General features: G+C 46.2%; 1 long non-coding RNA gene across 1 annotated transcript; it reads left to right on the forward strand.

Annotated features, from left to right (window-relative positions):
• The first annotated feature begins 13,801 nt into the window (after positions 1 to 13,801).
• LOC141074861 (uncharacterized) lies at positions 13,802 to 28,658 on the forward strand. The gene is made up of 4 exons (XR_012227227.1): positions 13,802 to 14,050; positions 23,838 to 24,017; positions 25,287 to 25,431; positions 27,095 to 28,658. It is a non-coding gene; the product is annotated as an uncharacterized lncRNA (long non-coding RNA).
• The last annotated feature ends 43,431 nt before the right edge of the window (positions 28,659 to 72,089 follow it).

A 72,089-nucleotide genomic window follows, 5' to 3' on the forward strand; every position in this document is an offset into this window, starting at 1 on the left:
GAGGCGATCCTGACGTCCTCCCGCCCGCGTCCACGCGTCGCTCGTCTCCACAGCAGGAAGCGGACGACGAGAAACGGCCCAGGACGTTCTCACGCGATCAGCGATAACCAGCGGGGGAGCGGTCGGAGGTAATTATCAGACACAGCGATATCACTAGCAATATCACTGCTGCGTCACAAAAACCAGTGATGCTATAGCGATATCGCTATGTGTAACGGGCCCTTTAGAGTCTCCCGGCTATAGCGGTCAGTTCAGAAGTTAGTGACATTTAGGTGGTAAACAAACACTTTTTTATTCCTGCTATACCACTTTGCATTCATTCCTGAAAATCACCTCAAGGGTTAATAAACTACCTGACAGCAGTTTTCAATGTGTCAGGGGGTGCCTTTTTTAAAATGGTATTATGTTTGGGGTTTCCCAATATATAGCACCTCCCAAAAGTCACTTCAAACTTTGATAGGTTCCTCAAAAAAATACATTTTGTAAATTTCATTGAAAAAATGAAAAATTACTGCTACATTTTTAAACCTCCTAAAAGCCTAACAAAATAAATTAGCGTTTTAAAAATGGTGCTGATGTAAAGCAGACATGTGGGAAATGTTATTTATTAATGTTTTTGTGTGGAATGACTATCTGGATTAAAGGGATAATCATTCAAAGTTTGAAAATTGCAATTTTTTTACGTTTTTGTCAAATTTCTGATTTTTTTTATAAATAAACACAAAACATATCAACCTAAATTTACTATTATCATAAATTATAATGTGCCACAAAAAAACAGTCTCAAAATCAATGGGATTTGTTGAAGCATTCCAGAGTTATCACCATATAAACTGACAATGGTCAGAATTTAAAAAAAATTGGCCCCGTCATTAAGGGGTTAATATTTGGTCCAGAAACCTTTGATTGCAGTTACAGAGGACAGACAATTCCTGTGGTTCTTGACCAGGTTTGCTCACTCTGCAGCAGGGATTTTGGCCCCCTCCTCCATACAGATTGCTAGGCCTAACAGCTCATGTGGATTTATGGACCCACTGTGCCACAGGACCCTGCCCAGGAAGGGGCGTAGCTAAGCGTTCACTAGAGCTCCTCATGGTAGAGACAGACTGGGCTGCAGGTAGAAGCCAAGTACCACTCCTGGGCAAAGCCTGGTACTGCAGCTGCAGACCTCAGGGGCCAGGTACGCTGACACTGATTTAGGGCTTAGTTCAGACACATCAGTCTAAGGTACTGGAACAGGAGCTGGCCACACACCGACCAAGGAATAATCTTCAGGCACTGGCAGCTTAAGGACCAGGGGACTAATAATACAGGACTGGCCAAACCGGGACCAGTGAACTAAGTGAACTACAGATACAGGACTGGTTACGCCAGGATCAGGGGATGACATTCAGGGCCCTTGCGGCTCAGGGACTAGGGGACCTCACAACTCACTAGTAGTCACTAGTAGTACACCTTACTCATTATTGACTGTACACATTGCTTGGCGACTCTCTAGGGGAGAGGGAGTCTTTTATACACGATGACTCCCAGCAATTGGCTGGGAGCCATCTTGAAGGTGTACTGAGTATAGTAAATGCCTCTCAACTACAAGCTGAGAGCATTTAGTATATGCGCGTGTAATAACGTGCAGGAGAGGCAGACCAACAGTAAAAGGGGAGGTTTATTTACAGGGAATTATACTGGTAAAACAGACAGTATAGAAGTGAATATGATGGGAACAGGTTATATCAACCACAGAGAGGCATATACGGTGTACAAACAGTATAAAAGTTATTTTCCTATAAGACAAACTTATCAGTCCTCGGGGGTCTTGCTTGCAGGGATTACTCTTGTCCAACGGTGGCACCGAGGCACCAGCAGTGCTTGCAGTCCTCTGTCTCCAGGGCCCTTAATGTAGTCCAGCTGGGGTATGAGGGGTTAACGCAGGAGCCAAAGGGGCTTTGGCAGCGGTGTTCTCCCATCGAGGTTAGGGGCTCTGCCTTAACACACCAGTCACCGCAACCCTGTACATAACACAGTCTCTCTGTACAGGTCACTGTCCCATTACTGAATTCCCCTGGGCCACATGGGAGCGTCTTAGCACATAACCCAGTCTCTCTGCGGGGAAGCGTCTGGTCGTGGTACACAGTCTCTCTGTGGAGCGACATCTTATCAAGGAGGGGAGTCAGCAACCTTCCTGACAGTGCAGTACCGGGCTTCATGTTCTCACTGACCACCGCCTGTGCCCTCGGTTTCTCTGACTCCAGCGGCTGTACCTGTGTACTCTCCCCTCCTGCATCAGCGTCCTCTCCTCTCAGGTCTCTGCGCTGCTCTGAGGAAAGCACATGCAGTTTTCCCATTCTCAGTCCTCCCCTCTTCCTGTTCCTGGCTTCAGTGCAGTCTCCTAAAGTGCCCCCGGGGAACCTAACGCCCTGCTCAATGGTTCCGGGCACGGAGCTGGGAAGGCAACTCCTCCTCGGCTCCTTCGGTGCTTCACCCCCTTACATTCCCAATCTCTGTGAGCTCGCCATTCCACAGGCGAGAGTTTCTGGAGTTCCTGCTGACAATCGTCCATACCTCAAACAATTTGCTGCCAGATGAATTCGTCCTGGTTGTAGCGTCTGGGGGGCACACCTGCCGTTGATCTTCAGAATATCTCAGATCAGTGGAGATTGTGGAATCAGCCACCGGAAAAGTGGAAGTTGGCGTTTCCTTGGTTACTCCCGTAGCTTCAGGCACCAGCCCTGTTTCCGGGTTTCCCTGAAGGGATAGAGAGTCTTCCTCTTCTTCGTCTTCAGCAACAATCACTGGTTCAGCCACCGGGGGCACCGGGGCAGATGGCACCACTGCAGGGTCTCGAGACAAACAGGGACGCAGCATATTCCGATGTAGTGTACAAGTGGGGAGTTCTTCACCTGTTTCAGGTTGAACTTCATAGACGGGTCCCCCGTCCACTGATCCGTCGCTTCACCCTATACGGATTCTTCTCCCACCGACACTCCAATTTGTTGCTAGGGCGCTTTTCCCTTACTAAGACTCGATCCCCTGGTCGTAGGGCTGTTCCTTTCTGGGGAGTGACCTGAGAGTGTTCCAATCCACGGAGTCGCATCTGCACCAGCTGTTGAATGGTCCGTAGCCGGCGACGATGTTCTCGAACCCAGGAGTACACCCCTGTCCGTGGGTAGTCCTCCTCAGGCTCTAGCGCCAATTCAGTCAGTCCCTTCCTGGGTCGACCGAAGAACAGTGAATAGGGCGTGAATCCTGTGGTACTGTGTTTACGGTTATTGTACACCCACACTAATTCGGAGACATACTCAGTCCAGCGCACTTTCTGATCTTCTGGATCAGGGTGCGGTTGAATCTCTCACAAGCTCCGTTCCCCTGTGGATGGTAAGGGGTGGTTCGAGACTTATCGATTTTGTACAACTGATGTAACTCTTCCATCACCTTCCCTAGGAAGTAGGCTCCTTGGTTAGAATAGATTCACTTGGGACACCTGTACTCTTGAATGAAATGTTTACAGATAGCTTAGGCCGCAGACTCGGCAGTCTGGTCCTGAGTGGGCGTGACCACAGCAAATTTGGAATAGTGATCGATCATCACAAGGCAAAGCTCATAGCCCTGATGTGCTGGGCCAATCGTCAAGTAGTCTATGGCCAGTAGCTCCATGGGGCCCAAGGACCTCACTATTTCTGTGGGAGCTGCCTGTTCCAGCGGCTTGACTAGTTTACAATTCCGGCACTGCTGACATACTCTCTCCACTATGGTTCTCTTGTGGGGATAATAGAACAACCGTTGAAGCCATTGGAATGTTTTTTCCTTCCCGAAGTGTGCCCCCTTCTCATGCGCTTCCTTAGCCACCTTTTCTACCAGGGACGAGGGGATGATCGTTTGCCAAACGAAACTCAGTTCAGATTGTGGCACTTCTGGGATTTCACCTTCAACCCGTATTTTTGTACCCGAATCATAACTTGCTCCAGTCTCCGGAGATGTTCTTCAACGGTGGGAGCAAAGTGATATTGTCTAGGTAAATCAGGGTGGCTTCGAAGTACAAGTCTCCCAGACAACATTCCATGAGATGCTGAAATGTTCCCGGGGCGTTAGCTAGCCAGAAGGGCTTGCGATCGAACTCAAATAGTCCCATCGGAAGAATGAAGGCTGTCTTATCTCGGTCTTGTTCAGACATGGGTACTTGCCAGTACCCGCTGGCCAGGTCCAGTGTAGAAAATAATGGGCATTTCCCAATTCTGACAGGGCCTCCTCTATCCGTACTAGTGGATATGAATCTCGCACCGTGCAAGCGTTGAGCTGGTGGTAGTCCACACAGAAGCTTAAAGTTCCATCCTTTTTCCGCACCAAGACGATGGGGGCAGCCCACAGGCTCTGGCTCTCACGGATCACTCCCTTCTTCAGCATCTGTGACAGCATTCCCTTTCCCTCCTGATACATTTGAAGGGGTATCTGGCGATATCGCTCACGTATCGGTGCCGCGTCCCCAGTGGGATGGCCGTCGTGCGCCCAAAATCATCTTCATCCTTTGCGAACACCTCCTGGTACTTCCCAAGCAAGGCCTCCACCTGAGGGACCTGATGAGAGGGCAGTTCTGAGAGTTCCGCATGCATTTGCTCTAGAATCCATCGGCTTTCTTGTAGCACCCTGGGATCTGGGGTGACCTCTGCCTTTACAGTCACCAACCATGGGTCTTCTGGCCATGAGTCTTCTGGCTTTGCAGTCAGTTGTACTGCTTCGGAGGGCACCAGTTCGTCTGGTACACCTAGGATATGGGCCAGTTCTGCTCTGGGAGCCAGGGTCACGTCAGTCTCTCCCAGGTTCACACAGCACATGAGTACGGTGCCATTCTGCACAGTGGCCAAGGTCCGTGCAACTAGTATCCATGACAGCAATTGATCAGCTGGGCTAGGCTCCACCTGTACCTTCGCTCCTTCTATTGGGACTCTTGCTCGTACAGGTAGGGGAAGCACGGTCTGTCCAGGGGGTAACACTCGATTCAAAGAAGCAGGGATGATGATTTTGCCTAATTCTTTTTCGCTGCTGCATATTTCCCGGACCCATGCTGCCCGAATCAGTTGTTGAAAAACTCTCTTCTGTGGGGTCTGGTCACTCCACTGTCGTAGGAATTGGTCTGGGGTCTCGTTGAGAAGTATACTTCTGAGGTCTTTATACTTCTGAGGTCTTTAAGCATGTTCATGCCCAGAGTTACGGTATGATCCCTAGCGGCTTCTCCATCAGTATAAACTTATTACCCTCACCCACAAAGCCCTCCATGGCTCAGCACCACCCTACATCTCCTCCCTTGTTTCAGTATACCACCCTACCCGCGCCCTCCGTTCTGCTGATGACCTGAGGTTAGTATCCTCAATAGTCAGAACCTCCCACTCCCGTCTCCAAGACTTTACACGTGCCGCGCCAATTCTTTGGAATGCACTTCCCAGGTCAATACGATTAGTCCCCAATCCCCACAATTTTAAGCGTGTCCTGAAAACGCATTTATTCAGACTGGCCTATTGCCTCAACACATTAACCTAACCTATCCCTGTGTGGCAGAGCCAAAAGTTTTACCATAACCAGGTTCCCAGCATCATGTTCCCACATGCTTTATGCATCCATTAGCCCTCTGTGTCTGTACTGTTACACACTTAACATTATGGCTGGTCCATACAATCAGGGCAACTGTTACCACCCACCTTTCGTGTCTACCTCTTTCCTCATAGACTGTAAGCTTGCGAGCAGGGCCCTCACTCCTCTTGGTATTTGTTATAATCTACTGTATGTGATTATTGTTATGCTGTAATGTCTATTGTCTGTACAAATCCCCTCTGAAATGTAAAGTGCTGCGGAATATGTCGGCACTATAAAAATAAAATTTATTATTATTATTATTATTATCTATCAACACTACTCCTTTTCTCCCCACATCTTTTCCACAGACTTCTATGTTCAGCCACACCACCCCTGCGACCGGGATGGGTAGGTGACTGGCCGCCGTAAGTCTAATGACTGGGCCCCATTCAGGCTGCAGCGCCTCTGTGAAGTGTGTACAAAAAAAATTTTCGGGCATGGTGGTCACTTGCGAACCGTTGTCTACCAGGCATCGCACAGCTCTCCTGTTGATTTCAGCCCAGACCAGGGGGCACATGGAAACAAGGCTGGTGGGACTATTTTCACTTCTCCTCTGCTCTTCACGCTGCGGGTGGTGTCCCTCGTGCTCGGAGCCACCTAGTTTAATGGGAGGCTCGGGGATGGTCGGCTCCGCTGGGGACACCACCGGGTGATATGACTGGGCTCTCCACAAGTATAGCATGTGAGGAGGCGTCTTCTCGGGGTAGCTGCAGCTTCTCTTAGTGGAACGGCTCCTCTTCCTCGCACCAGTGGACCGGGCCTCTCTGCCTGGGTCCTTCTGGAAGTTGCCATTTCTTCACGGAACTGACTTATCTCCATTCTCCGGTTTTCCACCCTTCCACCCATTGGGGGACTTTGTCTTCAGTGGTGATTGCCTCCCCGCTCCGCACCTTTCCCACTGAACCTGTCACATCCTGTTCTTGCCCACGCGTGCGCGCCTCATTACCTACTTCAGAGAAGGTCATGTCTGGCTTCACCCGCAGGCGCTCTCGCATAGCCTGCTTCATCACTCCGTCACGTGATCCTGTCACCATCTGATCCCAGAGTACCACATCTACTGTCCCTACACCTACCCCATCTTCCCAGCTCCTTTTGGAAGGCACAAAGCTGGGAAGGCAACTCCCCCTCGGTTTCTTCAGTGATTCTGGGTCGCCCTCCCAGGGCTGTGGGGTACTCGGTACCAGGCCGGTGTCAGGGGAATGTGTCACAGCAGCGGTGACCCGCTCCGTGGCCCTGGGCGCCCAAGTAATGGGGGAATGTAGTTAATGGAATGGAATAGTTTGTGACGCCACCTGTGGTGTTCGGCAAGGGAGGTGTTAAGCCGACGCTGCATGCAGATCCGCTGGGACTGATGGTAGGGTGCAGCAAGGATGTAAAAGCTCCCCACAGGTGAAGCTATAGTACCAGGGCAGTGTAGAGGTGGTTGGCACGGGGATGTAGCAGTGCTGTAAGGGTTGGAAGCAGACAAGACACAGCGGGGTGCAATTTCTGTACCTTTACTTGATAACTGCAGTCCAGGGTCCTGATTACAGATGATAACGGAGCAGGCTAGCCTGGAAGCAACGCAGGGATTCTCTCTCAGCAGACGGGCTGTGCAGTCTCCTTCCTAGCGCTTGTTTGAATGAAGTACTCCTAGTACCGAGTTACACTGAAGTTCCTCCTGTCAGATGTTCTCAAGAACCTTACTTGCACGGCAGACAGCTGTAGCCTATCTCGAGGGCTCCTTTCTCCTGAGTCCCAGCTCTCTATCCAAGCTGCTGTTGTGCCCTCAAGTCTTAGATGGGAGTAGGGCATTTACAGCCTCCTACTCCTCTGGTATCTGTTGTAGGACCGTTCGTATCTGTACAACCATGGAGACCAGGCTTCAGTTCATGCGCTCACTGTGAGGGAGCTCTCCTTTCCCAGCTCAACCTCCAGCCTCTCTCTACTCGTCTGCACACTTCACCCTCCACAGACTAACTGACCACTCCTTCCTCCTGGCCCTCAGAGAGCACTCTTCCCCTTAATCCCGGTTCAGAGTTCCCCCTGCTGGCCTGGAGTGGAACTGTGTTGCATGCTTAGATTGACTGCGAGAGAGACCCATCATTGCCTCCAAGCCTGGCATTACCCTCTCCTGGAGGAAGGCAAAGCCACTGTGGCGACCATACTCCTGGGGGCACCACACTTCACCCCCTTACATGCGCACAACCCCTTTAATAACAGGGGAGAGCATGCACTAGGTGCGTTGCCGGGACTGGGGCACGCACTCATGAATCAGGAAGCGGGAGCACGCCGGGGACCACGTCAAGGGCTGAGGCGGTGAGTAAACCTGCATCCCTGCATGGAGGGAGAAGGGGATACCAGGCAGGGGCGCTAGCAGCAGTGGTACACAGATCTATTTCAAACTTTTTCAGGTTCTGGAGCTGTCTCTGGGCAACACTGAGTTTCTGCTCCTCCAAAGATTTTATATTGTGTACAGGTTTGCAGACTTGCTAGGCCACTCCAGGACCTGGAAATGCTTCTTACGGAGTCACTCCTTAGTTTTCCTGGCTGTGAAGGTCATTGTCATTCTGGAAGATCCAGCCACAATCCATCTTCAATGCTCTTACAGAGGGAAGGAGGTTGTTGGCAAAAATCTTGAGATAAAGGTTCCTATCCATCCACCCATCCATACGGTGCAGTAGTCCTGTCCCCTTTTGCAGAAAAGCACCCCAAAGCATGATGTTTTCCCCACCATGCATCACAGTTAGGATGGTGTTCTTTGGGTTGTAGTCATCCTTGATCTTCCTCCAAACACGGCGAGTGGAATTGATACCACAAAGTTCTATTTTGGTCTCATCTGACCACATGACCTTCTCCCATGCCTCCTCTGGATCATCTACTGTAGATGGTCATTGGTGAACTTCAAACGGGCCTGGACATGTGCTGGCGCGAACAGGGGGACCTTGTGTAATGTAAAATATCTCTAAGATCTGTATGTTAAAGTAAAGTATGATGTTTCTAGAACCTTCTAGAAATCTCCCATTACTACACACTGAGGAGACGTGCCTGTCATGTAGCTGCAACCCCCCCTCCTTATCAGCTCTGTGCTTGCTGGTAACATGAAACTGTCCATTTCCTCTCACAGCCTCCCCCCTGCAAGGGAAAGCATTGCTTTGTTCTGAAACCATGAAGCTTGAATACAGGTATAGGAAATATTAAAAGAAGCCTAGCACGCACTTTGCTTGTGACAGAGATATGAAACTCACTTTTCTGCAAAGGGCACGAAGCCAGCTTTCTAAACCCCTAAGTTTCACGATTCTCAGACTTCCAGAAAGTGAGATATGGATTGCTCCCAAATGGAGTGTCCTATCTAGTGCATTCTTGATGTTTTCTTGTTGGGTTCATTACACTGGGAAACATGATACCCTTGGTGAGTTCATACGAGCTCCCCCCATTAAGATATGGTAATCATAACTTTTTTAGTTAAGTTATAACTGAGAGAGAAGGGGGGTTGGACCTCACCAGACTGCCCATTTCGTGAGGTCACAGACCCTAGGCTATAGGTATTCCCTGCCAAATTCCAGTCAGTTCAGCTGGAGTCCTCCTGCCAGAGAGACGTGCCGATGAGTGGGGACGCTTAGTTAAGCTCCCCTCCCCCAGCCACATGGTCTACCTAATACCAACTACGCACATGTGAGTGTTACATTCTGTTCTTTCATCCACTTTGTTTTATATTTGTATTTGTACATATGAGATGTCACAACTTTATAGCAACTTTTATCTATGTAATCACTGCCCGCATTCTTTTGGGAATAAATGATAAAATCTATTAGCTCTGTCTCCATGCTCTAAGAAATGAACTATGCGCCTTTTTTAGATAATCGCTACTAATTTGGGGTTTGTCATGGACCCTCTTAATTAACACTTTGATTAAGTAAAATGTGGCTGGTGGCAGTGTGGTGTGCGCGGCTGGCTAGGCTAGCTGGCAGTACAAATGGGTCTTACATGGTGAATGAGGAGCTGTGGCCAAAGCATTGATAATTCCCTTACTGCAGTAGTCTAGTTGCCCGTGCACAACAAGCAGCCCGTCCGGCGACTAATTATCCTAGGTGCAGTTCCCTGACTGACCTGAGGGTAAGGGGGGCGCCGGAGAGCTGCGAGTTCCAAAGTGGAACTGAAAAAGTGGGATATACATAAATCCCCGTAGTTCTTGGAAGGTTGTTAGCAGTGGTGGGGCATCCAAAATACCCCCTGCGGTAAATTGTTAGAGCGAGATTAGCTTGCTGTGTTTTGATCACAAGGTGACAGTGGTGGGATAACTAAGATAAGCCCCCACTGTGCCTGTGATAGCCGTGTGCCGGCAGTGTGTCGCGTCCCTCCGTCCGCTGACATACCCGTGTCAGTGGTGGGATCGTGACGTATTGGTGGCACAGGGTCCACTGTCCGTCACAATTTGGTGGCAGCGGTCTACCGTTCACACCTTGCATGACCTGCAGGGTTTTACTCCATGACGGCGTATCGTGTTATTAATGGTAATGGTGAGACTATGATCTCAACTCCCTTCAGGTCATTGACAAAGTCCTCCTGTGTAGTTCTGTGCTGATTCCTGACCTTTCTCATTATCATCCTTACCCCACGAGACAAGAGCTTGCATAGATCCCAGACCGAGGAAGATTGACAGTCATCTTGTGTTTCTTCCATTTTCTAATAATTGTGCCAACAGTTGTTGACTTCTCACCAAGCTGCTGCCTATTGTCCTGTAGCCCATCCCAGCCATGTGCAGGTCTTCAATTTTGTCTCTGGGGGCCTTAGACAGCGCTTTGGTCTTGGCCATGTTGGAGAAGTTGGAGTTTGAGTGAGTGTGTTGACAGGTGTCTTTTATACAGGTAACGAGGTCAAACAGGAGCAATTAATACAGAAATGAGTGCAGTAAGTAGGAGGCTTCTTACAGAAAAACTAACAGATCTGTGAGAGAGAGAATTCTTGCTGGTTGGTCGGTGATCAAATACTTATTACTTGCAATAAAAATGCAAATTAATTATGTAACAATCATACAATGTGATTTTCTGGATTTTATTTTTAGATTGTGTCTTACAGGTGAAGTGTACCTGTAACAAGGTGGCCCGGGGTGGTAGTCCCAGATGAGTCAACTAAGCCACACAGTGTACACCCCGGCACCTTGTACAGAAATAGGCAGGACAGACACAATCCTAGGCACGACTTGCAATCCAATAGGGAGAACAATTTTAATAACAGAGATGAATAAAGTGCAAACACTGGCTTCCTGCTCTCTCCCTAGCTTCGTCCACGGCAGTACCCACAACAGCCACAGTGGCCGAAAGAGGCAGTAGTCTTTATGCCAGAATCTGGACGCTTGAAGTCCCTTCGGCGGGGCCCTTATGGAGTCCTGGGCCCGTGTTGCTGTCCTTAAGTCCAGGGCAACAGATTCTATCTCCTTCCTGTGGCCTGGCAATGCCTGTGATGCTATCCTTAAGTCCGGGGCAACAGATTCTATCCCACTCCTGGGGTCTTGCAATGCCCGTGTTGTTGTCATTAAGTCCGAGGCAACAGAATCTATCCCCTCCAGGGGTCTGGCAATGCCCCAGCTGTTGCTGCACACCTGCCCAGGGCAAACGTGCCCGGGCTACTGAGCTCCCCACAGGAACTCCTGTCCTCCTCAAACTGTAAGCCCAGCCCACTCTTTAACTCCTTGCTGTCTCTGTCTCTATAATGAACGGGCACAGCATAATGCAATAAGAATATGTAACATATATTACAAGTGTTGTCATACACAGTAAATGCACATGAGACATAGCATAAAAAGGTAGGTCCTGTGTGGGAAGGGGCAAACGAGGGTCTCCACCACCTCCTTACATACCTACAGTACAATAAATTTACAGATCTCTCATATTAGTAGCGTAGCTACTGGGGTGCAGAGGGGCAGAAGAGCCCATCGCCCCAGGCCCCATCACATGAAGGGGCCCACTGAGAGTCACTGCCACTTTTTTGATGAGGCAGAACACAGCACAGAAGGAGAGCAGGAAAATGCCTGCTCCCCGACTTGACGGAGATTCAGCTTGCTGCTAGGACAGTGGCCAGTTGCAGAGTCTCCCTCCTGCAGTGTTTTGTCTGGAATTGGACAAAAAATGCTAGGAAATCATTATGCTAGCAAAGTCAATGAGTATCCGTAAGTGCTGTGGATCAGTATTTTTCCTTTCAGCATTTGCTGTGCATTTAAATCCGCAGGATGTCAATTCTTTGTGCGCTTTTGCCTGCGTCTTTGCCCCATTGAATGTACAGGAAAAAAACGCATGCAAAAACTCAGTGGATTTTTGCTGCCGATAGATGCAGAAACCTTGTAGAAATTTCTGCAAGCAAATACTGAACGTGCGCAGTAGCCTTACTGACCTGAGGAGCTTCTGCCAGGTTGCAGTTTTATGTACACTCGAATTGTCTCAGACACGCTGGGTCCTAGTGCCCACCTTGCATTTCTCTCAGACACTTCCTGGTCCTGCCTCACTGCCTGCAAACTTCATCCGTAAGTGGGGATAGAATTTATTAGATTCATTAATAATGAAGGCATGTCATGGTTACTGGGGGTTAATGTGAGGGGATGGGGATTTTGTAGGGGCTGAAGTGGAGGAGGGGGACAGGACACTGGTGAGTGAATGTGAGAGGATGGGGGTATTGTGGGGGCTAGGGCACTGTGAGGTTAATGTGAGAGGATGGGGGTATTGTGGGGGCTGAAGTGGGATGGGGGGATAAGTAGGGGAAGGGGAACAGAGCACTGGGGGCTGAATATTAGAGGATGGGGGTATTGTGGGGGCTAGGGCACTGGGGAGTTAATGTGAGAGGATGGGGTATTGTGGGGGCTGAAGTGGGGGAGGGACAGGGCACGAGGGGTGAATGTGAGAGGATGGGGTGTAAGGTTGTGAGCAGGAACGCAGGATGCAGTGATGGGACCCAGGCAGAGCAGGGGTTAACAGGTTTATTTACCGGGGAAATTACTCCATGCAGGGAGATAAAAGAAATAAATGGTATTAAAAGAACAGTACAATAATAACGGTACAAATATACGATAATTTGCATAAGCGGTATATTAGGAAGTCCTTACTCTGCAGCTTCTGCTGCGTACTCAATAGCGCCGACTATGGCGGGAACTGTGCCTCCTCCTGGAGGTCGCTGTAGACGTTGGTCCTTCTTCTGGTGACAGTGATCGGTCCCCAGCACCTTCCACTGCCCCTTGTCCACATATTAACGTGACTAATTAAAGGCATGGGCCACAGTCCTGTATGAGCCCAACGTGGCTCCTCAACTATTTCCACTAGTAAAGTACGGTCAAAAATGTCAGGGCAACTATACTGACCCAGTCAGGGCGCAAGTGTCAGTCTGGTGTACGGTCTCTCTTGTGCAGCACGTATGCAGTACCCACGGTCACGTAGGGCACAGAACCCGGTTCTCTGGCAGTCACACACTGTACGTACCGCTCTCATTTGTCCCCACTGATGGCGGCGGGAGACGGTGGCCGCTAGTCCGCGTGGCACTGCTCCGTGTGCATGGCCCTGCATGGCTCCGCACTGTTTGGCTCGGCTTTACATGGCTCTGCAGTCTCTGGCTCAGCTTCACACGGCTCTGCACTCTATGGCTCGGCTTCACACGGCTCTGCACTCTCTGGCTCAGCTTCACATGGCTCTGCACTCTATGGCTCGGCTTCACACGGCTCTGCACTCTCTGGCTCAGCTTCACACGGCTCTGCACTCTCTGGCTCGGCTTCACACGGCTCTGCACTCTATGGCTCGGCTTCACACGGCTCTGCACTCTATGGCTCGGCTTCACATGGCTCTGCACTCTATGGCTCAGCTTCACACGGCTCTGCACTCTATGGCTCGGCTTCACACGGCTCTGCACTCTCTGGCTCAGCTTCACACGGCTCTGCACTCTCTGGCTTGGCTTCACACGGCTCTGCACTCTATGGCTCGGCTTCACACGGCTCTGCACTCTATGGCTCGGCTTCACACGGCTCTGCACTCTATGGCTCGGCTTCACATGGCTCTGCACTCTATGGCTCGGCTTCACACGGCTCTGCACTCTCTGGCTTGGCTTCACATGGCTCTGCACTCTCTGCACAGCGGTCTCTGTCTCTGTCTCTCTCATCGGGTGCAGCACTGCCTGTCACTGCCCCGGAACTCTCTTAGGGGGAAGGCAGGGTGCACCACTCACCGTTCTCCCGGCTGCTCTCAGTGCAGCCCTGTGCACTCCAGTCTGCTGGCACCAGGCTCCGCAGCTTTGCGCACTTTTCCTTCTTATCCTGCCGATGCCGCACGCTCTTTTCAGCTCCCTTCCTGTCACTCCAGGAAGCTCCATTTACCTCAAGCTTCCCCCAGACTGCAGGGGAAGCTCTGCCTCCCTAAGCCTTCCTCCTGGACACAGAGGATGCAGCCCTTCTAGTTCCGGACCCGGCATGCAGGTACCCATGGTCCCGTCTATCTCCTTACAGGGGTATTGTGTGGGCTGATGTGGGGCAGGGCACGGGGGGTGAATGTGAGAGGATGGGGTATTGTGAGGGCTGAGGTAGGTGAGGGGCGACAGGGCACTGGTGGGGATAATTATTATATTGTCTTATTAGGAGATGATATGCACTCTATTACATGTAATAGTTGCTGTCAGGGATGGGGAGGTTGGGGGCTTTTGATACTTACCAGCTGGGTCATTTACGAGTATTAGTATAACAAGCCCCCATATACTAACCAAGAGCTGCATCACATTGAATGGGAATCTGTCATCCTCCAGGACGTGTATGACCTAATCATATGGGCAAACAGGTAATAGAAATGTTACACTCATCCTACCTGTCGGCATCATGTTAACGGTCTTTTTACTGATAAATGTTATATTCTATCTTTAATATATCTACTAGCTGAAGAGCCCGGCGCTGCCCGGGCATAGTAACTAACTACGGTTAGGTAGAACAAATTATAATGATTATATCTATATAAAAAACTGAGTGTAGAGCCCCGCCCACTCTGCATAGCCACAATCACTGTAATATCCCACATCATCCCATCAGCCAGAGCCACCGGACTACTACCCCTAATATCCCACATCATCCCATCAGCCAGAGCCACCGGACTACTACCACTAATATCCCACATCATCCCGTCAGCCAGAGCCACCGGACTACTACCCCTAATATCCCACATCATCCCATCAGCCAGAGCCACCGGACTACTACCCCTAATATCCCACATCATCCCGTCAGCCAGAGCCACCGGACTACTACCCCTAATATCCCACATCATCCCGTCAGCCAGAGCCACCGGACTACTACCCCTAATATCCCACATCATCCCGTCAGCCAGAGCTACCGGACTACTACCCCTAATATCCCACATCATCCCGTCAGCCAGAGCCACCGGACTACTACCACTAATATCCCACATCATCCCGTCAGCCAGAGCCACCGGACTACTACCCCTAATATCCCACATCATCCCGTCAGCCAGAGCCACCGGACTACTACCCCTAATATCCCACATCATCCCGTCAGCCAGAGCTACCGGACTACTACCCCTAATATCCCACATCATCCCGTCACCCAGAGCTACCGGACTACTACCCCTAATATCCCACATCATCCCGTCAGCCAGAGCCACCGGACTTCTACCCCTAATATCCCACATCATCCCGTCAGCCAGAGCCACCGGACTACTACCCCTAATATCCCACATCATCCCGTCAACCAGAGCCACCGAACTACTACCCCTAATATCCCACATCATCCCGTCAGCCAGAGCCACTGGACTACTACCACTAATATCCCACATCATCCCGTCAGCCAGAGCCACCGGACTACTACCCCTAATATCCCACATCATCCCGTCAGCCAGAGTCACCGGACTACTACCACTAATATCCCACATCATCCCGTCAGCCAGAGCCACCGGACTACTACCCCTAATATCCCACATCATCCCGTCAGCCAGAGCCACCGGACTACTACCCCTAATATCCCACATCATCCCGTCAGCCAGAGCCACCGGACTACTACCCCTAATATCCCACATCATCCCGTCAGCCAGAGCCACCGGACTACTACCCCTAATATCCCACATCATCCCGTCAGCCAGAGCTACTGGACTACTACCCCTAATATCCCACATCATCCCGTCACCCAGAGCTACCGGACTACTACCCCTAATATCCCACATCATCCCATCAGCCAGAGCCACCGGACTACTACCCCTAATATCCCACATCATCCCATCAGCCAGAGCCACCGGACTACTACCCCTAATATCCCACATCATCCCGTCAGCCAGAGCCACCGGACTACTACCCCTAATATCCCACATCATCCCGTCAGCCAGAGCTACCGGACTACTACCCCTAATATCCCACATCATCCCATCAGCCAGAGCCACCGGACTACTACCCCTAATATCCCACATCATCCCGTCACCCAGAGCTACCGGACTACTACCCCTAATATCCCACATCATCCCATCAGCCAGAGCCACCGGACTACTACCCCTAATATCCCACATCATCCCATCAGCCAGAGCCACCGGACTACTACCCCTAATATCCCACATCATCCTGTCAGCCAGAGCTCCCGGACTACTACCCCTAATATCCCACATCATCCCGTCACCCAGAGCTACCGGACTACTACCCCTAATATCAGACATCATCCCGTCAGCCAGAGCCACCGGACTACTACCCCTAATATCCCACATCATCCCGTCAGCCAGAGCCACCGGACTACTACCCCTAATATCCCACATCATCCCGTCAGCCAGAGCCACCGGACTACTACCCCTAATATCCCACATCATCCCGTCAGCCAGAGCTACCGGACTACTACCCCTAATATCCCACATCATCCCGTCACCCAGAGCTACCGGACTACTACCCCTAATATCAGACATCATCCCGTCAGCCAGAGCCACCGGACTACTACCCCTAATATCCCACATCATCCCGTCAAAGCCACCGGACTACTACCCCTAATATCCCACATCATCCCGTCACAGCCAGAGCCACCGGACTACTACAACTAATATCCCACATCATCCCGTCAAAGCCACCAGACTACTACCCCTAATATCAGACATCATCCAGTCAGTCAGAGCCACCAGACTACTACCCCTAATATTCCACATCATCCCTTCAGCCAGAGCCACTGGACTACTACCCCTAATATCCCACATCATCCCGTCAGCCAGAGCCACCGGACTACTACCCCTAATATCCCACATCATCCCGTCAGCCAGAGCCACCGGACTACTACCCCTAATATCCCACATCATCCCGTCAGCCAGAGCCACCGGACTACTACCCCTAATATCCCACATCATCCCGTCAGCCAGAGCCACCGGACTACTACCCCTAATATCAGACATCATCCAGTCAGCCAGAGCCACTGGACTACTACCCCTAATATCCCATATCATCCCGTCAGCCAGAGCTACCGGACTACTACCACTAATATCCCACATCATCCCGTCAACCAGAGCCACCGGACTACTACCCCTAATATCCCACATCATCCTGTCAGCCAGAGCCACCGGACTACTCCCCCTAATATCCCACATCATCCCGTCAGCCAGAGCCACCGGACTACTACCACTAATATCCCACATCATCCCATCAGCCAGAGCCACCGGACTACTACCACTAATATCCCACATCATCTCGTCAGCCAGAGCCACCGGACTACTACCCCTAATATCCCACATCATCCCGGCAGCCAGAGCCACCGGACTACTACCCCTAATATCCCACATCATCCCATCAGCCAGAGCCACCGGACTACTACCCCTAATATCCCACATCATCCCGTCAGCCAGAGCCACCAGACTACTACCCCTAATATCCCACATCATCCCGGCAGCCAGAGCCACCGGACTACTACCACTAATATCCCACATCATCCCGGCAGCCAGAGCCACCAGACTACTACCCCTAATATCCCACATCATCCCGGCAGCCAGAGCCACCGGACTACTACCACTAATATCCCACATCATCCCGGCAGCCAGAGCCACCAGACTACTACCCCTAATATCCCACATCATCCCGGCAGCCTGTCGTTAGAACCAGAGCGTTGAGTAGATTTGCCCTGACTTAAATACCAATGATCCCTTTAATAGAAGCCTGGGGTGAGAATCAGAGCTCTGAGGGATTTACCCTAACTTCCATACCAATGATCCCTTTAAGAGGCCCTGGGGTCAGAACAACAGCACTGAGTGGAACAGTCCTAAGTTCCATACCGGGGATCCCTTTAATAGAGGCCTGGGGTCAGTACCAGAGCATTTGAAGGCAATTGCCCTGACTTCCATACCAATGATCCCTTTAAGAGGGAAGATGTGCGCAGATTGTTCGTTCGGCTGGATTGGGTGGCCTGCAGGGGCGTGGCCTAGCACGGTCGGCCGGAGTGGGTGGAGCTAGAGCGGAGCTGCAGCGCGTGTGATTGGGAGGCCTGCGGGGGGCGTGACCTAGCGCTGTAGTTGGCCGCAGTAGAAGCTGGGGACTAAATTTAGGCCGGGAAGCTGCAGGGGATAGGGGGTATAGCGCAGTTGGTGACGGGGAGCACCGACTGAGCCGGGACAGGGCTGGGAGGGTGCCGACACTATTCGGCCCCTTTCCTGAAGACTGTCTTCCTCACAGCCCCGCTCTCCATGCACTGTCCTGTTGTATTCGTCCTCAGCCCCGCTCTCCAACCGCTTCCCACTCTGCTGCTTCGTGATTGGTTGGTGATACACACACACATTCAGATTTATATATAGAGATTTTTTCCAAGATCTGGGGGGTGCGGTGCATGGAAGAAATCCCTGGCTCCTGTCCTCATTGTAATACTACCCCTTCCCATCAGCGTCAGTTCTGGCCCCAGAATCCCGTGCCTTACATTAGCTGTACATCACCATCTATAACTGTACTGTGATCTCTTATATGGTCTGCAGGACTGGTATCTACCACTAAATGGTCTCCATATAGTAATATCAGTGTTCGTTTTTGTATATAGATTTATTTTCAATCACAACGAGGTCATCTGCTGATGTTCTCCTTTACTCACAATTAGGGTTCACCACGTAGCTGTAGCCAGGATTGCCTGGTTAGGGGCCGACTCAGATTTTTCGCCCCCCTCTAAGCTGTAACCCTAGCTATGTGTCTCTGTCTCAATTCTTTGTAGGTGAAAAAACTTGCAAAATTGGCAATGTATCAGATACTTATTATCCTCACTGTATATTGTATTTCCTTCCAGTTTGTAAATTCTGCAGCATATAAACAATGCACGGAGTAAGGCTACTTTCAGATTTGCGTTACCAGGCGCAGCGCTCGGCCGCCGCTAACCTCCGCCCCCGGCCACGCCCCCTTAGATCAGCATGCGATCAGCGTACCCTATATTTAGTGTTGGGAACCCTGGCCATGTGCTGGTATGTTTTTGCCGGCGCATGTGCCCTTTTTGCGCTGCGCCGATGAGCACCAAACACAATTTGTTGCATTTTTGTGCGCTCGGCGCAGCGCAAAAAGGGCGCATGCACTGGCAAAAACATACCAGTGCACGGCCAGCGTACCCAGCGCGAAATATAGGGTACGCTGATCGCATGCAGCATCATGCGACCATAGGAGGAGCTGACCAGAGGGGCGTGGCCTGGGGAAGAGCTTAGCGGCGGCCGAGCGCTGCGCCTGGTAACGCAAATCTGAAAGTATCCTTAAAACGATGTAGCATTGTACTGTATATTGCCTAGCGGCTATTTCCGGGGACTGCACCTTATGTCATATCCAAGTGAAACATGAGGGGCTGAAAACATTATTATTATTTATTTATATAGCACCAATAATTCCATGGGTGCTGTACATGAGAAAGGGGGTTACATACAAAGTTATAGATATCGTTGTCACGGGGTCCTTCTCCAGTATCACACAATCAACAGAGCGAGGGAAGTGTGAACAATCCCAAGACCTTTATTATAGGCAAAATTAGAAGGTCCATAACCAATCCACCACACTAAGATACAATAGTCCAGAACATGGATGCAGTTCAGTAACAGGATAAAATGTCCAGGGAGATGAGAGTCCAAAAATCAAGCAGCCAGAGGATAAAATCCATACGCTTCCCTTTCTCTCTGACGTGCTGGGTTCACACGATGCTCACCACACAGGAACTGACTTCCCCCCTCCTGTCCTTCCCAGCCCCCTCCCTATGTCCAGGAGTAGCCAGACAGGTTGGGGTGGTTTTCAGGCCTCCCAGACCAGACAAGGGTGCCTGAGGGATTAAGACACTACAGGGGGTCATCAAGAGACATAGATACAGTCAGGCTGCAGACAGTAAAGGGCCTGTCACACTAAGCGATATCGCTAGCAATATCGCTATATTGCTATAACGTCACTGGTTTTTGTGACGTAGCAGCGATATTGCTAGCGATATCACTATGTGTGATACTTACCTCCGACCAGCTCCTCCGCTGGTTATCGCTGATCGCGCGAGAACGTCCTGGACCGTTTCTTGTCGTCAGCTTCCTGCTGGGCTTCCTGTAGCACCGTCGAGCGATGCGTGGATGCGGGTGGGAGGACATCAGGATCACCTCGTCTGACAGGTAAGTAGCGACCCCGACCGCTGCTATGTCACTGGTGAGATCTGCCTGTGTGGCAGCTCACTAGCGATCACTTAGCGATGCACCAGCGATCCTGACCGCGTCATATCGCTGGTCGGGATCGCTGTTGCATCGTTAAGTGTGACAGTACCTTAAGTGAGCTAATTCAATTATCAGACTTTTGGAAGGTAATTGAGACTCTAGACAATATGGGGAATACACGGAATGATACAAGGGAACAAGAAAAACACTATGAAAATCAGTGAAATAAAAATATACACAAAATGATATCCACATAGCATATCACACCATCACAACCGTTAACAGTAAGCAAGTTTACAATGACAGACTGGTACAGAGGAGAGAGGACCCTGTCCTTGCGGACTTACATTCTACGGGATAGTGGGGAAGAGACAGAAGGTCGGGGGTGCAGCAGCTCTGGTGGTAGTGAGGTGGTGGTGAGGCGGCAGAATGGTTATTGCAGGCTGTAAGCTTTCCTGAAGAGATGGGTTTTCAGGTTCCATTTGAAGAATCCGAGGGTGGTTGATAACCGGACGTGTTGAGGCATGGAGTTCCAGAGGATGGGGGATATTCGGGAGAAATCTTGGAGGCGGTTGTGTGAGGAACGAATAAGTGTGGAGAGTAGGAAGTCTTGGGAGGATCGAAGATTATGTCAGGGAAGATATTGGGAGATTAGTTTAGAGACATAGGGAGGAGACAGGTTGTGGATGGCATTGTAGGTCAGTGTTAGTAGTTTAAACTGGATTCATTGGGGAATTAGGAGCCAGTGGAGGGATTTTCAGAGGGGAAAGACAGGGGAGTAGCGAGGAGAGAGGTGGATTAGTCGGGCAGCAGAGTTGAGGCCAGACTGGAGTGGTGCAAGAGAGTTAGCAGGGAGGCCACAGAGGAGAGCGTTGCAGTAGTCAAGGTGGGAGATGATGAGGGCATGTACAAGAGTTTTAGTCGATTGAGGGCTGAGGAAGGGACAGATTCTGGAAATATTTTTGTGTTGGAGGCGAAAGGAGGTGGCAAGAGTTTGGACGTGTGGTTTGAAGGACAGGGCAGGGCCGTTTACCATAATAGATAGATCGGGTATATAAGATACGTGAGATGGAGGAAAGATGATGAGTTCAGTTTTGTCTACATTGAGTTTTAGAAAACGAGACGTGAAAAAGGAGGATATGGCTGATAGACATGCTGGGATTCTGGAGAGCAGAGAGGTGACATATGGGCCGAGAGGTAGATCTGAGTGTCGTCCGCATACAGGTGGTACTGGAAGCCATGGGACTTTGTGAGTTGTCCTAGGCCAAGGGTACAGATGAAAAAAGTAGGGGCCCCAGGACAGAGCCTTGGGGGACTAAAACAGAGGGCGGGATGAGGAGGTAGTGTGGGAGTGAGAAACACTAAATGTGCGGTCAGAAAGGTATGAGGCAATCCAGGACAGGGCAAGGTCTTTGATGCCAAGGAAAGAAAGAATCTGTAGCAGTAGGCAGTTGTCGACTGTGTCGAAGGCAGAGGACAGGTCGAGAAGGAGGAGGATGGAGAACTATCTGTTAGTTTTGGCTGTGAGTCATTAGTAATTTTGGTCAAGGCAGTTTCAGTGGAGTGGTGGGGGCGGAAGCCAGATTGGAGGATGTCAAGGAGGGCGTTAGATGAGAGGTGGGAGGAATGTTGAGCATCGACATGCTGTTCAAGGAGTTTGGAAGCATACGGGAGCATCTGGCGAACAGGAAATCTGTTACCATACAGGGTGCCCATGACATGACATCTGCATTTCCCTTCATTTTTCCAGCTCAATGTTCCACCATGAAACTAAAGTTTTGTAAGAACAAAAACCATCTAGTGACCCGAGCATTTCTCATCCAGACCAGGAGTGAATGGTCTGTTACCAGACAAAAATATCACCCCAACAAGTAATATCATAGCCACTCCATTGCCGACATATTGGCCAAGCACTTCTTCTCCACTATGCTATAATTTTTCTCTGCCGGGGTAAATTTCCAACTCAAGTAGGTGACTGGATGTTCTTCTCCATCCTCCTAATTCAGAGGCATATGTTTGCACATTAAAAATGTTCCTAAAATCGGCGCTGGTGACGATCAGCTGTTCACACAACGTCAACTTCATGGACTGGAATCCTTCCTCCGCCTGAGAGTTCCATCAAACTATGATCGATTTTATTCCATTAAAGAAACTGGTCAATGGAGACGATCTTCCGGCAAAATTAAGTATAAATCATCAGTAATACCCAGTAATGCCAAGGAACGCTTGTCACGACTGTTTTCAGGTGTCACCGGGACCAGGGGCTCCTTCCCTGTCCCTAACACTAGGGGCACCCTAGCTCGCCCTGCTCCCTGGGTTGCTTCTGATGGTGCAGATGGCAAGGTATGGGGCCACGTACCTTGCCTTAGCTCCTGAATCCATCCTCAGTCTATACCTTTCTCCAACCCAGGGAAGAAGTGAGTAGTAGTGTACCATAATACACCAACCAGACTAACAAGGTAATGTGAACTGGGACAACGAGAAATACCAAATATACAAATATACTCACACAAACAACAAAGGAATGCACAGGGAAGTGGAGGATGGGATTAAACCAAAGTAAGAGAAGGAAAGGGAATTATCACACTGAAAACCAATCAACAGTCACAGATAAATTCACCAAACGCCTCCTTCAATAATAACCAACAATAACCTGCAGCCATGCAGCATAAGCTGCCTCTGACAATGAGTGCTAGTGAAAGATCCATCCCATTACCTTCCTACAGATCTTTCCAACAATATAAGCCCATATCAGGTTTTCTTAATCTGACTTGGCCAACTAGTTTGACCCGGTCCACATTTACTTTTATTTGCACTGTATTGATAGCCATGGCTGTGATTACAACGCCCTCCAGCAGGTTCAGTATGTCTCCAGGCACATCCTGGGGAACACGTAATGACCCTCGTACATGACTCCCATCACTGCCTCACACTGGGAAGGGGCTAAGGTCATGTTCCCACATAACATTTTTGCTGCAGACCACAGCAGTATTTACCTCTGCAGATATCATCGCAAGGAAGGAGCAGATTCCACCCTCTGAAATCCACTATATTTTTGCTTCATGTGAGCTCAGTGTCGCCCTATGTTTGCGCAACCATATTTTCCTTATGTGTAAAAAACTATTATCACAAGAATGGCACTTGGACCAATATTTAATTAGGCTTTGCAGATAACCATTTTTTTTACATGGTCCAAATATATATATATATATATATATATCGGAAAATGTCGGAGCATATGCATCATTTGTCTGACATCCTATTTTTAAAGATACAATGCAGTTATAGAGAAAAATGACATATATTCATCCCGGGAGCCGGCCGCTTTCAGTCATAGAGATGTGCACGAATCTGCTTCAGTGACCAGTCAATACACAGCGAGGATCGGCTGTGACCACGCCCCTAGAACTTTAATTGACAGCTCACTCTGCAGCACATCTGTACAGAACAAGCTGTCAAAGTGCCAGGTCATGCTTACAGCTGCTCCACCCTTGCTGTGATCTGACCGGTGACCGATGTTGCTTCATGCACACCTCTATGACTGAAAGACGGAGGCTGTCGAGAAGTTCTCTAACAGACTCTCTTTAAAGACAAGTTTTTTGCTTTTTTTTGCAGGATTTGTGAATTTACACAATTGTCCTAATCTACCTCATCTACCGAATCTTTTAATCGTTCAGTCGGCGTGTCTGCTGGTCCAATCCGTGATATTTTACATACACGCGAAAAAGAGCTCAGTTCTGATAAAGTGGTTTGCCCTCTGCTTCTTAGTGAGTTCTACATGTATGGTCATCACAGGTACGTCCTATCCGCTAGTACTGCACTGCAATGTTACTACTCGGGAGCGGGTATATACAGTACCTTATGCAGAGAATGTACACAGGGGCCCGTGGGGAGGACGGGGCACTTCACAATAACATTTACAGAAGGAACAGGCTGTAGATGCTCTTCCCAGCCCAGTCCACTAGGCGGTCTATAGCACTGGGAAGCTTACAGTGCATGGGTGGGGCTCTGCTATAGGGGGTGGAGCCTTAAGTGTCGAATGAATGGATGTGGCTTAACTATATGGGCGGAGCTTTAAATCTTTTCAGATTGAACTTGTAGATCACATCATTGTTACGAATATATACTACCAAGCGCTGATTTAGTTGATAATGTGGTTCATCTAGTGACAGTTGTCCACAGACTGTGGCCCCTTATTCATGATTAGAGGCATTTTCGATGCCATTCTTAATAATCTGCGCACTGGAGCAAGATACGTCAAATTCATTAAGAACCGTGCACTTTCGTCAGCAATGTTATTCCATCCAGGGCCTTTTTTTTGCCACTTTTGTAAAATAAATTATGATGAGTTTGTGTGACAAGCTTCAACTTACCCTTTTTCCTCCAGGGAACTACTGAGTTCTCTAAAGAATAGGTGAGCTGGTCGGGATTGGCAGGAAAATGTCAAATGTTGATACATTTTTCCACAATTTTGAGTTGTGCCAATAAATTCCCACTCTTCAAGGAGCTTTACACTATACCAGGATTTCATCCTCAAACTAATTATCTACACATGCAGATCTTCAAAGATAAGTTCAGCAATAATATGCAATGATATGTAAATGAGACTAAAGGACTATGGTAGATCTGAAGCCTCTGTCACTCCAGCTCTACTCCTCCCTCCAGCGCTGCATCTTCCTACTTGACTGAAGGCTCCTTTGCCTGAAGTCAAACAGCATAGAGGCTGTCAGTCAAGAAGGAGGAGCTGGTGCTGGGCAAAGAATAGACCTGGAGTGACAGAAGCTTCACATTTACCATAGCCCTTCAGTCTCATTTACATATCAATTCAAATGCTTATTTCTCAATGAAAGAGGAAAGGACATGTACAGGTATTTCTGGATTTGTCTTTGAGTGGCATGCACATATCAATAGGTGGGGGATGAAATCCTGCTGACACATTCCCTTTAACTGCAATATTGTTAGGTTCACTTTCTATTCTTGATGTTGTGTTATCAGAATATTTGCTGAGTGCAAAACTGTATTATAGACTCTGACTACATTATAACCTTCAATGTGTTTTTGCAGTTTCTTACTATCTTTCTCGGATAGAAGATCTTTTATCCTGCGACAAAGTGATTTTCTTTTTCTCTTGTGTCGAAACTGGATTGGCTGCTTTGGATAATTTGGGTTTCTTCATTAAATTCTGCTACTTCTGTTATAAGAGTAAGAGGTAAACATTAAAATTCATTATTACAGCTAATTAAATTTGCATTGACCTGAGATTTACAATGAATACAACCCGTTGTCCTAAAAAATATCGCTACATTCATCAATTCATCAACTCATTTCAGAAGAGTCTCGCTCACATGGGAACACGTTCAGCGGTGCATGGGGTAAAGTAGGGCAAACTTGTCCAAAGTTCAATTCTCCAGCCTCCAGGATCATCAAAAAACTAATTTTTTATTTATATGTGGGACAAAAGAGATTTAAGATCCAGTGATTCTCTGGGTTTTAACCAAACATGTGACTTAATCAGGGTATAGTATATGGGACAGTATGCACGTATTGCAGGATGCCCGTTCCGGGCGTGCTGTAGGATGCACGTCCTGTGCCTACTGTACTGTAGGATGCACCTCCCATGGATATTGTAGGATGCACATCCGGTGCTTACTGTAGGATGCACATCTACTCTTCTACATGCACAGGGCAAGAGTGTATTCACCTTCTTATATCCATTGCTTTGACTAGCATTTAACAAGACCCTGAAATATGTCATCCTCGAAGGTATGAGGTGGAGTATGGGGCAACAGATTTCTGACATAAAAGCTTTGGTTTGAGGACCTAGTCTGTTGTTTGTCCTCCTCCCTTCCTCTTTATATCTCTATTTTTTTTCCTACCCCCTTTTTGGGGATTTTGGATAAAGTGTTATACAGTCCCTAAGTAAATAGATCCCACAGCTCCTATATTCTGGCCATATACATTGCTGGTTGATGCTGCACAGCGCCCAGATAATGTCTTACAGCGTGCAGATAACACGTTACACGTAATAGTGTGCCATATAGATCTGTGATAGATCGTTCTCACATAGTACCATACAACAAATATCACATACAATATCATCATACAATATTCACATAGCACTATATGGACCTAGATAAGTATCCCATGCAAATCCAGACAGTGCCATATTCAATATTAAGCCAACAACAACAACCACATTTATGGAATGAAAGTCTTTTGTATGTTCTCCACCTGTTAGAAAAGGAGGAATAACAAGTGACCGGTGACATAAACTGAGGGAAACGAGTCTTGGTAAGAAAGAAGTTGGTGTAACACGGAAATCAACAGACAAGTGTGAGCTATTAGGGAAGGTTCTGAGCTCTGCTACATTACCAACAACGTATCAGTGTGTAAAATTGTGAAGCAACCAAAATGTGTTACTTTTTATAAATATGCAAAGGTCCTCTTCAGAGCAGAAGACGGTAGGAACTCCAGCATCATATGTTGGAAGTTGCAATCCAAAAGAGTCAATACTGACCTGGGAACTGCCACATAACAAGCCAAACCAGATACAGACGCTCCAGTTACATACTTTGGTTTGGCTTCTTATCATAAGTCATGTGGCAGGGCCCTGAAACAGTCAATGATGCCTTTTAGGATTGCTTCCTCCAGTAAGTGGCAAAAAAGCCCTACACTCTAAGGTTGGCGCTAGAGTCTTGTCCTCTTTCCCTCTGAAATGGATACTTGCATGTTAATATTCCCCGAGAAGCACTGCAGGCCAATAAGTCTCCTTACACTGACTTTGAAATGCTACGTTACCCCTTAGTCTTTTTATAAACAAACATGAATGGACTGATTGTGCCTCCTAATTATTTATTTTCTCCTTTTTTTAGGAAATGTAAACAAGCTAATCCAGCAGATGATGCCTAACTTTCCTCATTCTTATTTGCTTGTTGTTTTTGGAAACAGCAAGCTTGTTATTGGATATCCAGTTAATAATTCAGCTCATCTTCTGTAATACAGGATAGACATCTATACATTGATGATGTAAACACAGCAATATATAAAATGCAAATTACAGAACTATCTCTGTGCAAATCCTGAACAAGCAAGGGATGCTGGGAGATTTCTGCTCTGAAGCCTGCATAATTTCAAGGGCAGCTCTGGAGTCTACCGATAACACCTCTCACAGATTTGCACAATTGTATCGTTGCTTTAGCCCCTTAACAACTGCCGATATGCCTTTTAACGGCGGCACTTGCGGCTACTTAAAAAGTGGCACCAAGAAATAAATGTATAGCGCCACCCAGCGTTGGAAAATCTCCGGGATCTCGGCTACGATCCCTGCGGCTGTGCCCCTGAGCCCTTGGCGTCTTCTTCTGGGAAGAAAATGGCGGGTACATGCGCAGTGCGCGCACCGAGATCTGCTGGCCTGCACCCGGCAACAATAGGAGATTTTTCCTATTGGTTAATTTTGATCACTGTTATAGACCCTATCAAAGTGATCAAAATAAAAAAATAGTAAAGCACACCCCCCTTTATCACCCCCTTATTTAGGGAAAAATAATAAAATAAAAAATATATATATTTTTTCCATTAGGGTTATGGTTGGGGTTATAGTTAGGGTTGGGGTTAGAGCTAAGGCTAGGGTTGGGCTAGGGTTAGAATTGGGGCTAGGATTCGGATAGAGTTGGGATTAGGTTTGTGTTGGGGTTAGGGTGGTGTTGTGTTTTGGTTAGGGTTATGGTTAGGGTTGGGATTAGTGTAAGGGGTGTGTTGGGATTAGGGCTGTGTTAGGGTTGGAGTTAGAATTGGGGTTTTTTCACTGTTTAGGTACATCAGGGGGTCTCAAAACGTGACATGGCGCCACCATTGATTCTAACCAATTTTGCATTCAAAAAGTCAAATGGTGCTCCCTCCTTTCTGAGCACTGTCATGCGCCCAAACAGTGGCTTTCCCCCACATACAAGGTATTGGCGCACTCAGGAGAAATTGCAAAACAAATTTTATGGTCCATTTTCTCTTGTTACCCTTGTGAAATTAAAAAAGTTTGGTTACAAAGTAAATTTTTTGTAAAATGTAAAATGTTCATTTTTTCCTTCCACATTGCTTTAGTTCTCGTGAAGCAACTGAAGGGTTAAAGTGTTAATAAACTTCTTGAATGTGGTTTTGCGCACCTTGAGGGGTGCAGTTTTTTAACGGTGTCACTTTTGGGTATTTTCTATTACAGTATATTGACCCCCAAAGTCACTGCAAATGTGATGTGGTCCCTAAAAAAATTGTTTTGTAAATTTTGTTTGAAAAATGAGAAATCACTGGTCAACTTTTAACCATTATAACATCCTAATTTTTTTTTTGTTATGTTTCCAAAATTGTGCTGATGTAAAGTAGACATGTGGGAAATGTTATTTATTAACTATTTTGTGCAATATGTCTCTCTTATTTAAGGGCACAAAAATTAAAAGTTTGAAAATTGGAAAATTTTCAACATTTTTGTCAAAGTTTTATTTTTTTCATAAATAAATGCAAGATATATCAAAGAAATTTTACCACTAACATGAAGTACAATATGTCATGAAAAAACATTCTCAGAATCACCGGGATACATTGAAGCGTTCCAGAACTATAACCTCATAAATTGACAGTGGTCAGAATTGTAAAAATTGGCTTGGTCACGAAGGGGTTAGACGTCGGTGTTTGTGTATAATGAACATTTCTGTTATAATAAACTATTGTAACACCCCTTTATGGCTACCACTGTACCCTGGGTGTTATGGGGGGTCTCACCTCTTCTGTACGCAGTGCCTCCACCCGAATCTTGATTGGAGCTCTGTCTCTGGGCTGCAGAAGCACAGTTATCTTCTGCCAGGGGCTGATTCGGGAAACCCCTGCCACAGCTCGGTACACACTCAGGAAGCAGGAGTAAAACAGTTTAAAAGATTTATTGCTATGAAGCAGAATTAAAATGGATTTACAGGAATAAACATGCAATGCGATTAACTGTGCTCTATAAAAGTCATATACCCATCACAGACTAATTAAACCCCAACCCTGCAAATATAACGTGGCCAATTCCCCCTCTTTTGCATTTACTCAGTCTGACCATTGGGGCCCAGTTGCCGCGGATGTTAGCACGTAAAGGAAGGTTGGCGCGCAAAGTAGAAAACGTAGGTGCACTTAAATGAATGTTGCTGTCAATAGTCTCGGTTGCAGTGTACTCACTGTAAGTCGCGCTGATAGAATCACTAGTCTCAGCAGAACACTCACTGTGTCTCCAACAATCAGAGGATTCTTTAGACTCCAGCTGAGGGCTGCAGGATTTAGACCTTTATCCGATGGGAGTGCCGGCAGAACTCTCTGGATCTTTGCTCTCTCCGGCAACACTGGTATCTCCACGGGGTCCCCCACACTCTGCAACTTAGGGGAATCAAGATCCACACCGCTCTGTTTCTCATAACCAGCAGCAGCAGCCACGTTTTCTCTCCTCTCCCTCTTTTCTTTCACTTTCTCCTCAGCGTCCTCCCCCAAGTCCCCCCTCCTCCCTTCTTCTACCATCTCACTGGAACAAGGATCCCTGGGAATTGTAGTCTTCTGCCACTCAGGAGAAAAACAATTAGTGTCTGTAGGTCCTTGTTTAACAGTCACTGCAAAAGTCTTCTTAGAGTCTGTAAGCTCCAGCATTCCGGTAGATGCTCTGACAGTTCCCTGTGCATGTGTTACACTATAAAAATGTATAACTTTTTATTTTTAAAATTTCACCCAAAAAGAAAAAAAAGTTGCTCAAAGGTCATCATCAAGACAAAGGGGTTCAAAATCTCCCTGGTGGAAGGGACTCAGGAGGTGTTAATGGTGCACAGTTTAGTGGGTGCAAAATACTTGTCTTGCTCTCAGTGCCAGCACTTCTGCACCATTCCACTGTCTGTGGTTTACCCTTTGTCACAGGATGTCTGCTATTTGATATCCTGATCACCTTAAATATTATGTATTGTCAGACCACAAACTTTTAGAGGATGTCCGGTGCAGACAGACAACTAATCTCCACCCAAAATTGGCATAATTGGAAAGTATCAATAGCAGAAAAAGCATCATGAGAGATAAGATCCGGCACAGATTTTCCATAAAGCAAGCATAGTCCATGCGGTTTATTCAACATCATAAACCCACAGCAGCAACAAAACTTCATATAAACAGCAGAGCCTCCATGGCAGAGATTCACTCTGCAAACCCTGTGTTCACACAGGTTGTACAATGTCCAGCATACAGGCTCTCTTAGCCTCACTTATCTCACCCACATCCGGGTTTCCTCATGGCTGCTTCAGCTTACTGCAGATGTTCATTCCCTCCCCTGGGAACTCTCAGACACATGCAGCCATTCACCACAGCCACTTCACAGGCTGTTAGCCAGGAAGCGCCATCTCAGCGGGACCTTACACACTGGACCAATCGGGTCCCAGCATTCACCTCATGTGACCTACCCTGGCCACATTATATGGTCCATAGCCACACCCACCGGGTCACATGACTACGAACTCATCACAGGTCCTTCAACCACTCACACTCTTTACAACAGTGTTCTTTAAACACATCCCCTGGGTGGGTTTGTAGGTAACCAGGCCTGCCCATCTCTCTAGTTACCTGGAGACGTCTCCCTGACACATTGAAGCAACACCTCAGTAATGTCATTGCCGATCCACACCCATACATAAGTCTCCATCTCAAGGCCACCCGCCTTGAGATACATAACGGTCCTTCCATATTCTGCCACTCATCCTCTCTCTTTGGACATCCACACAGTGCCCCCTAGTGGACACAGTGGTCATTACACCACAACACTTATACTCCACGCCTGCCACATCACCCAGAGTATTGGGCAGGTAGAGGCCACAACATACACAGTGTTGTACTTTGGTGGCACGGGCCCGCCAGTAACATTGATTTGAGGGGCCACTGTTCAGCTACATGCAAATCTCAGATTGTCCTCTTTCACATATTTACCCCTGCTTGTTTGTTGAATGAATGATAAGATGCCGCGTTTGTCTGTAAGTAGCGAATTAATCTATTGGCCAACTGCTGCTCATGTTGGGGGTATGTGGCTTACTCTTGCATAGGGGCCGACCAGAGGATTCTCTTGTGGGTCAGTTCTAGCCTGTGATACTTGTATATCACTCGAGTATCACGGTGCTTGGATGTACTCGTTACTCAGCAAGTAATGGGCGGCGCTCTATGTAAAATTTGATTCTCTGCATGCGTTTGGCACTTGTTGCACAGCCAATGAGCATGCAGGCATTGCCTGTGTGTCACTGTAATGCCGTAGCCATCTTGGATATGGCATTACTGTGATTGGATGGCCATGTGACATCATCGCATCATCAGGGGTTATTAAAAAACAGGCATCGCCCGGCTCGGCACACTGACGCGAATGCACAGCTCTGTGACACTTCGTATTGGAGGGAGAGAGCGCTTGTCCAGACCTGTGTGTGCACAGGATAATGAATCAGTCCTGTAGTGTAGAGACTGGTGGTGAAGCTAAGACATCTACTAACAGCCCTACTAAGAGATAATCATTTGTATCACATACAATCTGCATTTATTGTAGGGAGAGAGAGTCATAGGAGCAGGGAGAGTGACAGAATACAATATATAGACAGGGATTAGGGCTGTGCAGTCCATTGGCAAATAGATGCTGCAACTTTTTTGTGGAGGCTGAAAAAATGTAATATATTTTGATCCATCAAGTATTAGTTGCATTGAGGTCCTTTTTTGTGTTACATAACACAACCAAAAAGCGTTGAAACATTTTCCTGAGTTACATTTCTCAGCCGTACACTTTTCCATAGTGTGGAGTACATTTCTGTGATCTCTAAAACTGAACAAAAGCTTTTAAAAATGTTGTAGGTCTCCATTTCTCAGCCGTACAGTGTTTTGTTGTCTGTAAACATTTCTGTGATCTATAAACCTGAAAAAAAACGTTGAAACATTTTTCTGGAGTGAATTTGATTAAGGTTGGAGTAAACCCTCAAAAACCACTTTGATTAATGCAGATGACAAGTTTTTTCTTTTTTTAAAAATAAACTTGGTTTCAAGAGACTTAGCAATTACAAAATGTGCAAAACGTGCTTTAAGAGATAGGTTAATGGAAGTGCTGATGATGGCGAACGCAGATGCCAAAGATGTGGGGCAGGTGTGACTATGCCTGTTGCTGGAACAGAAGAAACACACCCATCCCCTACTGTTAGGGAACGGATCCCGAATGCGGATTTCACCAGGAAGTCTGTGTTACTGTTCGGATTCAGCCTCCTGAACACTGGGTGATTCTCGTGCTGTCATGTGCATGACAGCGTAAGAAACTCTGTCAGCTCTGATTGGTGGTAAGATTGATACCACCATTCAGAGTGCTCTAGCTCCCACGCTGTCAGATGACTAGTAACTGGAGCATGTGTTCCAAGCATGGTACATGTGTGAGCTTGCCAAGCTTTACAGTTGCCAACAGGTTACGCCCATTATCACACATGACCATGCCTGGTTGGTGGTTCAGCAGCAAAAACCACAGATCTGTCTGGTCTGTTGTTGCTTAAAGTAACTCTGTTGTGGCGTGCGGTTTGTCTCCTAGACAAATTAGCTTCAGCAGAGCCTGTTGCCATTTCTCTGAGGCAGTGCTGCAGAGTTTCCAGCTTCTGACTGATGTGGACGATGTGCTCTGAGATAGTACATACATTGGAGATGGAGGATGAGGAGGAGCAGGATCTGCTGTAGGAGGCGGAGGAAACCCTGATAGAAGTAGGGCCAGCAATCCTCAGCGTCGGGAGCACCGTGCCAGAGTGGGACTCGGACAGGAACCTAATGTGATATGTTTCTTGTGCTCCGGCAACAGGCATAGTCGCACTTGACCCATGTCCTTGGCATCTGAGTGCACTATTATCAGCACTTAAACTTCCCCATCCCTCACGGCACGCATTCAGCATTTTGTCATTGCTAGGTGTCTTGTTAAAAAATTGGTCAGTTTACTCCACAGTAATGTAACAGAAAGAGTGGAAAAGTGTATGGATGACACTCAAATTCAATCCAGAAAAATATTTCAATGTTCTTTTTTTTAGTTTTATAGATCATAGAAATGTACCCAGACCATGTAATGCTGTATGACTGAGAAATGGAAACCTACAAAAATTTTAAATGCTTTTTTCAGTTTTAGAGATCACAAAAATGTTCACAGACCAACTAACATTGCATGGCTGAGGAATGCAACCCTGCAAAATTTTTAAAAGCTTTTGCTCAGTTTTAGACACCACAGAAATGTACTCCACACTACGAATAATGTAAGACTGAGAAATGTAACCCAGGAAAATGATTTTTGGGTGTGTTATATAACACAAAGAAAGGGCCTCAAAGCACAGAATACTTGATGGATCAAAATATATTCAATTTTTCCAGCACTTACAAAAGAAAACGGTAGCTATATATTTGCCAATGGACTGCACAGCCATAATCCCTGCCTACTGATTGTATTCAGTCACTCTCCCTGCTCCTGCGACTTTCTCTCCCCACACTAAATGCAGCTAGCATGTGATACTGACGATTATCTCTTAGTAGGGCTGTTAGTAGATGGCTCAGCTTCAGTGGGTCGCCCGCCAGGGCAGTGGGGTACTCGGTACCAGGCCGGTATCTCAGAGGGAAGTGTCATAGTAGCGGTAACCCAGTCCATGGCCCTGGGCGCCCATGTAAAAGGGTAGTGTGGCTGATGATTAAAGTTTATGAGTGGATGATACTTGACGCCACCTGTGGTGCTCGGCAATGAAGATGTTAAGCCGACGCTGCAAACAGATCCTCTGGGACAGATGGAGTGGTGCAGCAATGATGTTGTAGCCCTCCACAGGCAGGGCTGCGGTCCCAGGGCAGAGTAGATGAAGAGGATAGGTGTTGAGGAAGAGGGTGTAGTGTCTGGCACAGAGATGTAGCAGTGCTGGAGAGTTTGCAGGAAGGAGGCAAGGACACAATAGGGTGCAGTTTCTTTTACCTTTACTTTGCTTGGTAAATGCAGTCCAGAATTCCAGATTACAGATGGAACAGAGGCTGGCCGGCCTGGAAGCAACTTAGGAATCTATCAGATGGGTTGTGTAGTCTCCTTTCTAGCGCTTATCTTAGGTACTTGCAGTACTGTGCTACACTGAAGTTCCACTTGCTGGTTCTCATTTAGAACTCCCTTGTATGGCAGACAGCTGTAGCCTTCTTCTTCTGGCTCACCCGTTGCTGTTGTGCCTCCGAGTCTTATATGGGAACAGAGCACTTACAGCTTCCTATTCCTCCGGTGTCTGTCGCAGGACCATTAGTATCCATGCAACCTTGGAGACTGGGCTCCAGATCATGCGCTATAGCTAGAAGTGAGCTCTGAACTCTGCTCAATCTTCCAGCTCTTCTCCTCACGTCCACACATGTTGCCCTCCTCACACGAACTCTCCAAATTTCCCCTTCCTGGTCCCCAGAGAGCAGCTCTTCCCCCAGTTTTTGGGTTCAGATCTCCCTCTGCTGGCCTGGAGTGAGAACTGTGTTGTGTGTTGTGATTAACTGACAGAGAGACCCTTCTTTGCTTCCAAACATGACATCACACTCCCTAGGAGGAAGGTAATGCCACTGTGGCGGCCATACACCTGGGGGCGCCACATTCCCCCTAGTGCAATTCAGTACTCCCGGACTGAAGAAAAACATGCAAACATATTAACAAATTAACAACTGTAACAAGATTTCAAAAAATGAAAAATTACAAAAACCAAAGCCCCAAAATAGTCCTGATGACGATTAGTCCATGCGTCAGTGTCCATGGTCCATTTCCTGAGCAGTTGGTAACTATATACAAGATAGTTTTGACCACATATAGTCCTGTGGCCCAATTGTCCATCAAAAACAAACTGAGATTGTTCAAAATAGTTCTTAAAGAGTCTCTGTAGGCACGTAAGCTTGAAAAGTTGCATATTTACAGTTTACCATTTACATAAACTTATTTATATACAAAACCTTATGGGTGGTATACCTTGGGTACTACGGACAGACCTACGTAGCACTGGTGTTGTTGGGGACCTTACTGGATACCTTGTGTTAACTACTGGTGTAGTGTGAGTTGTACTGGCTACATTACTGTTGGTTCTGCGTACCACAGGAATACTAGATTTCCTAGGACCACTTCTACTCACTGTGGGCATGACAGATTCACCACTGGCAGGGTGAGAATTCTCTTGTTCCACTGCTGGTGTAGCATCCGCTGCTTGTACGTGCTGGTTTTCAGGGTGGTCTGAGTCACTTCTTCTTGCACTACCAGTTGGGGAAAGGTCAAAACTGGCACCACTATGGCTTGATTCGCTCTAGTCCAATTTGCAGGGAATTCTCTGAGTATAGTGCTGACCTTTTCTTCTTCTTCTATGGGCTGAAGGTTGTTTTGCTCTTCCATTCTGTCCTTTAGTTGGACAGGGCACAGTTTCAGATGATCCCTCGATACTGCTGATGAGGTTTCTCCTCCATCCTTACTGATAAGGCACATTTTGGTGTTGTCAAAGTTTGATGGTAGGACAGTGTAGGGTTCAGCTTCCCATTGGTCATCCAATTTATGCATCCTCCTTTTCCTCTTTAGGACTTGTTCTCCTGGTGACAAGGGGACTGCAGGTGCATGTTGATTGTAGTTCTTTTCCTGTTTTTGTCTCGCCTGAGCTAGACTCTCTTCTACACACTCTTGTACTCTTCGATACTGCTGCTGCCTCTCTGTATCCCAGTCAGCATCTGGTGATGTCACTTCAGGTGTCAGGACTCCCATATCCAAATCAATAGGCAGTTTGCCAGGCCTCGCTCTCATTAGGTAGGCTGAAGTGCAGTTGGTGGAATTCACAGAAATGTGATTGTAGAGGTCGACCAGATCTGGCAACTTCTCAGGCCACAGATTCCTCTCTTCCAAAGGCAAGGTTTTCAGTAGATCGATCACCACCTGATTCATCTTTTCACACATGCCATTGGTCTGTGGATGGTACGGTGTTGTCCTGATCTTCTTGCAACCGTACAAATTACAGAATTCCTGGAACACTTCTGCCTCAAAGGCTGGACCTTGATCTGTAAGCACTCGCTCGGGATATCCGTGTGGTCGACAAAAGTGCTGTTGGAATATTCTGGCTGCTGTCCTGGCTGTTTGATCCTTGACAGGCATGACTACCAGGAATCTCGAGTAGTGGTCAACTATGGTAAGAGCATAAACGTAGCCTGAACGGCTTGGGACCAGCTTCACATGGTCCAGGGCGACCAACTCAAGTGGTTGCTTGGTTATTATTGGCTGCAAAGGAGCTCGCTGGCTGTTACGGTCCTTCCTGCGCAGGTTGCATTGTCCACACTCCCGGCACCAATTTTCAATAGCCTTCCTCATACCAGAACAGTAGAATGTCTCCCGGAGCAAGACCTCCAACTTCTTCCATCCGAAGTGTCCAGCTCCATTGTGGTATGCCTCCAAGACCATTGATGCCTCCCTATTTGGGATTACCACTTGCCAGACCAACTCATGAGAGCGGGCATTGATACTCCTCCAACACAGCTTTCCCTCATAGATGAACAGCCTGCCTCTTTCCTTCCACAACTGCTGGGTTTCTTCAGGAGCATCTGGACCTGGATGTGAGTCAGCTTGTGACAGTAGCTCCTTTACCAGGCGGACTGCGGGATCGCTATCCTGCGCTTCTGCCCAGTCATGATGAGGCAATGGATTTAGGGTGGCCTCTTTCACGACAGTCTGTTTCTCACTCCTTGGGCACATTGGGCCGCAATTGGCCGGTGGAAGGCAGATAACTCTATTTCTTCGAGTGCCTCAGGGTCTTCTCCTGCATCTGGCAGATTGGGCATTCTGGACAGCGCATCAGCATTGGCATTCTTGTGCCCCGCTCGGTACTTGATGGTAAATTCATATTTAGACAGCCGGGCCATCCATCGCTCCTCCAGTGCACCTAGTTTTGCAGTTTCCAAGTGAGTCAACGGGTTGTTGTCCATGAAGATGGTAAACTTTGCTGAAGCTAGGTAATGCTTGAATCGTTCAGTCACAGCCCAGACTATAGCGAGGAACTCCAGTTTGAAGGAACTGTAGTTGTCAGGATTCCTTTCAGTGGGACGAAGCTTCCTGCTGGCGTAGGAAATCACGCTTTCTTTGCCATTCTGTACCTGTGTCAGTACTGCTCCCAGTCCCACGTTGCTGGCATCAGTATACAGAACAAATGGTTGGTCATAATCCAGATAGGCCAGAACTTCATCTCCTGTGAGAGCCTATTTCGGTTGAGTGAAGGACCTCTCCAGTTCCTCATTCCATTCAAATGTAGGACTCTCCATCCTGGCTTTCTTGGGCTGGCCCACCAGAAGATTTTGCATAGGCATGGCTATCTCAGTGAAGCCTTTGATGAACCTTCGGTAGTAGCCTACCAACCCGAGGAATTGACGTACTTCATGGAGGTTGCTGGGCTTCTGCCAGTCTCGGATGACAGTGACTTTGTCAGGATCCGGAGCCACACCTTCTGCACTCACTACTTGACCGAGGTACTGTACCTTGGGCTTCAGGAGGTGGCATTTGGAAGGCTTCACTTTCAGGCCAAAGTTGGACAAGGGCTTCAAACACCTCAGCCAAGTGCTTCAGATGGTCTTCATAAGTCTTGGAGAAAACAATGACATCATCAACGTATAACAGGACTGTCTCGAAGTTCTTGTGTCCAAGACAGCACTCCATTAGCAGCTGAAATGTCCCTGGAGCGGTGCAGAGCCCGAACGGCATGTAGTTGAACTCACAGAGACCCATTGGTGTGGTAAACGCTGTTTTCTCCTTGTCTGCCTCTGCCACGGGAACCTGCCAATACCCACTAGTGAGATCTCAGGTGGAAAAATAGTTAGCAGTTTTAAGTGCAGCTAATGACTCTTCAATTCTGGGTAATGAGTAGGCATCCTTATGTGTAATGCTGTTAATTTTTCTGTAATCAACACACATTCTCATGGTGCCATCTTTCTTTTTCACAAAGACTATTGGAGCTGCCCAGGGGCTAAAACTGTCTCTGATCACCCCAGGCTCCTTCATTTCCCGCAACATACTTTTGGCACATTGATATTGTGTTGGGGGTATAGGCCGGTACTTTTCTTTAATGGGTGGATGATCTCCAATGGGGATATGGTGTTGAACCCCTTTTGCCTTCCCAAAGTCTAGAGGGTGTTTACTGAATACCCGCTCATACTCCTGAGTCACTCGGTAAACCCCACTCTTTTGGTATGAAGGGGTGGAGTCAGTCCCCACCTGCAGTTGCTGGCACCATTCCTCCAGCTGCTTTACAGAGCCATTGTCCTCCACCTGGTTGGATGAGACCAAGGGCTCTGCTGCCCGTATTGCATTGTTACTGACAGTAAGCAGCTTAGCAACTGTGGCATACCGAGGTATTGTGGTCTCCTCCTCCCCACAATTCAAGAGGCGTACAGGTACTCTCCCTTTGCGAACATCAACTACCCCTCTGGCTGTCAGGACAGTGGGCCGGCTATCAGAGTACACTGGCTCTACCAATGCTTGGTAATCTTTTCCTCTGAGGCCTATGACTGCCCAACACCAAATCAACATTTCAGATCTGGGGGGTATTGCAATGGGAAAAGCATCACTCACTCTGACGCTGCCAATTTCTCCGCCAGAGAGTTCTACCTGCTGTCTTTGCATCAGGGCCTTGATCTCCTTCTGCAGGACTCGTTCACTGGAACCAGCAGTCTCGGCTAACTGTTGCAACAAAACAATAACCTCTGCAAGACAATTTTCAATCACATTAGTACCTAAGGTCATCATTGGGTTACATTCTCGTCGATCAATGTCTACAACTATCAGACCTTGAGATTTTAGCTCTACTCGCCCCACTTTAATGGTAATCTCTTTACATCCTACTTGCGGCAAAGACTGACCATTGCTGGCAACTACTGTGAGTTCATCACTTGGGCCGCGAGTAAGTTCAGAGTCAGCCCTATACCGCTTGTAAAGGATATATGGCATAGTTCATAGAATCATAGAATCATAGAATCGTAGAGTTGGAAGGGACCTCCTGGGCCATCTGGTCCAACCCTCTGCTCAAAGTAGGATTCGCTAAATCATCCCAGTCAGATGTCTGTCCAGGCTATGCTTGAAGACTTCCATTGAAGGAGAACTCACCACTTCTCGTGGTAGCCTGTTCCACTCATTGATCACTCTAACTGTCAAAAAGTTTTTTCTAATATCTAATCTGTGTCTCCTCCCATTCAGTTTCATCCCATTGCTTCTAGTCTTTCCTTGTGCAAATGAGAATAAAGTTGATCCTTCTACAATGTGACAGCCCTTTATATATTTGTAGACAGCTATTAAGTCTCCTCTCAGTCTTCTCTTTTGCAAACTAAACATTCCCAAATCCTGCAACCTTTCCTCATAAGACAGGGTTTGCAGACCGGTCACCATTCTGATCGCTCTTTTCTGAACTTGCTCCAGTTTGTTGATGTCTTTTTTAAAATGTGGTGCCCAAAACTGGACACAATATTCCAGATGAGGTCTGACCAAAGAGGAGTAGAGGGAAATAATGACGTCACGTGATCTAGACTGTATGCTTCTGTTAATACATCCTAGAATTGCATTTGCCTTTTTTGCTGCTGCATCACACTGTTGACTCATATTCAGTCTGTGATCTATTAGTATACCCAAGTCTTTTTCACATGTGCTGTCACTTAGCCCTATTCCTCCCATTCTGTATATGTTTTTTTCATTTTTATTGCCCAGATGTAGTACTTTGCATTTCTCCCTGTTAAAAACCATTCTGTTAGTTGCTGCCCACTTCTCCAGTTTATTTATATCTTTTAGTTGTCACCTGAGAGCCAGTGTCCAGCAAAGCGTTCATGGGGATGCCGTCAATCACCACTTGGAGGACCGGTCGCCCTCCAACATACTTGGCGCGCCTGTTCTTTGGGCCTTGTGGTCCTACTCTTGGGGGTTGGCCCTCTGCCTCAGGGTGGCAGAATCTTGCGATGTGGCCTGCCTTGCAGCAGCAACGACAGACGGGACATCCGTTCTGGTCATAGCGATCGTTGTCTCTCCCTCGGCTTGGCGGGATCCTCTTCTTCCGTAGCCTCGGGACATCCTCTGGACTGGAGGCCAGCTGGATCTTCTCCTTTGAGGAAACCTGCATGAACTGCACAGTTTTAGCAAGTGCAGCCATACTTTTGGCCAGCTCTTAGACCTGAAGGCGCAGTTCTGTAGATGGATCATTATCCAGAGTCTGTGCATCAGCCCCCACAGGGCTGGGAGGGAAAGATGCTGCTTCTTGGTGGTAAGTGATCGCTGGGCGCCTAGGGGGCGCTGGACGGCTGACATTTGGTTCAAGCAGCACCCAGATAGCCCTGTCCTTGAAGTCTGCAAAGTCTAGGTGAGGGTTTTATAGGGCTATGATTCGCAGCTGTGCTCTGTGGGTACTGGATAGGAGGCCTTCAATAAATTGCTCCTTTAACAGTCTGTCTCCATCTTTCACACTGTCTGGATCAATCTGCTTGATGGCTCGCAACGCCTCCTGCCGGTTAAGAGCATAGTCCTGTATACTGTCCTGCACTCTTTGTTTACACCCAAAGAATCTCATCTTTATTTCAGCTGCAGTATGGGTGTCAAAGGTGCTTCTTAGCTTAGCCAGAATCTTTTTAACAGTCTCTTTATCAGTGTCATGCCAGGCTTTTACTTCCCTCTGTGCTGCACCAGTCAGCTGCCCAATAAGGATGTTCACTTTTTGGTTTTCAGAGGATACACCTCAAACAAACTGCACAGTCTCTCTTTAAATTCACTCAGGGTATGTGAATCCCCTGAATACTGCGGTAGCCAGGCTGCTCCCGGTATATAGGGCATAGACAGCGGAATTATGGGGACTGCTGCGGTGGGCGCTGATTCTTGCGGTGCTCTGGATGTAGTGGGTCACCCCCCCAGGGCCGTGGGGTACTCGGTACCGGGCCGGTATCAGTGGGATGTGTCACAGCAGCAGTGACCCAGACCGTGGCCCTGGGCGCCCAAGTAATGGGGAAATTGTGAATGGTGGAATGTAGTTTGTGACGCCACCTGTGGTGTTCGGCAAGTGAGGTGTTAGGCCGACGCTGCTTGCAGATCCTCTGGGGCTGGTGACGGGTTGCAGCAAAGATGGTGAAGCACCCCACAGGTGGAGCTGTAGCCCCAGGGGAGGTGTAGGATGTAGCGGAAGAGGAGAGGCGCAGGCGGTGCAGAAGCCGGCACCCAGATGCAGCGGTGCTGGGTGTTCTGGCGCAAGAATCAATGGAGGACACCAGGGCTTGTAGTTCCAAAGCTTTACTCACAGTCTGTAGTACACACAGGTGCCTGCCTCCGCATCGTGTCCTCCGGGTCAGGGACTCAGCCAACCTCCAGGCAAGATGGAATGCTCCCTTCCCACGCTCCAACATGTGACGTTCTGAACGTCTCCTCTTATAGCGCCTTTAGTGTGAAGATCTCCTAGTACAGAGCTACACTGGAGTTCCTCCTATCAGATGTTCCCAAGAACTCTACTTGTACGGCAGACAGCTGTAGCCTGCTTCGGAGACTCCATACTCCTGAGTCCCGGCTCTCTATCCGTGTTGCTGTTGTGCCCCCATGTGTTAGTTGGGAGTAGTGCTTTTACAGCCCACTACTCCACCGGTGTCTGCTGCAGAACCATTAGTGTCCATACAACCTCGGGGACCGGGCCCCGGCCTTGCGCTCAGAACTTCTAGGCAGGATTCTTCCTCTAACCCACGTCCTCTGTGTTCCCTTATTCTCCTACGTTCCGTTCTTGTCTTTCTTTCTTATGGAAGCTCAGGCTTTAGATCAATGTTTTTATCCTTCTTTCCTTTCCCGTACCAGCAGACCTGGGTCACTCAGGTCTGCTGCAGCACTCCTTCCTCCATCCCTCTCTCAGGGATCTTCTTTCCTCACTCCACTCTGAGTGACTCTCTCTGACTGCCTGACCTAAAATCCTAAACCTTCCCACTCTTTTATGTATTCTCAACTCCACCCACCTCCCAGCATGTTTCGTGTCCCAAGCAGGGAGCCACCAAAGGTGCTCTGCTACACTCTAAGCAAAGAGCCGCAATGTGGCTTTGCTGAACTGCCCTGTTGTGTGGTGTTATGAACGGTTCACCAAGGAGGAAAAAAAAAGCAACAAGCTAAGTCTCAGAAAACCAGAGAAGTTGGTAACTATGCAGATTGCAGATGCCTGATCTTAACCACACAACTACCAGCAGTCGTGGAGCGTTCCTACGATGGTCCTAGACGCCTCATCACAACCGGAGAGCTACATAAGCCTAAAGCAGGAAAAGAGGAAAACTAACTGCCCCAGAGCAGACTCCAAAGGAAAGACAGCCCCCCACATGTATTGATGGTGAAGCAAGATGAAAACACTAACAAAGGCAGGAAAATAGGCTGAGCAAACGATGGGGCCCGACTAACTAGAAAGGACAGGAAAGGAAAGCCACTGTCTGTAATCTGCCAAAAAACCCTACCAAAATAATGTCCAACACATCTGATAGCAATAATAATAATAATAATAATAAATTTTATTTTTATAGCGCCGACATATTCCGCAGCACTTTACATTTCAGAGGGGATTTGTACAGACAATAGACATTACAGCATAACAATAATCACATACAGTAGATTATAACAAATACCAAGAGGAAAGAGGGCCCTGCTCGCAAGCTTACAGTGTATGAGGAAAGAGGTAGACACGAAAGGTGGGTGGTAACAGTTGCCCTGATTGTATGGACCAGCCATAATGTTAAGTGTGTAACAGTACAAACACAGAGGGCTAATGGATGCATAAAGCATGTGGGAACATGATGCGGGAAATCTGGTTATGGTAAAACTTTTGGCTGTGCCACACAGGGATAGATTAGGTTATTGTGTTGAGGCGATAGGCCAGTCTGAATAAATGCGTTTTCAGGGCACGCTTAAAATTGTGGGGATTGGGGACTAATCGTATTGACCTTCGGAAGTGCATTCCAAAGAATTGGCGCGGCACGTGTAAAGTCTTGGAGACGGGAGTGGGAGGTTCTGACTATTGAGGATGCTAACCTCAGGTCATCAGCAGAATGGAGGGCGCGGGTAGGGTGGTATACTGAAACAAGGGAGGAGATGTAAGGTGGTGCTGAGCTATGGAGGGCTTTGTGGGTGAGGACAATAAGTTTATACTGAATTCTGGAGTGGATGGGTAGCCAGTGTAATGACTGGCATAAGGTCGAGGCATCGGTGTAATGATTGGTGAGGAATATGATCCTGGCTGCAGCATTCAAGACAGATTGGAGAGGGGAGAGTTTGGTAAGAGGGAGACCGATTAGAAGAGAGTTACGATAGTCGAGACAAGAATGAATAAGAGAAACAGTAAGAGTTTTTGCAGAGTCAAAAGTAAGAAAAGGTCAAATTCTAGAAATGTTTTTGAGGTGCAGATGACAAGAGTGAGCCAGTGATCGAATGTGGGGGGCAAAGGAAAGCTCGGAATCAAGTATGACCCCAAGACAGCGGGCCTGTTGCTGGGGAGTAATAGTGGAACCACACACAGAAATGGCAATGTCGGGTATAGGTACATTAGTAGAGGGAGGAAACACCAGGAGTTCAGTCTTTGACAGGTTCAGTTTCAGATATAGTGAGGACATGATATTAGACACAGCGTTTAGACAATCGCCGGTGTTTTCTAGAAAGGCTGGCGTGATGTCAGGAGAAGAAGCGTATAATTGGGTGTCATCAGCATAGAGATGTACTGGAAACCAAATCTACTGATTGTTTGACCAATAGGGGCAGTGTACAAGGAGAAGAGGAGGGGGCCTAGAACCAATCCTTGAGGGACCCCAACAGTAAGGGGAAGGTGAGAGGAGGAGGAACCGGCAAAAGATACAGTAAAGGAGCGGTCGGAGAGATAGGAGGAGAACCATGAGAGAACGGTGTCCTTGAGGCCAATAGAACGGAGCATTGTGAGGAGGAGCTGATGATCCACAGTGTCGAATGCTGCAGAGAGATCCAAGAGAATTAGCATGGAGTAATGACCATTTGATTTAGCTGTTAGCAGATCATTAGAGACTTTATTGAGGGCAGTTTCAGTGGAGTGTAAAGAGCGGAAACCGGATTGGAGAGGGTCGAGAACAGAGTTTTCTGAGAGATAGCGGATAAGATGGGAGTGGACCAGGCGTTCCAGGAGTTTAGAGATGAAGGGAAGATTAGAGACAGGTCTATAGTTAGCAGCACAGTTTTGGTCGAGGGATGGTTTTTTAAGTAGTGGATGTATGATGGCATGCTTAAATGAGGAGGGAAAAATACCAGAAGAGAGAGAGAGGTTAAATATTTTAGTTAGGTGAGGGGTCACAGCAGGGGAAAGGGACTGGAGGAGATGTGACGGAAATGGGTCACTGGTGCAAGTGGTTGGGCGAGAAGATGCAAGGAGCCTGCTTACTTCTTCTTCTGTGACTGGATCAAACTCAGAGAGTGAGCTAGATGCAGTGGGGGAGGGAGGACAATGCATGGTATGAGGTGATTGGGTGATTAGCAAAATTAACCCTGAAGTCACTAGACTTCTCCCACTATATCAGCACTCCGAAATATTCTGAAACAGAGCAAAAAGAGGCCAATCTAATAAGGGACAAAAAGGCAAATTGGCAAATACAAATAAATAGTAGTGGAAGTTCAGCAAAGCCCCAGCAGGGGCAAGCTGGCCACACAAGAAACTGAATTGAACAACAAGCGGAAGTGTGAACATTAGCAAAAAACAAACTTAACTTGAGAAGAGTGGAAGAGAGCTGAAGTCCAAGACCTGAGAAGCAGACTGAATCACCAGCACCAGGATAGGGTGTCGGCTGTCTTATATCCAGTCTGATACTCCAGAGATCCAATGGTTATCCTCCTCATCAGGTGGCAGATCACTACCACTTAAACCAACCTCACTACCTCCTGTCACCACCAGAGGGAGAATGGAAGGAGAACTCTCAACTGGTGGAGCAGAAAATGAGCTCATAACAGTACCCCCCCTTGAGGAGGGGTCACCGAACCCTCATCCATGCCACCAGGCCAATCAGGATGGGCCCAGTGAAAAGCACAAACCAATTTATTGGCATGAATATCAGAGGCAGAGACCCAAGAATTATCCTCCTGGCCATAACCCTTCCATTTGACCAAATACTGGAGTCTCCGTCTAACCAAATGAGAATCCAATATTTTCTCTACCTCATATTCCACATTGCCTTTAACCAATACAGGGTCAGGAGGTGCCGCCACAGGAACTACTGGCTCAACAAACCTCTTCAACAGTGACTTGTGAAATACGCTATGGATTTTGAACGTAACTGGAAGAGCCAATCGAAAAGAAATAGGATTAAGAATCTCCAAAATCTTATAAGGTCCAATAAATCTGGGCTTAAATTTTGGAGATGCAACCTTCATAGGAATATTCTTAGACGACAACCAAACCATATCACCCACTTTAAACCGGGGACCAATGGTCCTATGCCGGTTGAAAAAACGCTGGGCCTTTTCCTGAGAGAGTGACAACTTATCCACCACTTGGTCCCATATCTGCTGCATTCTCACAACCACAGTGTCCACACCTGTGCAGGATGAAGATTCCACTTGCCCTGAAGAGAATCAATGATGAAACCCAAAATTACAGAAAAAGGGTGACATCAAGGTGGCAGAACTAGCTCTATTGTTCAGCGCAAATTCGGCCAAGGGCAAAAATGAGACCCAATCATCTTGATCAGCAGATATAAAACATCTTAAATAAGACTCCAGGGTCTGGTTTGTTCTCTCAGTCTGCCCATTGGTCTGGGGATGAAACGCGGAGAAGGATAACTGAATTCCCAGATTGGAACAAAAGGCTTTCCAGAATCTGGAAACAAACTGGACCCCTCTATCGGACACAATGTTCTCAGGAATCCCGTGTAACCGAACCACCTGTTGTAAAAACAAGGGCACCAACTCAGCGGAAGATGGCGACTTTGGGAGTGGTACAAGATGGCCCATCTTCAAAAATCTATCACAAATCACCCAGATAAGTCATTCTCTGAGAGACAGGAAGATCAGAAATAAAATCCATTGAGATATGGGTCCATGGCCTCTTGGGCACCACCAGGGGCATCAGGAACCCACTAGAACGAGAGCAGGGTTTAGACCTAGAACAAGTCCGACAGGACTGTACAAAATTCCTGACATCACAAGATAAGGCAGGCCACCAAAACGACCGACTCACCAAATCTCTGGTACCAAAAATACCCGGATGACCAGCCAATGCGGAGCAATGGACTTCAGACATCACTCTCTTTCTCCACTGGTCAGGAACATACAATCTTCCCATAGGGCAATGCTCCGGTTTATCCTCCTGAAATTCCTCCAGGGCACATCTCAAATCGGGCGAAATGGCAGAAAGAACTACCTCCTCACCTACGATAGTAGTAGGCTCGGTCACATTAAGAGAATCAGCAAAGAAACTCCTAGAAAGGGTGTCTGCCTTAACATTCTTAGTGCCCAAAAGAAATAGACCACAAAATTAAAACGCGTAAAAAACAAGGCCCATATAGTCTGTCTAGGATTCAAGCGTTTGGCCGAATCCAGATAAATTAGACTCTTGTGATCGTTGAGGACCACAATTTGATGTCTAGCTCTCTCCAACCAATGTCTCCACTCCTCAAATGCCCATTTCAAGGCCAACAATTCCCGATTCCCCACGTCATAGTTGCGTTCAGATGGGGAAAACTTTCGAGAAAAGAAGGCACAGGGATTCATCTTAGATGTCACAGGGTCTTTTTGGGAAAAAACAGCTCCTGCACCAATCTCAGAAGCGTCTATCTCCACTTGAAATGGAAGTGAGACATCAGGTTGCCGTAAAACTGGAGCTGAAGTAAATCTCCGCTTAAGCTCCTGAAATGCTGAGACAGCCTCAGGAGACCAATTCAGCACATCAGCTCCCTTCTTGGTCAGATCAGTGGTTTGACAATACTAGAAAAATTACCTACAAATTTACGATAGAAATTAGAAAAACCCAAAAACTTCTGGAGAGCCTTCAAAGAAGTAGGCTGAACCCAATCATAAATGGCCTGTACCTTGGCCGGGTCCACTTCAATAGTCGATGGAGACAAGATAAATCCCAAAAATGAAATCCTCTGTACACCAAAGAGGCACTTCGATCCCTTAACAAACAGGCAATTCTCCCTCAAAATCCGGAACACAGTCCGGACATGTTCCACATGGGAATCCCAATCACTAGAAAAGATCAAAATATCATCCAGATAGATGATCAAAAACTTATCCACAAAGTCTCGGAAAATATCATTCATAAAGGACTGGAAGACAGAAGGGGCATTAGTGAGCCCAAAAGGCATCACCAGGTACTCAAAATGTCCCTCCGGAGTATTAAACGCCGTCTTACATTCATCCCCGTGCTTGATGCGAATAAGATTATACAACCCCTTAGGTCAAGCTTAGTAAACCAGCAAGCACCTCTGACTCTGGAGAATAAATTAGACATCAGAGGTAACGGGTACTGATATTTAACCGTCATCTTGTTAAGGGAACGATAATTAATACACGGTCTTAATGAACCATCTTTCTTGGCCACAAAAAAAAAACCAGCGCCTAAAGGTGACGAGGATGGTCTAATATGACCCTTCTCCAACGACTTCTTAATATAGGATCGCATAGCATCATGTTCGGGTACAGATAACTTGAAAAGCCGACCATTGGGAAATTTACACCCAGGCATCAACTCAGTTGCACAGTCATAACTCCTATGAGGAGGCAAAGACGCAGACTTGCTCTCACTAAATACATCAGAGAACTCAGCCAGATAATCAGGAATATCATGAGACTGAGGAGAGGTGGAGAAAACAGGAGCGTCCCTAAGAACACACTGACGACCCCAACTCACCACAGACACAGATTTCCAATCCAAAACTGGGTTATGAGTTTGCAACCAGGGGAACCCCAGAACAATAGTACCGTGCAAATTATGCAGCACCAAAAATTTACAATTTTCTTGACGGTCTGGGGCAACTCGCATTATCACTTGGGTCCAAAACTGAGGTTTATTCTCCGCCAAAGGAGTGGCATCAATACCCCTCAAAGGAATAGGCATCTGCAGAGGCGTCATGGAAAAACCACAATGTTTAGCAAAGTCCAAATCCATCAGATTCAGAGCTGCTCCTGAATCCACAAAAGCCTTAGTGGAAAATGTGGACAAGGAGCAGATCAGAGTAATTGCCAAAAGGAACTTAGGTTGTATACTGCCCACAGCAAATGTGTGTGCAAAACGTTTCTCTCGTTTAGGGCAGACAGAAATAGTATGAGAGGCGTCTCCACAGAAAAAACACAGCTTATTACGCCTTCTAAACTCCCGACGTTGCGCCCTAGACAAAACCCCATCACATTGCATAGGTTCAGACATTTGTTCAAAAGGTGGCAGCGCTTCCCGTGTAGTTTTACGTTCACGTAAACACCGATCAACTTGAATGGCTAATGACATAGAGCCATCCAGACCAGAAGGAACAGGAAATCCCACTATAACATCTTTTACGGTCTCTGACAAACCTTTCCGAAAGAGAGCTGCCAATGCACTATCATTCCATGTAGTAAGGACCCACTTTCGGAATTTTTGACAGTACAACTCTGCAGGATCCTGACCCTGGTCTAATGCCAACAGGGTTCTCTCAGCTTGATCAATGGCATTAGGTTCATCATACAACAACCCCAAGGCCTGAAAAAATGCATCCACATTAGTCAGAATAGGATTTTCAGGTGTCAGAGAAAAAGCCCAATCCTGGGGATCGCCGTGCAGCAAGGAGATGACAATTTTAACCTGCTGCACAGAGCTCCCCGATGAGTTAGGCTTCAAAGCAAGAAATAATTTACAATTATTCTTAAAATTCAGAAATTTAGACCGATCCCCAGAAAACACATCAGGAGTAGGGATCTTGGGTTCAGCAGCATGTGACTGAATAAGGTAGGTGGAAATTCCCTGTACTTCAGCAGCAAGTTGCTCCACACGATCAGACAGTTGCTTAATCTCCATTGAGAAAAAAAAATTCCTCCTACAGCCTCATAGAAAAAGAGGAAAAAATATACATATAAAAAAAATTCTGACACTTTTTTCTCTTTTTTTTCTTTCTACAATTCCTTCCTGCTTTTGAGTACCCTAGAATCTGTGGTATGGCTGGTGATTCTCTTGTGAACAGTTCACCGAGGAGAAAAAAAAAACAACAAGCTAAGTCTCAGAAAATGAGAGAGGTTGGTAACTATGCAGATTGCAGATCCCTGATCTTAACCACACAACTAGCAGCAGTCGTGGAGCGTTCCTACAATGGTCCTAGACGCCTCGTCACAACCGGAGAGCTACATAAGCCTAAAGCAGGAAAGAGGAAAACTAACTGCCCCAGAGCAGACTCCAAAGGAAAGACAGCCCCCCACATGTATTGACAGTGAAGCAAGATGAAAACACAAACAAAGGCAGGAAAATAGGCTGAGCAAACGATGGGGCCCAAACTAACTAGAAAGGACAGGAAAGGAAAGCCACTGTCTGCAATCTGCCAAAAAACCCTACCAAAATAATGTCCAACACGTCTGATAGCAAAATTAACCCTGAAGTCACTAGACGTCGCCCACTATATCAGCACTCAGAAATATTCTGAAACAGAGCAAAAAGAGGCCAATCAAATAAGGGACAAAAAGGCAAATTGGCAAATACAGATAAATAGGAGTGGAAGTTCAGCAAAGCCCCAGCAGGGGCAAGCTGACCACACAAGAAACTGAATTGACCAACAAGCGCAAGTGTGAACATTAGCAAAAAACAAACTTAACTTGAGAAGACTGGAAGAGAGCTGAAGTCCAAGACCTGAGAAGCAGACTGAATCACCAGCACCAGGATAGGGCGTCGGCTGTCTTATATCCAGTCTGATACTCCAGAGATCTAATCGTTATCCTCCTCATCAGGTGGCAGATCACTACCACTTAAACCAACCTCACTACGTCCTGTCACCACCAGAGGGAGAACGAAAGGAGATCTCTCAACTGGTGGAGCAGAAAATGAGCTCATAACAGTGTGCGGTGCGAGTGTTGGAGCGTGGTCAGGAGTTCCCACCTTATCTGGATGGTGGGGCACCACACCTTAGGAGAAGGTGCAGTACCTCTGTGGCGACTGAGCCTCAGGGGTGGCACAGTAGCGCTGGCTACTGGATTCTGCGGTGCCATTGGAGCTGCAGCTGCACTGGCCCCTGCATCTTGCTGCGCTGTGGGGGGTGCGGTGGCGTCCACCACTGCATCTGCTCTTGCCTCAGAGATTCTCCTCCCCCCAGTTAACATTTGGCCAGGCCCTGGGTTGTGCTGGCTTACCGGCTGCTGCTCTGCAGGCTGGATGATTGGGCGACGCTGGGACTGCAGGTCTCGACTTCTCACTTCCCGCGCGCTGGCCTCTTCCCGTGCAGCACTTCACTTTTTTGCGCTTTTCGACTGGCTCCGCCCATGACGGCCCGCCCCTTTGGCTTCCCATGCGTGCCAAGCAGCGGGGTAATGGTGGCAATTGCACAAATAGTCTATGGCACAAAACATAGTCTCTGGCACACAGGACCCGGGGACACCGGGCTCCGTAAATCCTGTTCGTGACACCAAAATGGGTCGCCCGCCAGGGCAGTGGGGTACTCGGTACCGGGCCGGTATCTCAGAGGGAAGTGTCACAGTAGCGGTGACCCCGTCTGTGGCCCTGGGCGCCCATGTAAAAGGGTAGTGTGGCTGATGATTAAAGTTTATGAGTGGATGATACGTGACGCCACCTGTGGTGCTCGGCAATGAAGATGTTAAGCCGACGCTGCAAACAGATCCTCTGGGACAGATGGTGTGGTGCAGCAATGATGGTGTAGCCCTCCACAGGCAGGGCTGCAGTCCCAGGGCAGAGTAGATGAAGAGGATAGGTGTTGAGGAAGAGGGTGTAGTGTCTGGCACAGAGATGTAGCAGTGCTGGAGAGTTTGCAGGAAGGAGGCAAGGACACAATAGGGTGCAATTTCTTTTACCTTTACTTTGCTTGGTAAATGCAGTGTCCAGAATTCCAGATTACAGATGGAACAGAGGCTGGCCGGCCTGGAAGCAACTTCGGAATCTCTCTATCAGATGGGTTGTGTAGTCTCCTTTCTAGCGCTTATCTTAGGTACTTGCAGTACTGTGTTACACTGAAGTTCCTCTTGCTTGTTCTCATTTAGAACTCCCTCGTATGGCAGACAGCTGTAGCCTTCTTCTTCTTCTGGCTCACCCGTTGCTGTTGTGCCTCCGAGTCTTATGTGGGAACAGAGCATTTACAGCTTCCTATTCCTCCGGTGTCTGTCACAGGACAATTAGTATCCATGCAACCTTGGAGACCGGGCTCCAGATCATGCGCTATAGCTAGAAGTGAGCTCTGAACTCTCCTCAATCTTCCAGCTCCTCTCCTCACGTCCACACAAGTTGCCCTCCTCACATGAACTCTCCAAATTTCCCCTTCCTTGCCCCCAGAGAGCAGCTCTTCCCCCAGGTTTTGGGTTAAGAGCTCCCTCTGCTGGCCTGGAGTGAGAACTGTGTTGTGTGTTATGATTAACTGACAGAGAGACCCTTCATTGCTTCCAAACATGACATCACACTCCCTAGGAGGAAGGTAATGACACTGTGGCGACCATACACCTGGGGGCGCCACATTAGCACCAGTATCTATACTACTGGACTGATTCGTTATACTGTGCACACACAGGACTGGAAAAGCGCTCTCTCCCTCCAATACGATGTGCAATGGCATCAGTGTGCCGAACTGGGCTGCGCCTTTCCGAAAATATTTGAAAACTTCCATCTGCCATCACCAGATTCCAACCTGTAAGATTCCCATCCCAGCTCACAGTGAATGTTCAGTATATCCAAGGTGTGAAAAATGAGCAGATTATCCCCCGTTATTCGCCCGCACCCCAGAGACATACTGTACGGTGCTGGTGATTATTGGGGCCGACAGGAGGAACAGTAATCAATGAAAAGAGCGAAGATTATAAAATACTGTATATATATCTACATGATAAACTGTCCGGAGCCGCCGGCGAAACGTTATGCAAATAAATCTGCTCCAAATCTACAAGTATGAACCGTAAGTTCTACAACCAGAAATCGTAAATCCTGAGCAATAAAGAATACAGCGCAAGGAAAACCTGTGTGATACCTACTGTATCTAAGCCTGTCATATGTGATACTGTCAGGCCAAGCTGAAATATCTAATCCTACCATGGGCTTTACAGTCGACATTCGGTCATATCTAATCTATTCTGTGTGATACTGACTGCTGAGCTGTGTATCTAATCCTGTCCTGTGTGATACTGTCTGCTGAGCCGTGTATCTAATCATATCCTGTGTGATACTGACTGCTGAGCCGTGTATCTAATCCTATCCTGTGTGATACTGACTGCTGAGCCGTGTATCTAATCCTATCCTGTGTGATACTGACTGCTGAGCCGTGTATATAATCCTATCCTGTGTGATACTGAATGCTGAGCTGTGTATCTAATCCTTTCCTGTGTGATACTGACTGCTGAGCCGTGTATCTAATCCTATCCTGTGTGATACTGAATGCTGAGCTGTGTATCTAATCCTTTCCTGTGTGATACTGACTGCTGAGCCGTGTATCTAATCCTATCCTGTGTGATACTGTCTGCTGAGCCGTGTATCTGATCCTATCCTGTGTGATACTGACTGCTGAGTCATGTATCTAATCCTCTCCTGTGTGATACTGCCTGCTGAGCCGTGTATCTAATCTTCTCCTGTGTGATACTGACTGCTGAACTGTGTATCTAATCCTCTCCTGTGTGATACTGACTGCTGAACCGTGTATCTAATCCTCTCCTGTGTGATACTGACTGCTGAGCCATGTATCTAATCCTATCCTGTGTGATACTGTCTGCTGAGCCGTGTATCTAATCCTCCCCTGTGTGATCCTGACTGCTGAGCCGTGTATCTGATCCTATCCTGTGTGATACTGACTGCTGAGCCGTGTATCTAATCCTATCCTGTGTGATACTGTCTTCTGAGACGTGTATCTAATCCTATCCTGCGTGATACTGACTGCTGAGCTGTGTATCTAATCCTCTCATGTGTGATACTGACTGCTGAGCCATGTATCTAATCCTATCCTGTGTGATACTGTCTTCTGAGCTGTGTAGCTAATCCTCTCCTGTGTGATACTGACTGCTGAGCTGTGTATCTAATCCTCTCCTGTGTGATACTGTCTTCTGAGCTGTGTATCTAATCCTCTCCTGTGTGATACTGACTGCTGAGCTGTGAATCTAATCCTCTCCTGTGTGATACTGTCTTCTGAGCTGTGTATCTAATCCTCTCCTGTGTGATACTGACTGCTGAGCGGTGTATCTAATCCTATCCTGTGTGATACTGTCTTCTGAGCTGTGTATCTAATCTATCCTGTGTGATACTGTCTGCTGAACCGTGTATCTAATCCTATCCTGTGTGATACTGTCTGCTAAGCCATGTATCTAATCCTCTCCTGTGTGATACTGACTGCTGAGCCGTGTATCTAATCCTGTCCTGTGCGATACTGACTGCTGAGCTGTGTATCTAATCTATCCTGTGTGATACTGTCTGCTGAACCGTGTATCTAATCCTATCCTGTGTGATACTGTCTGCTAAGCCATGTATCTAATCCTCTCCTGTGTGATACTGACTGCTGAGCCATGTATCTAATCCTCTCCTGTGTGATACTGACTGCTGAGCCATGTATCTAATCCTATCCTGTGCGATACTGTCTTCTGAGCTGTGTATCTAATCCTCCTGTGTGATACTGACTGCTGAGCCATGTATCTAATCCTCTCCTGTGTGATACTGACTGCTGAGCCGTGTATCTAATCCTCTCCTGTGTGATACTGTCTGCTGAGCCTTGTATCTAATCCTCTCCTGTGTGATACTGTCTGCTGAGCTGTGTATCTAATCCTCTCCAGTGTGATACTGACTGCTGGGCCGTGTATCTAATCCTCTCCTGTGTGATACTGACTGCTGAGCCGTGTATCTAATCCTCTGTGTGATACTGACTGCTGAGCCATGTATCTAATCCTATTCTGTGTGATACTGACTGCTGAGCCATGTATCTAATCCTCTCCTGTGTGATACTGTCTGCTGAGCCGTGTATCTAATCCTCTCCTGTGTGATACTGATTGCTGAGCCGTGTATCTAATCCTCTCCTGTGTGATACTGACTGCTGAGCCATGTATCTAATCCTCTCCTGTGTGATACTGACTGCAGAGCCATGTATCTAATCCTCTCCTGTGTGATACTGACTGCTGAGCTGTTCTATTCGCTGACACGTGTGATTTCACGCTGGTAACATCTTTGCATTTTTCTGTTGATGTAAACTTTGTATCTTCCCACCAATAAGTAACAGATCAGTATTACCCGGTCTGTAGTTACCTGGGAGGGGGATTCGGGTTCGTGTCTACCCCCAATAACTTTCCTTCTGCCACATAACTTCCTTGTTGAAATTTATACAAATATTTTAATTACAGGAGTAAAGTAACTTTTACTACAGAAATGATTATAACAGAGGAATGAACAACGAGCGCTTCACCCGGAGAGGAAGTGTGTGATGTAATTATGTCACGTTCCATCAGCGGTATCCATCGGGAGTGTGCCGCGATACAGGTACAGAGGTCAAAATGTCTCACAAATGCCGAGGTGAGGAGGTCGAGCACGACCAGCACTGAGCAAGACACAGAAGTACAATGGTAATGTGGGTAAAAGCAGAACAATTGCCCTGCAAACAAATGTGGATATAAAAATGGTTTAAATTCCTTAAATTAGTCAGTTAAGATTAAGTTAATTAGTTTGCCCAACAGGCTGGATAAAATCAATAGAATGTTGTGAGGCTAGACAACACACAGTCCAAAATCAATATACAGGTGCATCTCACAAAATTAGAATATCATCAAAAAGTGAACTTATTTCAGTTCTTCAATACAAAAAGTGCCTCTCCTCTATTCTATAGAGTCATTACACACAGAGTGATCTATTTTACGGGTTTATTTCTGGTAATGTTGATGATTATGGCTTACAGCCAATGAAAACCCAAAAGTCATTATCTCAGTACATTAGAATACTTTATAACACCAGCTTGAAAAATGATTGTAAAATCTGAAATGTATGGTCAGTAAATGCACTCAATACTTGGTCGGGGCTCCTTCTGCATCAATTACTGCATCAATGCGGCGTGGCATGAAGGCGATCAGCCTGTGGCACTGCTGAGGGGTTATGGAAGCCCAGGTTGCTTTGATAGCAGCCTTCAGCTCGTCTGCATTGTTGGGTCTGGTGTCTCTCATCTTCCTCTTGACAATACTCTCTATGGGGTTAAGGTCAGGCGAGTTTGCTGCCAATCAAGCCCAGTGATACTGTTGTGTGTACACCAGGTATTGGTACTTTTAGCCGTGTGGACAGGGGCCAAGTCCTGCTGGAGAATGACATTTCCATCTCCAAAATCTTGTCGGCAGAGGGAAGCATGAAGAGCTCTAACATGTCCTGGTAGACGGCTGCGCTGACTTTGGTCTTGATAAAACACAGAGGACCTACACCAGCAGATGACATGGCTCCCCAAACCATCACTGATTGTGGAGACTTCTCACTGAGATAAAGACTTTTGGGTTTTCATTGGCTGTAAGCCATAATCATCAACATTACCAGAAACAAACCCGTGAAATAGATCACTCTGTGTGTAATGACTCTATATATGAGTTTCATTTTTGTTATTGAAGAACTGAAATAAATTAACTTTTTGATGATATTCTAATTTTGTGAGATACCCCTTTAAGTCAGTGTTGACTATTCTTAGCAATTTCAAGTGTACATATCCATCCATTCATTGAAACCCATCCAGAGTTAAATCATATTAGTAACAAAAGCAGACAGCTGTGAGCTGGTGTTATTATACTGTGACAGGGCAGATACCCATAAAGGTTCCCAGCATATTAATAGACGTTCAAAGCTGTCTGCATAGCCTTTATTCATTATTAAAAATGGGGACCCCCAAAAAATATGACATTGGGTCTCCCCTATTTTGAAAAATCCAGCTGAGGGAAAGCAGATAGCTGGGGACTGGTGTTATTATTCTGGGAAGGGGCCAATATCCATAAAGGTTCCAGTTTCTTAATATCTGCTCACATCTGTCTGTTTAGCCTTTACATAACAATAAAAAAATCAAAGTAATTGTGATGACATAGCATTTCTTTTTAATTATACCAGACGTAAATTCCATAGGCCCAGAATTATAAACTATTGTCTGAATTATTGACTCTTCTTGTACTGCAGGTTGAATTGATGAGCGATTGTTATTTACATCTTATATCAGCTCCTGCAGTTTATTGTACTGTTATCTTTCCAAAACAGGGACGCATGGTCATTGAACAATGATGTCTGCTAATATGTTGATTACACATTGTACCAGGCCATGTAGTTTGTTGACTTGAAAACATTGAAGGATAAACTATAAATAGTCAAACAATGTGGGTCAGCCTCATCACCCTTTCCCCCTTTGAAGGATGGCTTGAAGGATAGTTGTAAACAATACAAGGATAATTTGCCTCTGTTCCAAACGACTCTACAGAATGTCAGTCCATGGCCCCAGCTGGAAGAACACAAATCTGCTCTATTGATCATTGTTTAACCCTCAGAGACATCTTCAAGAATCCAGGTTAGGACAATCAGGTCAAACGGCTTCGTAGCTCACTGCTCTTGATCAGCTTCCTAAGCTTGTCCTTACCTCGTCTCTGCAAGTGCCCGCCAAAAGCGGGGAACCACTGGTGTGGGGGTAGTCGGCCCAGGAAGCGACTCTAATTCTGGTGAGTCAGTGGAAGGGTGAGGCTCTGTAATTTGCACCATCTTGGGGTATTTTCCTGGGACTGTTCTACGTGTTATCTGTTTGTGGTACAATAAAGTATTGCCACACTTCTTTACCCTCAAACACCGAAAAACACAGAGTAACAATCCATTTAAAAATTGTTACAAAGTTTTCTTAAAAAACACATATAAAGACAGGTATATAAACATGTACATTATATATATGAAGACAAGGTAATATGAAGGGCTCAATGAGAACAGGAAGACTAACTCATCCAAGAACACAGTATGGTGGACATGGGAAATGAACCATGGAAAATTACTGTACTAGTGCAAAATTCCAATCATAAAGTGCCAGTGCACATCATATAATCCCAACACAAGGAATGGTGTTACTTTCTTACCCATAGTATCCCACCAAGATGTCAGTCAGCAGGGACACCACATCTGAGGGAACCCCGTGAGGCTTCACAATCTCATTGACTAACACCTTAGCCAGGGTCTCATTGTTAGGGAGAGCAGTTAAAGCAATGAAGTGCGCCATTTTACTGAACCTATCCACCACAATTAAGACAACAGTCTTACCAGAGGAGGAAGGAAGATCTGTAATAAAAATCCATGGATGAATGTGTCTATGGTTGGGTATGGTTAATGGTAGAAGAGCCCCAGAAGGATGAGTATGCTGGGTGTTACTGTAGAATGCACACAGACATTACAGGATGACACAAAGTCAACTACATCCCGATGCAATCTTGACCCCATAAAACAACGAGAAAGGAGGTCCAAGGTCGCTTTACTACCTGGATGACAAGTGACAGCTGAGCTATGATGTGCGTTTAAAGGGAATCTGTCACCCCTTTTTTGAGATATCATATAATGATATCATTCAATTGTGTGTCACATCAGGATTCTCTTAGTACTTTTGCTTCCCCCTGACCCCGCACCTTTCATGCATAAATACCTTTTTTATATCGGTTCAGATGTATGTAAACTGCCGTGGTCCGGTCCGATGGGCGGGGCTTATTCACCTGCTCCCTCCCTCCCTATCTTGCTCCACGCAAGAAGAAATGTGTAGAGCAAGACAGGGAGGGGGGAGCAGGTGAATAAGCCCCGCCCATCGGACCGGACAGCGGCAGTTTACATACATCTGAACCGATAAAAAAGAGGTATTTATGCATGAAAGGTGCGGGGTCAGGGGGAAGCAAAAGTACTAAGAGAATCCTTATGTGACACACAATTGAATGATATCATTATATGATATCTCAAAAAAGGGGTGACAGATTCCCTTTAAAACTTTGAGACACAGATGCAATGGTACAAATAATTTCCCTAAATGACAATCAGGGGCTCCCTCCTGAGCCTTCAATACCTATCCCTACAGCTCAGAACACACGGCAGAGATGACCACTCCTTCCTGTAAAACAAGGACAGCATCGTCCAACAACCATCCAAAGGGAAAATCCAAGACAAAGCATCAGCTTTGACGTTCTTAACCACAGGGTGGTAACTGACAATAAAATTAAACCTGGTAAAAAACTAAGACCATGTAGCTTGTCTAGGAGTAAGACGTTTAGAGGATTTGAAGCACCCCAGATTTTTATGATCAGTTTTGACAGTGACAGGATGGACTGCACCATCCAAGAAGACACCCACTCCTCAAAAGCCAACATGATGGCCAAAAGTTCTCTATTGATTACATCATACTGTAGTTCTTTTCGGTCGACGATAATTTTCAAGAGGAGAAGGCACACGGATTCCACTTTCCAGGGAATGACCCTTGAGACAATACAGCCCCAACCCCATCTCTGATGGATCACCCTCAACAACAAATGGTTGAGAAGTATTAGGTTGATTGAGTACAGGAACAGTGGAAAACATCTGTTCAAAGAAAAAAATGCCTGACGGGAGCAGTCAGACCACCTTGAGAAGTCCGTATATTTCTTTGTCAAACCCCTCACTGACATAACAATCGACCTGAAGTTTTTAATCAACTTACGATAGTAGTTAGAAAACCCCAAAAAGTGTTGCAACATTTTCAGATTTCCCAGTCAGATACCATTCCAGAACCGCATGGACCTTATCAGGGTCCATCCAGAAACCTGCCGCAGACACTAGGAAACCCAGAAACTGAACCACTTGTACGGCAAATACACATTTTTCTAATTTTGCATACGGTTTATTATCCAGCAGAATCTGTAACACCTGCCGGATGTGTACCTGATGTGACTTGAGAACAGGTGAATATAATAAAATATTGTCAAGATACAACTACTACAAATCTACCCACAAGGTGAAGAAAAATTTCCAAAATATTGGAAAATGATGGAGGCATTATTCAAACCAAAGCGCATGATGAGTTTTTCACAATGTCCTTCAGGAGTATTAAAGGCTGTCTTTCACTCTTTGATCCTAATCATATTATAGGCTCCCCTGAGGTCCAACTTAGAGAAACATTTTGCCCCAACAATCTGATTAAATAAGACAGGAATTGGTGAAATGCCGAGAGACAAAGAAAACCCTATATTAAGGGTCACCAATGTAACCCAAGAAGAGGCGTAAAACCGGCTAAATAAGATTAAAATGGATAAATCTCTGGGTCCGGATGGCATGCACCCACGAGTACTAAGAGAACTAAGTAATGTAATAGACAAACCATTATTCTTATATTTAGGGACTCTATAGCGACAGGGTCTGTTCCACAGGACTGGCGCATAGCAAACGTGGTACCAATATTCAAAAAGGGCTATAAAAGTGACCCTGGAAATTATAGGCCAGTAAGTCTAACCTCTATTTTTGGTGAGATATGTGAAGGGTTTCTGAGGGATGTTATTCTGGATTACCTCAATGAGAATAACTGTGTAACTCCATATCAGCATGGGTTTATGAGGAATCGCTCCTGTCACACCAATCTAATCAGCTTTTATGAAGAGGTCTTATCTTGTTTAGCCGGTTTCGCACCTCTTATTGGGTTAGATTGGTGACCCTTAATATCGGGTTTTCTTTGTCTCTCGGCATTTCATTTTCCACCGTGAATACAGGGGCGAAGAAGGTGTAATATATTCGCTTTTTCCTCGTCATCTACAACCATACTTTCCTCACAATTTTTTAAGGGGCCTACACTTTCACTATTGATTCTGTTACTATTGATATAGGTGAAGAACAGCTTGGGATTAGTGTTACTCTCCTTAGCAATGGGCTTCTCTGTTTCCTTTTTGGCAGCTTTAATTAGTTTTTTAGATAAAGTATTTTTCTCCCTATAGTTTTTTAGATCTTCAGCGGGGCCATCCTGCTTTAGTAGTGTAAATGCTTTCTTTTTACTGTTACTTGCCCTCTTACTTTTTTGTTTAGCCACATTGGGTTTTTCCTATTTCTTGTCCTTTTACTCCCACAAGGTATAAACCGCTTACAGCGCCTATTAAGGATGTTCTTACACATTTCCCATTTATTATCTGTATTGTCCCAGTCACCAGATTAAGGGCATCTCTAAGCTGGTGAAACTTTTCCTTCCTAAAGTTCAGTGTTTTTGTGACTCCCTGACAAGTCCCCCTAGCGAAAGACAAGTGAGACCGTACAATATTTTGGTCGCTATTTCCTAGATGCCGACGACCTGCAGATCTGTTATTCTGTCAGGTCTGTTAGATAGTATTAGGTATAAAGTGCTGCTCCTCTGGTCGGATTCTGCACCAATTGTGAAAGATAATTATTCTTGGCTATTAGCAGAAACCTGCTGCCTTTATGGGTTTCGCAGGTCTCTGTTTCCCAGTTAATATCCGGGTACTTAAAGTCCCCCATAACAAGGACCTCATTATGGGTTGCAGCTTTATCTATCTTATAAATCATGATTTATGTTATAATTGGGGGTGTAACAGACCCCAATGAGAATTTTGTTGCTATTTTTCCCTCCATGTATTTCGACCCATATGGACTCGACATCCTCATTCCCTTCGTTAATATCCTTCCTTAAAGTGGACTTTAGACAAGACTTTACATAAAGACAAACCCCTCCTCCTCTCCGAATTTTACGATACTTTCTAAACAGACTGTAACCCTGTAAGGTAACTGCCCAGTCATAGAGTTCATCTACCCATGTCCCCACTATGTCATAGTTACCTGTAGATATTTCTGCTTCTAGTTCTTCCATCTTGTTTGTCAGGCTTCTGGCGTTTGCGAGCATGCAGTTTAGAGGATTTTGTTTTGTTCCAATCTCCTCCCTGTTGATTGTTTTAGACATTTTCTTACCTCCCTTCGGAGTTTGTTGTCTTAGGTCTTCTTTGCCGCACCTCATATCCTTCATCAGTATATTTTCTGACTTCATGTTTGAGTCTAAAGTGTTTCTTCCCATCCCCTCTTCTTCTAGTTTAACGCTTTCCTGATGAGTGTAGCGAGTCTTCTGGTGAATGTGTTTCTCAGGTTTGTTGAGGTGTAGTCCGTCTCTGGCGAGGAGTCCGTTGTACAGGTAATTCACACCGTGGTCCAGGAATCCGAATCCTTGTTGCCTGCACCATCGTCTTAGCCAGTTGTTCGCATCAAGGATCCTGTTCCATCTCCTGGTGCTCTGCCCATCTACTGGAAGGATAGAAGAAAAAACTACCTGTGCATCCACTTCCTTTACTTTCTTCCCCAACTCATCAAAGTCCTTGCAGATTGTCGGTAGGTCCTTTCTTGCCATGTCATTGGTGCCAACATGTATCAGAAGAAGTGGGTGGACGCCCTTGGAACTGATGAGCTTTGGTATCCTATCGGTCACATCCTTGATCCTCGCACCTGGAAGGCATCATACTTCTCTTGCGGTTATGTCCGGTCTGTAGATGGCTGCTTCTGTGCCTCTCGGTAATGAGTCTCCCACCATTACCTCTCTTCTTTTCTTCTTGGCTGTACTTTTTGTTGCCACTTCTGGGTGTTGCTGTGTGCCCTTTTCTTCTTTGCTTGCTGGTAGTGCCTCATCCTTAGGTGTACCATCGTCATCCTCCGCAAGGCCTTGGTATCGGTTTCTCAGTTGTGTGGTTGGAGATGTTTCCATGGTCTTCTTGCTTCTTTTGGTCACACGCTTCCACTTGTCTGCTTTTGGAGGTTCTCTGACACTTTGTTCACCTTCTGTGACCAGTAGAGATGCTTCTGTTCTGTCTAGGAAGTTTTCATTTTCTTTGATGAGTTTCAAAGTTGAAATTCTTTCTTCCAGACCCCGCAACTTTACTTCTAAAAGGGCCAGTAGTCTACACTTCTGGTAGGTGAAGTTGGATTCTTCGTCTGGTCGATCTGTGAGCATGTAGCACATGTTGCAGATCACCATGTAGGTTGTCACATCTGCCATGTTGCTCCTAGATCCTGCTGATTTACTGTGTGTCTTCCTTCTTGTGCAATGTACTGAATCATCCAAGCTTTCTTGAAATAATGTGCTAGAGGCAAAAATTTTTGGCGATGCTTTCCAAGCAGCTGGACCCGGCGATCTTCTTGCTGAGGGAGACTCTTCGCTTTTCCCAGAAGGCACCTGGAATATGTAAATTGTCCTCCTTAAGCTTCAATCCATGGTAAGTAATCCGATTTAACTCATGCAAATCTAGACTGAGATGCAGGCCCCCATCTGTCTTTTTAACAAAGAAGAAGCCCCCCCCCCGCTACGGGCAAAGTGAAGGGTCTTATATGTCCCTTAGCAAGACTATTCATGGCCAACCTTTCAGGGCCACACAGATTGTACAATCTGGTTTTGGGTACTTTTGCTCCAAGGAACAAGTTTACGAGGTAATCATACACACAGTGGGGAGGCAGTTCCTGGCACCCCTTGTCTGATAACACATTCACAAAATCAGACAGAAAAGAGGGCATGGTTTTAGTGGAAACAGTAGGAATAATGGTACCTACCTAGGCAATTATTTTTGCAGAAATCTCTCTATTTGACCTTTTCTCTGGACTGCCAGTCAATAACCAGATTATGCACAGTTAGCCAGGGAAGACCCAACACCACAGGAGTAAGGAGACCTTCCAAGATATAACAAGAAAGGAGCTCCATGTGAAGACCCCTATGCATAGATTCCTATTATGCAATACTGGTGCAAAATTGTCCTGACCGAGAGGCGCAGAGTCAATTGCAAATATAGGGATGGGCTTCGCCAGGGTACTACAGGGAAGACCAAGGTCCCATGAGAACCGAGCATTCACCATATTGGCTCCCACCCCACTATCAAAGAGGATGGATGTATTCTCAGTTTTCATACCAACAACCACTTCTTTGGGTAAGAAACACTGAGATACACATACAAGGATGTTATCCTCCTCTGACAGTTTTTTTGTGCTTTGGTAAAGAAGGGCAAACCCCAATAAAATGCCCCTTTTGACCACAAAAAACACAACCCTGTTTTGCAGTGAACCGTAGAGACTCATACCGAGGGGAGACCCCTCCTAATTGCATCGGTTCTTCAGAGCACACAGGGAGAACCTCGGTTTTAGGGAGTACCATGGAGTTGGACTCACAACAGGTCTATCTCTGAGGCATCTATCAGTGCATATGACCAGAGCCATGGCGGCCTCCAATGACTCAGGAGTCTCGTAAAGTGCTAGTGCGTCTTTTAGTCTTTCAGACAGACCCTGACAAAACTGACTCCTAAGAGCAGCATCATTCCACTGGGTGTCAGTGTCCCATCTAAGGAACTCTGAGCAGAATTCCTCTGCAGGCCAGTTTCCCTGCTGGAGCTTACGTAGCTTAGACATAGCAAGAGAGACAAGGTCCGGATCACCATACATGAGGCCTAAAGCCTCAAAAAACATCAATCGACTGGTGAGACAGTGAATCTGATGGAAGTGAGAAGGTCCAGGATTGAGAATCTCCTTGAAGGAGAGAAATAACAATCCCAACCTGTTGCTCCTCATTCCCAGATGAACGAGGACAAAGCCTAAAATAAAGCTTGCAGGTTTCACGGAACATAACAAACTTATCCCATCCCCCAGAAAACCTAACTGGGAGGTCCACCTTAGACTCTGATTCAGCCTGACTGCCCACCAGACCAACAGTCTGCTGCTGTGATATGCTAAATTGCAGGTCTGATAGGTCATGCGACAGGCCCTGCAATTGTTTGGCAAGGACTGCAACAGGATCCATAGCAAGATACAAAACGTCGGCCAGTGAAAATATCACAGTGTGACAGTCTTCGGTAAGGAAGGGGGGCCTCAAACAGTCCCTGGAACTGGGACCCTGACTATCTCTGTTCCGGGGATTTTTTTGATGGTAGAGACACCTGAGTCTCTGACCTTACTATGCTACTGTTAAACTCTGATATGTCCTCTCCCCTACCCCATGAGGCCTGGGACAAAACTCTAAGGTAAACAAGACACAAAGACAAAACAGGGATAACAGAAAACCTCTATCATACAAAAGCTCAAACCAAAAAAAGGGAGGAATAAACTAAATGGGTACAAAACCAGGGGATAAACACACACGTACTAAAGCAAACCATAGAACACTTCTACAACAACTCTACTTCAACAACTTAGCTTTAGCACACAGCACAGGAAGACAAATCTGTCACCAGCAGGGACACGAAGGTCTGACCAGTTTATATAAGAAGAGGTAATGATCCATTTAGAAGCAGCTTGAATGAAGCTGCATGCTTCTGATGAGCATAGAAAGGGTCGTTAATACCTTCAGCACCAGAAGAAACTAAATTCATTTAATATGGGGCACAAATCACACCATCTCTATAGAAGACCTGCGATTCAATACCCGAAGTGATCGTTTAGCTCCAGGGATGTGACACCTTTGTGACACTTGCATCCTCACAATAAAATTCAGCGTCAGAAATATGCCAAAGAACATCTCAAAAAGCCTGATGCATTTTGTAAACAAGTCCTGTAGATCGATGAGGTTAAAATAAAACTGGTCACAATGAATAAAAGGTAGAGAAAAAAAGGACATAGAATTTCAGGAAAAGTTCATCTCGCCAACCATGGGTGTGGATTAATTGTGCTCTGGGGTTGTTTTGCAGCCAATGGCACGAGAAATATTTCATGGGTAGAGGGAAGAATGGATTCAATGAAATTTCAACAAATTCTTGATGCAAACATAACACCATCTGTAAAAAGCTGAAGGTGAGGAGAGGAAGAGGATGAGGATGGCTTCTACAAATGGATAATGATCCTAAACACGTCACAATCCACAATAGACGACCTCAAAAGGTGCAAACTGAAGGTTTTACAATGGCCCTCACAGTCCCCTGATCTGAACATCATTGAAAATCTGTGGCGAGACCTCAAAATAGCAGAAGATGGAAAACGACCCGGGAATCTCACAGAACTGGAGGAATTCTACAAGGAAGAAGAACTGTCTCTTGTCTGGCTACAAAAAGCATTTACAAGCTGAGATACTTACAAAAGGACGCGCTACAAGGTACTAACCATGCAGGGTGCCCAAACTTTAGCATTGCACCATTTTCCTTTTTATAATTTTAAAAATGTGAAAGATGAAAATATATATTTTTTTGCATAAAATACAAAGGAAATGTGTCATCTGTAACTTTAAGCCTTTTAGAGATCATTTCATCTTCAACTTGCTTAACTGTTCACAACAACAGTCATTTTGACCAGGGGTGCTAAAACTTTTACAAATTGCTGTAGCTGGAAGGCATTATTGGAAAGTTTTCCTGGCCGTGTCTGAGTTCATGTGAGCCTTTTCCAGCTGATTCAATGTTCTGCCATGTGCAAAATGGCAGTGGCCATTTTTGCTGTTGCACTTTGCTCGCACTGCCTCACACAGAACAAAATACCAAGAATTCACCAATTACTGTAGATATATTGTCATCCTAGAAACCCTCCCAGAGAAGCTCCTTGTTGAACTTCACGTTTACTTTTTATTACAGGGTTACAAGACTTTTTTCATATATAAACTATTTTAATATATAAATTATCAACCATCAGTTATTCCACCTCGCACAGCTCCATCATTCCAAGTGCAGAGTATAAAGAATTCATACATTCCTACCTGCACGATTTCCTCCTAGAAAATATCATGAAGTTATCTATTTACAACTTGGATATATTAAAAAATAACATTGTTACCTAGTTACTTAGTATTTGTATTTTACTATACATTATATTTATACTAAAATGACCTATGATCTGTAATCCTTGCTATAAAAATAATTGTGTTTAACAAGGAAGTTCTGTGTAAATGAGAAGTCAGCCATGTCAGCTTTTAATTCTAGGGGGTGTACCCACTTCTCGGCACGTGACTTGGGGTTGCGCCTGCAAGGGTTAATCTATCTCCTCTCACTCAGTCCAGCATTCAACCTCTGTTCTATGCTGCAGTGGGAGCATAAATCACACCCCGAAACAGACTACGCACCCCGCTCATACACGCTGCCTCCACTCACCGAACACACGGGCGATGAGTCCCGGATATAATACTACTATTATCCGCCAATCACCAGGATCACACACTCTAAGGCTATGGATTCTTTAGAGCAACAAGGTTCCGACTTAAAGTTTTAAGCATTAACAGAAAAGGTACAGTGCTTACAATAAAAGGATATAAAAATATGGAAACCAGTTATAAAAATAAAAGGGAGAAAACTTACAGAAATATCTAAACTTTGTAGTCTGGCTTTCTGCTCCCTGGGGGGGGATAAATATGGAATAGCTCACACCAGCTTGTCTGTCCCTCAGTCTGTGAACAGCTTTCTATGTGTAAAGGCCTAATTCACAGATTAACCTGGAGATCAGATTTCTAGACCAGCCTCTCAGGTTAATATTCTAATTGCTGGTCTGTGACTGGACTATGGCTGCTCTAACAATGAATACATTATTTTTTTCTCTGAACGCTGTTTGTATAAATTTTCTTTCTCATAGTAAACAGATAGTGTCAGGCTGCCATTTGGCATCTCTCTTCACAGGCACCAGAAGGTGTGAAATGTTTCCACTTTTTGTGTTCTCAGGACAGCCCCCGTGGGGTTGGGACCAGGGAAACTGTCTTTTTTCAGGATAACATATGTCATGATCATGACCTTTGTGATGAGCTGCAGCCTAGAACAGATGCTAAGTTACTGCTGGTCATACATCCATATATATATACATATTTCACTACATAGTGTTTTTGCTGAAATGTACACTATTTTTGCACTTTTCCTTACCTATTACATTGAGAAATGTAAACAACTGCTAGGCTATGTTCACAATTTGCATTTTTGCTGCTTATTTTTCTGCCGGAAAAAACCCGCTCTCTTGGCAGTAAAGAAGCTGGTTACAAAAAGAGGGTTTCCTGCATTTTTTCTGTGGTTTTTTTTTTCTGTATTTGTGTTGCCTCTGGAGCATGCTGATAAAGTTTAGTGCCCCCCCCAAAAAAAATAATGCAACTTCCTTAGGTTTTTGCACCAAAAAGGCAGAAAATCAAGATACCTGCATTTTTTGCTGCGTTTTTGCACTTACTATGGGTGAAAAATGCTGCAAAAACGATGTAAGAAGTGACATACTGCAATTCTGAAAAACGCAACAGTTTTCCAGTTTAGTCAGGAAACAAAATACTATGTGTGTGCAAGAGATTTCTGAAATCTCAGAGCCTTCACTGATACTGTAAAACACAACTTAAAATTTGCATTTAAAAAACGCAGCAAAAACGCAGTGTGTGAACGTAGCCCTGTGGAGACCTTGAGTTGAGTGTTAAGGGCAGGCAGTTGGCATCTATGCCACTAATGACTTATAATGTTACACTTCGCTGCGGTATGTCATGTCATACCCAGCACTGCTACATCACTGGACTCTGGATAAATAGGCAGAAGACATAATAATGTGGAGGCCGGATAATTAATGATTATACGGCCATAGAAAATGATCACTAATATATATAGTATATCATGATCCACATATTAAGACTGACCAATAGAGGAAAAACTGCACATTTGATAGAAGCTACCCAAAGAAAAAAGCAGTCAAAATTCCATAAAATGTAAATTTTATTAGAAGATATTAAAAGAATTATATAAGGACATACAGTGCATGGTGGGGAAGAGCAGAAAATATAACGTCATCATGGTCAGAAAGGAATAACCACACTGCACACATCACACCAGGATATAGAGTAGTATTAGATGTACGTAGATTACTAGTAATTTGACCAGGGAAGAAATGGCAAGGAGCGTATAGAACATCACCATATGGCCAGTTAGGAAAATATCCTTAAATTGGAAAACTTCCCTGTCATAGAGAACACACTACATACAACCAGATGCTATGTAAGGTATCAAAATAAAAGCTGATAGCTATGTTACAGTACCTGGAAACAGTGGTGGCAGTGGGGTCAATCCGGTCCCCGACGCGCGTTTCGGAGCCAAAAGGACTCCTTCCTCAGGGGGCATTAAATGGAGTGTGACCGCCAGAGTTTAAATAGCGCGCGCCCCACCAGAGGCTGTCCGCGCGCTCGGGAGGCCCGCCCCGCGCCGACCGGATCCCGGCCGTGACGTCACCGGAAACACGCGGGCCCACGTGATCCGGCACGTCAGGCAGGGAACCTAGGCGGCCACGCGACGGACACCACGCATGCGCACAGACAGCGTCGGGCGGGAGCCGCCATATATATGAAGGGCAACAGTATGGGCAAGGAAAATATACGGGAGAAGAGGCGGAATAAGAATTTGATACCTTACATAGCATAGATGAGACATTAGATATGTACAATACAAATATAAAATAAAAGGGATTAACATAGAAAATCAACACTTACAAGTGCTTAATGGTCTTTAGGCCAGCCATGTGGGGAGGAGACGGGGCCACACGTCGCCTTGCATCTGGGGGTCCTTTAAGCATGAAAACCCTCCTGTGACCTCATCACAGGTCCTGTGTGCAAAGAAAAGGACTTCATTGCAGGCTGTGGGGGGCTGCGGTGGGTCTATCTGGGAGGGCGAGGATGGGGTGCATGGGGGATGCATGACGGCTCAGTGCGGGACGTGGTGGGGGTTAAAAACGGGACTGTCCCGCGAGAATCGGTATAGTTGGGAGATAACATGGTCTGACCTGTGGGCCCCTGACTCCCCCTGGGCCCGGTCGCAATGGAATCCGTTCGACCGTGGTAGTTACGCCCCTGTCTGCCGGCCCTGATACCGGGCAGTGTTAGCCACAGCCTGTAGCTAACACTGCCTCCTAGTAAAGTGAAATGAATATTCACTCCTCTCCATGCCCATGGGGGTGTGGGAAAGAGTAAATATTCATTTATCTTTAGCAGTGGAGACAGGCTTTAGCCGCAGCAGCCGGCTTCTGCCTCCTGTCACCCGCTGCTGCTTTGCTGGCACCGGGGGCCCCCATAGCAGCTGAGTCAAGTGCCGCTATTAGCAACACGCCACAGTCTGAGGACCCCTGGAGCAGCGGGGGGCCCTAGGAAGCTGCTAGCCCTGTATGCCAGCAGGTATCAGTACCTGGTCCCACCGGAGAATCCTCCGGTTCTCCGATGGGCCAGTCCGACCCTGGTATGTAGTGATGTGAGCCCCGAAGACCTGATTCTTTATTCTAGAGTTCAGAGTTGGCACAAACCACAAACACCTCGAGCATTCGATAACAATACAATAACGACTCATGCTTCGATAATTTGCTCATTGGACTTCCCCATTTGGCATTATATACATCTCTGGACAAAGCTCAGGAGATCACATAGGAGACAATCCAGACAATTCATAATCAAAACCTTCATACACAGAATGTTATTAATTATACAAAAGTCTCAATTGTCTGAAAGGAAATCTATCAACTCATTGTATCCCTTCCAGACTGATTGAGTGTAGGACGTGTCAACCCCATTCAATCCATAATTTATTAAGCAAAAACGTGGAGGAATCATCTTAATAAAATGCAAATCAGTCTGGAAGTGCTGTAGGCGGAACAGGTCCAACGACACCTCCACTAGGACATTGACATGCCACATTGCAGACTAATGGTCATTCCTCTATGGGAGAGTGGAGCAAGGCTGAGAATGGAGCTGGGAACCGAGGAAGGGGAAGTGCTCCGTCCTGCCCAGAGCACTTCCACCCTCATTTATATTTAACTTCTAAACTGGATTTCTCTGATCCAGAGCAGCATTATATTTAATATTTATTTAATAAAGGTAATATACTTGCTGTCCACTCTGAAGACAGTGAAGAATTGTGGTGAAGCATCATGATATGGGCATGTTTCCCTTATTATAGTGCCGGACATATTTCCCGCACACCAGGGATCATGGATCAGTTTGCATATATTACAATACTTGAAGAGGTCATGTTGCCTTATGCTGAAGAGGATATTCCCTTGAAATGGGGGTTTCACCAAGACAACGACCCCAAACACACCAGGAAACAAGCAAAATCTTGGTCCCAGTCTATTAAAATTAAGGATATGGAGCAGCCGACCCAATCCCCGGGCCTTAATCCGATAGAGCACTTGTGGGGGGACATCAAAAATGGTGTTTCTGGGGAAAAGCTAACAAATGGCAAAATATTGTGGGATGTAGTCCGAGCATCCTGGGCTGGAATAACAGAAGACTGGGGCCAGACGTTGGTGACTCCATGCAACATAGATGTGAAACAGTTCTAAAAAACTGATGGAAACATCTAAATATTAGGTTAGTGATACACAGGAATAATGAATCCACAAAAAATACATATTGTGAGAGAAATGCTGACACTGCTATTTAGTAGAATGTTCATTTTTTTGTTATTTTCTGTAAAAGTAGTTAAAGATTATTTACATTTCTCAATGTGCAAATGTTCCCAATGCTGGAAATAAAAACTAGGAGATTCTATGGGTAACTCCCGTTTCTGAACACACGGCTATTATTTTGAACACTACTATATATATATAGATATATAGTGGATACATGAAATCCTTAGCTTTATTCTATACTTTTGTACTTCTCCACTAACAGAGGAGATGCATGGAGCAATCACATCCCCTCGTGACACCAACTATTGTACATCATCTTTATGATTTTTAATTCCATTCAGTATAAAGTAAATTGATTTTCCGGGATTTGCCATGTGAACAGATCATTATGCTCCAGTTACGACTCTATCATTGTAGTTTATATAGGTTATAAGGAAACAAATGTGTAGTTTCAAAAAAAGAAACAATTTACAGCAGTGATTTTTAAGCCTGGCCCGTGACTTTATTAGGGGAGTGTTCCCTTCTACAGGACTATAAATAGTGGCCACCACAATATGAGCAAAGTTTCATTTTCTAAAGCATCTACTTAAAAAAGAAATTGCCTTGTAAAGGTAAGTGAATTGATTTATAGAATTACATAAAAAAACATGGAATTTTAATATCAGCTTTAAAAAACAAGACAGTGATAAATTAAGAGGGAAATTGTTATGAAATTAATGGAAAACATTATCTGGATTCAATTCCGCTGTTTTTCCTTTCAGGATGTCGATCGGCATCGTTGGTGAGTAGAAGTTCACATCAGAAAACATCCAGTAGTCTAACGTCTCCATTCTATTCTCTGTTTAGTTTCACACATTGCATTTTTATTTATACAAATACATCACAATTTGTACCACCTGTTTTTGGTGTGTAATATAATACACCAAGATTTTATCTATAAGCCTAAGGGAGAGTATTAAAGACACTACAAATAGTGGAGATGGTGCAGGGAACGATGATAGTGATGGTACCCTTAATCTGTAATTTTAGGTATATGACATTTTCTTATCCAAGTGCATTAAACATCTGTATAAAAATGCGCAAGTGAAAATAAGGACAAAACCTATAGGAGCAAACCCAAAAATAGCTTTTAGGATAAAAAAAAATGTTAACTGCTTATGATAAAAAACAAAAAATATCCCCATACTCATTTTTAACTACCATGCCACTATAGTGCAATTCTGATATTGTACATTGAAATCTGTTAATATTTCTACAGAAATATCATACTGCATCAAAATATTAACATGCATTGTACTTCAGAGCTGCACTCACTATTCTGCTGGTGCAGTCACTGTGTACATACATTACATTACTGATCCTGAGTTACATCCTGTATTATACCCCAGAGCTGCACTCACTATTCTACTGG

The sequence above is a fragment of the Dendrobates tinctorius genome, unplaced genomic scaffold (assembly GCF_039654945.1).
Source record: "Dendrobates tinctorius isolate UK_male_01 unplaced genomic scaffold, ASM3965494v1 ptg000341l, whole genome shotgun sequence".
Lineage (NCBI taxonomy): Eukaryota > Metazoa > Chordata > Amphibia > Anura > Dendrobatidae > Dendrobates > Dendrobates tinctorius.